The 71,631-nt window shown below is 36.2% G+C and overlaps 8 protein-coding genes across 9 annotated transcripts in view; 2 read left to right on the forward strand and 6 right to left on the reverse strand.

The window, feature by feature from the left end:
- The window catches only part of LOC110695301 (serine/threonine-protein phosphatase 7-like), a 7,354-nt gene extending 6,819 nt beyond the window's left edge, over nucleotides 1-535 (reverse strand). The window contains exon 1 of one of the 2 annotated variants that reach the window (XM_021872560.1): nucleotides 10-535. In XM_021872560.1, the coding sequence (XP_021728252.1) occupies nucleotides 10-444 (435 nt within the window). In that variant the 5' untranslated portion in view covers nucleotides 445-535. The remainder of the gene's footprint in view (nucleotides 1-9) is intronic. The other variant, XM_021872559.1, reaches the window with a different exon arrangement.
- A 12,853-nt stretch (nucleotides 536-13,388) lies between these two features.
- Nucleotides 13,389-17,646, forward strand: LOC110695302 (thioredoxin reductase NTRB-like). Its single transcript, XM_021872561.1, has 2 exons — nucleotides 13,389-14,791; nucleotides 17,398-17,646. Exons 1-2 carry the CDS (start codon nucleotides 13,699-13,701, stop codon nucleotides 17,466-17,468), a joined length of 1,164 nt encoding a protein of 387 aa, XP_021728253.1. The 5' UTR covers nucleotides 13,389-13,698; the 3' UTR covers nucleotides 17,469-17,646.
- Nucleotides 17,647-20,960: 3,314 nt separating this feature from the next.
- On the reverse strand, nucleotides 20,961-21,600 carry LOC110695303. The gene is made up of 2 exons (XM_021872562.1): nucleotides 21,404-21,600; nucleotides 20,961-21,308 (listed from the first exon to the last, which is right to left on the reverse strand). Exons 1-2 carry the CDS (start codon nucleotides 21,581-21,583, stop codon nucleotides 21,168-21,170), a joined length of 321 nt encoding a protein of 106 aa, XP_021728254.1. The 5' UTR covers nucleotides 21,584-21,600; the 3' UTR covers nucleotides 20,961-21,167.
- Nucleotides 21,601-23,871: 2,271 nt separating this feature from the next.
- LOC110695305 (3-hydroxy-3-methylglutaryl-coenzyme A reductase 1-like) lies at nucleotides 23,872-27,208 on the reverse strand. The gene is made up of 4 exons (XM_021872564.1): nucleotides 26,045-27,208; nucleotides 25,780-25,961; nucleotides 25,083-25,429; nucleotides 23,872-24,284 (listed from the first exon to the last, which is right to left on the reverse strand). The coding sequence occupies exons 1-4, from the start codon at nucleotides 26,746-26,748 to the stop codon at nucleotides 24,039-24,041; spliced, it is 1,479 nt and encodes a 492-aa protein (XP_021728256.1). The 5' UTR covers nucleotides 26,749-27,208; the 3' UTR covers nucleotides 23,872-24,038.
- Nucleotides 27,209-29,147: 1,939 nt separating this feature from the next.
- On the reverse strand, nucleotides 29,148-43,151 carry LOC110695304 (ATP-dependent DNA helicase 2 subunit KU70-like). Its single transcript, XM_021872563.1, has 19 exons — nucleotides 42,835-43,151; nucleotides 42,677-42,754; nucleotides 41,751-41,867; nucleotides 40,652-40,766; nucleotides 36,742-36,847; nucleotides 36,508-36,625; nucleotides 36,341-36,424; nucleotides 36,201-36,259; nucleotides 35,809-35,942; nucleotides 35,671-35,714; nucleotides 34,538-34,614; nucleotides 34,238-34,385; nucleotides 32,578-32,639; nucleotides 32,121-32,181; nucleotides 31,289-31,381; nucleotides 31,068-31,188; nucleotides 30,414-30,516; nucleotides 29,701-29,872; nucleotides 29,148-29,556 (listed from the first exon to the last, which is right to left on the reverse strand). The coding sequence occupies exons 1-19, from the start codon at nucleotides 42,907-42,909 to the stop codon at nucleotides 29,443-29,445; spliced, it is 1,881 nt and encodes a 626-aa protein (XP_021728255.1). The 5' UTR covers nucleotides 42,910-43,151; the 3' UTR covers nucleotides 29,148-29,442.
- Nucleotides 43,152-50,393: 7,242 nt separating this feature from the next.
- On the reverse strand, nucleotides 50,394-51,542 carry LOC110695343. Its single transcript, XM_021872592.1, has one exon. The coding sequence runs from the start codon at nucleotides 51,540-51,542 to the stop codon at nucleotides 50,394-50,396; it is 1,149 nt and encodes a 382-aa protein (XP_021728284.1).
- A 1,881-nt stretch (nucleotides 51,543-53,423) lies between these two features.
- LOC110695344 lies at nucleotides 53,424-54,006 on the reverse strand. The gene is made up of 2 exons (XM_021872593.1): nucleotides 53,846-54,006; nucleotides 53,424-53,700 (listed from the first exon to the last, which is right to left on the reverse strand). Exons 1-2 carry the CDS (start codon nucleotides 54,004-54,006, stop codon nucleotides 53,424-53,426), a joined length of 438 nt encoding a protein of 145 aa, XP_021728285.1.
- Nucleotides 54,007-70,593: 16,587 nt separating this feature from the next.
- Nucleotides 70,594-71,631, forward strand: part of LOC110695306 (trafficking protein particle complex subunit 11-like) — an 8,730-nt gene continuing 7,692 nt past the window's right edge. Inside the window, exon 1 of the mRNA XM_021872565.1 lies at nucleotides 70,594-71,213. Within this exon, the coding sequence (XP_021728257.1) occupies nucleotides 70,873-71,213 (341 nt within the window). The 5' untranslated portion in view covers nucleotides 70,594-70,872. The remainder of the gene's footprint in view (nucleotides 71,214-71,631) is intronic.

The raw sequence follows: 71,631 nt of genomic DNA on the forward strand, positions 1-71,631 counted from the left end.
TGAACAGACCTTCCAAGCCAAAAGCAACACAAACGTTTCAAACCCCCAAGCACCTCGATCAACATAATCGCCATTAAAGACAAAGATCCGATTATCAGAAGGTAACCCAGCATTATTCAGCAAAAAAATTACATCATGCAATTGCCCATGAACATCCCCAACAACAACAACCCTAGAATCGGAAGAAACATCGTCAATTCTCACACAATTGGGTTCTTTGTGAAGAATCTTCGACCCACAAAGGATCAATTTATCGAAATCAGGGACCGGAAGAATGGAGGGAAGATCAGTAGGAGAGAGATTGCGTGAAGACCAATCGAAAGAGAACATAAGATTAAGGACCCAATCTAGGGTTAGGGTTCCATCTTGCGGCCATTGAATTGGGGGTGGAGATTGATGGTTCGTTGCAGTTGTTGATGCAGAAGAATCTGAATCGAATTGCATAGTGAAGTGGTGATGAAAGTGATGAGTTGTTAATTTCTGAAGTTGGGTTAGTTAAGTTTGAGGTTTATTGTGATTTTGGGAGCTTTATGTTCAAGAAGTGGCCATTGGGTGTTTGGGTCAATAATTGGGTCACTTTTTTTTTGCGGAAATTAGGTCAAAAATGAGCTTGAGCTAGCTTAGAGCTAGGGATTTGATCCACGAAACATGGATTCATCTTCCACATGATAGGATAAGCCACACTGGTTCGAGTTGGAGTGAAAGGGGTATGAAACTATGAATGTATGATTGATTAAACTTGCATTGTCAAGGTTGGTTTTGTGGTCAAACTAAGCTAAATTGATCAAGTTTGTACTTACAAGTATTATTGGTATTATGTTTCTTCCAATGTTGCAAATTGCAATACATCTTTAGGTAAATCATCCAACCAAACTACATGTTCCAATGGGATGGGACGAGCTAAGTTTGGATTAGATTGGCTAAAATAAGGTTAAATCAAGTTGAATAAGTTAAGATAACTTATGATAATATAAAATAAATTGAAGATATACACTAGAGGCGAAGCTAGAAATCTTCAATTACAAGGGCCGAAGTTAGGAATCATAAGCTAGAATTCAACATAATCCACTATATACTTGCCTAATCTTCAATGAAACTTTTGGGCCAGGGGGGGGGGGAGGTTTCGAGACCCTTGCTAGAAACCCCTGGCTGGCTTGCTTCACCCCTGACATACACCCCAAAATTTGATTTCATTGTGCTTATTATCATACTAGTTTTGTGTCCGGGGTGATGCCTAGATGGTTGATAAAAGTTTGGATTGAATGTTAAATGCGGTCATATAATCTCTTTTGATAATGCAGGATATTTAGACATACTAAACTGAAAGTATTTTTACCAAAACTAAAATTATTTTTCCTAACTAAAACTTATTTTCACTGAATCCCTATTATTTTTGTAAATAAATTAGATATATTATAAATGGATCTAATTTTAAAGAACTTTTTTAAATGAATTTTAGGATGGAAATAGTACCGAGTTATAAGATATTTATTAAAAGTTATGATTAATTTTGCATATATGAAATATTAAAATTATATCGATAATAAAACACTATACAACATTTTTATCTCTAAAAATTCTATCTAAACTTAACTTACCTAGCATCATGTGTCACAATAATACCTATTTATCGCCTACGTGGCGTGACACTTGGCGAAAAACTGAAATGACAAGTGTCGCTGTCTCATGGCCTGACTGCGAGACCGACTATATTTATTAGTGACTAGTTTTGTGCCCGAGCGATGCCTGTGTTGATGAAATTTTAGGATAAACTTTTTGGCTTAGATATTTATTAATACGGTCATGTAATCCCTTTTGATAATGCAGGATATTTAGACATACGATATCCTATCGCTTATTTATAGAATAGTGTACTTTTTGTAGTTTTGTTTGTAAATAGATATCTATAGTATTGACTTGAAATTATTGTTATTAAACTTAAATTATTTTTACTAAATTGAAAATATTTTTACCAAACCAAAATTATTTTTACTAATTAAAACTTATTTTTACCGATTCTCTATTTTTTTTTTAACTAAATTAAATATATTATAAATGGATCTCATTTTAAAGAACTTTTTGAAACGAATTTTATGATGGAAATCAAACCAAGTTATAAGATATTTATTAAAAGTTATGATTAATTTTGTATATATGAAATATTAGAAGTATAGTGATAATAAAACTCTATACAACATTTTTATTTTAAAATATCTATCCAATAATCGTTTACTTAGTATCATATGTGTCACAATAATACCTATTTGTTGCCTACGTAGCGCAACACCTGACGAAAAACTGAAATGCTAAGTGTCGCTGTTTCGTGGCCTAGCTGCGAGACCGGCTTTATTTATTAATGAAGTGATATGATAGAAAATCACACATTTTTCATTTGAACAAATATTTAGGTTGGATTTCCTTAGTTATCTCAATTTAATTATTTTTAATTTATTTTCTGTTACAAGAAACCTATGTAGAAAGAAGATACTTTTCAATTTCATTTTGTTTAGTGATACTATCTCCGTTTTTTTTTTAGTTGACACGTTTTTTACTTTAACACTATTCACACACTTCCCTTTAACCGTGTTTTGTGATTTATACGTAATAAAAAATGTAGTCATGTGGGGTCTTGTTAGATTCGTCACGATATATGTTTTCAAAATATCAACTTTTTATAATTTTTGCTTTTCAAATATTAAAAATATTAACGATTGAATATATGCATTGACAAACGTGACTAAAGAAACGTGTTAACTAAAAAGAAACGGAGGAAGTATTATTTATAGGTACGGAGCACCATCGGTGGGCGAGAATTGATTCTCCGATTTTGGTGCCACCATCAAGAATTTAACTAACTTAGCTAATTAATTTATTTTCTAAAAAGCAGAAAAAAGATCATTCTCAATTTCATTTTGTTTAATGATATTAGTAGTTGTTAAAATTTAATTTTTTAGAAAATTATACAAATAACAAATGACTTAGATGAAATATACTTACAAATCTAATTACCAACCCAAGATTTGGGATCGAATTTCTTCTACCATATTACCCTAAAATTGTTATTTGACTCTTTAATCCAATTATTAAAAAAATAATAATAAAATTAAGTAACATCGATCCTCAATATTTTGACGGATTGATTGTAGCCTATTTGTAGGCTCAGTGGCAGATTCATGTTGGGTTCAAGTGGGTTCATTGAACCCCCTGATTTTTGAAAAAAAAAGTTTTTTATTTTTTTTTAAATTTCAAAAACCGCAAAACAAAAAAGAGAGGATAAATACAATTTTTTCTGCATAAATAGAATAGGAAATCAAGCATTCAAGCGTAGCTCAGTGAAACTTGTTATATACACCCAGGTGTACCGTACATCCATAGATATTTTGTTCTCATTTTGACGATTGTTTTTCATTTAATCATCAAATGAAGAGCAAAACCAACTTTGGGTTAATTAGGTGTACGATACACCCGGAAGTATATAATAATCTCTCTCAATGGTAGTTTGGGGTGTGTGTGCACCTTGCCCTATATAGAGTAGGGGTTTGAGTCCTATTGCATTTACTTTACAGCCTTTTTAATTTCCCCCCCCCCCCTTTGCTTCAACTAATTCTCTAAACTCTCAATATTCCTAAATGTTCTATCCTTACAAATTAATTCAAAGCTCAAAAAATAAAACCCCTTTACCCTAAGTCCTAACTATTTTCCCTCCATTCTTCTCTGAAGTATATGAAAACCCGAATGCTTTATTTTTTATTTTTTCCCTTATACTTCAACTACTTCTCTAAACTTTAAATAAACTTATAAATACTTATTACGATCTTTTATAATTGCAACGTTTGCAATTTTACAATATTTACACACACTCCTTTATCGTTTTTTGTGATTCATACGTTGGAAAAAATATACGTGTATATAGTCAAGTGAGATCTTGTTGGATTCATCTCGAAAAATATTTTCTTGACATCAACTATTTTTCATTTTATAAAAATATAACTTAAGATACTTTTATAGAATGTGCATAAATGTGAATTCACCAACGTTGTAATTAAAAATATGGAGGATATATATCTTATTTTTTTAACAATTCCGAACCCACACTTCTGAATTTCTGGATACGCCAATGTGGAGGCTTACCGTCCAAATAAAATGTTATTCCGTGTATGCAATAACATTGGCTGCTAGCTAGCTAGCTAAGTGATGTGCACCTTCCTTTAATTTAATTGTTAATACTCGTAAAATAAAGCTATTAATAACATGGTCGGTTCAAATTCATGGTGTAAGCGAGTTTTAGGCTAGGATTAGTATATAGATTAAGAATTTGTCCATACACCGTATTGTTAGTTGTACTCTACAAATGTACGTAATTTGATTGATACAGAGTATTATAAGCAACATTCGACAAATTATAGTTCATGTATGAATGTTGTTTACACAAATCTGAACTGGATTGCAAAAGACAGCAATTAAATTAATCAAATTAAAAATTGAACACGGTTACATAATTATAATTTATACATTCAAGATGTCGTATTACGATTGTGATATTTGTAAGGACGACATAAATCTTATCAGTAATCTATTTTAATACAGTTGAAATTATTAAAGTTTAGTATGTAATACTTTTTTATTTTTAATGCAAAAGTTTGAAGTTTAATTTACTGATTATTTATTAAACTAATTGATCAAAAGCCTTTTAATTTGTATCACGAAATCAAACCAACTTATTTGTTTTTTCTTATTTATTTATTTATTTTCTTGAACTTAATTTATATATAAATTGTCCGAACTTTATTTCTTGTAAAATAAAAATGAATTGTAGGTGAGTAAAATAAAGCCTAATTGAATATTTATTACGAAAATGCGTTCTATGCATAGTATCAAGTAGACTCTTTTCGTTCTAAATGGCTATATACATAGTACTTTGTACATATAGGTGCATGTTGTGCTTTAAAATGGCTTATCTTTTAATGGGTGACTATATTTTGCCAGCTGATTTATTTACTAGTGTATTTGATTCTTACACAAACTTACAATGGCCTATTCTTTATCATCTGCTTTTAAAAATATATATATATATATACGCAAATGCAAATATATAATATTCGTTGTATGAATAAGTCATATTCAATTTATATTTTCAGATAATGTAATCTAACAATAGTTGATTGAATTATTAATTTAAGACATGAGACTAAATGAAATTTCATTAGTGGACCAGTGAGCCTCGTAAGCTGTTGACAAATGACCCTGATCCATTAAATTACAGCAGTTCCAAATGTTGAGCATTACGTATGCTATTTGCAAGTAATTTTTATCATTAAAATCTTAAATCAAGTGAAATTACGGACTATAAACTAATATACAATAAATAATACTTAATTTGGCGGTAATTTAAGGATTGTATCTCATAAATATGAGATTGTAAGATCAATCTCTATTAAAAATAACTCAGGGCTAGAGATTTCTTTATCCTTTTTCCTACTTCCCTTTCTTTGTTTAATACTTCATATTCCCTTTCTTATTTTTGCCCCACTGTCATTTTTTAGGTCATATTTTTAAAATTTTGACCATAAATTACCGTTAATCTATAAAAGATAATATAATTATGAGTGATCTTGTTAGATTTGTCTTATTGTATATTTTATTAATATCACGTTTTTATAATGTTTACGTTTATGGAAATTAATATATAGACATTTTAAAATGCGTCTTGGCGACCGTGCACAGTCAAATGGGACAAAAAAATAGGGATAGAGGAAGTATCAATTACCAAGTAATTTATAATACTCAATTTAGTGGTAATTTAAGGATTGTATCTCATAAATATGAGATTGTGAGATCAATCCCGATTAGAAATAACTCAGGGCTAGAGATTTCCTAATCCTTTCCCCTAATCCCCTTTCTTAAGCCTTGTTTGGTTGCACTTCAATAATGGAAAAAATGCAAATTCATGGAAAATGTGTTTAAGAGTAGTTGTTTGGTTAGCAAAAGTGTAGGAAGAGGAAATTCCTAAATAATTTGGAATTCCTACTAAATTAATTTCCCACACCCTATATTGGTCACTCAAACTTCCCACGTGTATATTTGGGTGAAATTACATTATTGTCTTTAAAATTTTGGGAAAGTAATTCAAATTATAATTATACATGGATATTACATAAATAACCAAACAAAACATAGGAAACTAATTCATGGAAAATACAATTTCCTATATGTCAACTAAACACAATTTTAGTATTTCCTAGACAATAATTTATAAGTACTCGGTTATTGAGCCGATTATTTATTTAATTATTTATTTTGAGATGGGAAGAGGGTGTACAATTGTGTACGCATAAGATTAACGTTGGTTTGACGAACACGTACGGTAACAAACCGTTGAACAAGATTGGTATATTATGATGTTTGTCTTCTTCACTTGTTCTTCTTGATTTATGTTTGTTCTGTCCCCTCCACCCTTCCCAAATTTTAATTATTATTATTATTATTATTATTATTATTATTATTATTATTATATTTATCGAAATCATACAGGATTTTTTGTCAGATTTCATCCCAAATATATTGCAAATAAAATGGGAAAGTATCTTAATAAAAACAAATTTAATTAAAGAAAATATTTTTTACACGTGAAATCAGTCTTTTTCGAACCTAACTTCATCAAGATCGAATTCAAATTGGACCAGACAAATTATGCCCAAACAAATTTGGTTGATCAATATTGTTTTCTTTCCTTCTTTTTTTTTATTTTTATTTTATTTTTTTTGGTACGTGGGTGTGGGAGGTAGTGTCTAAGAAAGTTTTGTGACATAATCTTTACAGTATTTTACAATAATTATAATTATAATAATACAAAAATTAAGATGAGATATGTGCATAATATAACTTAATGTCACCCATAATTGAAGATATTAACAAAACCACCAAATATTAAGAAACACTATAGGGCCTATAAGTTTTGAACCACAGTTTGGTAATATGTATTTTCATACATTATTAATTTTTATTCAATTATCACTAAATCTAATAAGAATATGAACTAAATTAAAGTTTTGACCAAAAGATTGATCGAGTTGAAAAATGTTTTTCTAATTTTATAAATTTCATGTGAACCAATCTATACTATTCGTATATATATATAGTATGGGATTATGTAGTAGTTAAGTAGTCAAATATTATGAAGTTACGACATCATTGTTCATTGATGCTCAAAACAGCGTAATTTTGACAGTTTGAGACTTGAGTGGGGTCACAGGGTAAGTAAACTAACACTATGTGGGCAAATATAATTACTAAACAGGCATTTTCTTTTACCTAATTCAAATTCAAATAGCACTAACTTCAAGAATTGAAGTCAAGAGCTAATTGCATGATAAATTGATAATGGTAGGTAGGTAAAATTCATTATTAGCATAATAATATAATAATGATCAATACAACATGATTAGCAAAGCAATAAACAAATAATTAATCAAAAGGCAATTAGTAAACACTAATCAGTAAATGTTTTGTGCTTAGTGAACAACCCTAGAAAGTCCCCCTCTTATTCAAAACCGTCCAAAAAACATCCTACCAAACCAAATTTCCAAGTTTCTTCCTTTTATATTTTCCCTCTTCTCTCACTCCTTAAAAAGTCTTCCTTCAAACCTTTCGTCCACCCTTTTTTCTTTCAAAAAACCCTCAAAAAAACCCAACAAAAAAACATCAACAACAACAACAAGTTTGTAGAAATGAGCAACAACAATCATGAAACAGGCTACAAAAGAGTAATAGGCACAACAAAGTGTAACAACGGTTTTCGAGGTTTTCGGCTCAACATTAAGAAGTTGTCCATCCAAAGGCTAAGGGTAAGGTTCATTCATTTCTTCAGGGTGTTGTTCAAGTGGAGGAAGTCCTACGACCGCGTCGTAAAATCTTTCAAGAAAGGGGTTTCAAGCGGGCGAAGAAGCTGTTATAGTATTAATCACAACAGCAATACGAATAGCAGTAATGGTAGTAATCATGGTAAAAGTCGATTAATATCGGAAGACCAAAGAAAACTGGATTGTAGATTAAGGTCTTTGGGTCGGACCAACTCCTTTTATACCGAAGCTATTGCAGATTGTTTGGAGTTTATTAAGCGTAATTCTTATTCTGCTGATGAAAATGAAGCTGCTCCCATTGTTGCTGCTCTTAGATAATTTTTTTTAAACTATAATTAATTATTAATGTTTTTTTTTTTTTTTTTTTATATATATATAATATTTGGATTAGATATGAACAATTTTTGTAGATATTCATGTTTATTTTCTGGCTTAATTACCAGCCCTTTTAATTTTCTCCTTTTTTTTAAAAAAAAAAAATCCCTTAATTTAGAAGGTTAAATTTTGGGATATGTAAATTTGGTAGATGGTGCTTTAAATTTTGTTGAAACTTTGGTTTGAAAAAAAATCATGTAATTTTGTGACATTTTTAGATTGTTATATAATTGAATGAAATTAAATTAATGTACTAACAAGTGTTTGCAATTTAGTGACTCATTTTTAGATTGTTTACCAGTTACCACCAAACTCCCTATAACTCTTGCAGGAAATAAAAGAGAAAAAAAAAATTAAAAAAAAAGAAAAGAAGTAGAAGACAAAGAAGAAAGCTCCATTTTAACTGCAGTAAGCCAGTAATTAAGTACTTATTGTTTCGTTCATTGTTGTATTTTTACACATCCCTATTTAATTTTTTTTTGTTATTTTCAATCCGGTAACGGATGGTCTAGTATATACTGACCGGACTGAATATTTAAAGTAAAAACGAGACAAAAAATAAGATTATTATTTTACTACGGATTAGATTAATTAGCTTATCTTCCCTAAAAAAAAGGGATTAATTAGCTTATCTTCGTTTTTATCTTAAATTGTCCTTCATAGTTTTAAACGTACATACTTCATAGTACTAGTACCTCAATAGTTTAAGTGATCATTGTTGGAATTTGAATCAAGTGTCTAGTAGGAGGACAAGCTAAGGACTTGGATTTTTAGTTTCTAACAATGATCATTTAAAATATTTGAGACAAGCAAACTATTTTTCACACTTGTTTTTTTTGTCCTTGCAAAGTTACAATCATTTTCAGATTAATTATGCACATTCTCTGTAATCTTTAGTACTCCGTATCAGTGTCAATGTATATGATATATGAGCGTATCAAAAGAACAAATCGAACAAGAGTTTACTAATACGAAGTGATAGAATTAGAAAAACTTGATTATGTTCGGGTAGGTTAAGCATTGTCAAAGGATTAGACATTTAGACATTAGTAGTTAAGTATTAAGAAAAATGATGATTAATGAATGATTATGTTAATGTAGGTTGAAATTTGGGGGCTGCATATGAATTATGCAGTAATCTGGGGAAGCAAATGTTCCGGAGTTTAAGGGGGTTTCTGGGTTGGTTGGTGGGAACGAAGAATCAAATAAAGCTGTTTAGCCAGCACCTAATATGGTTGAATTATTTGACTAACCTTTAATTAAAACAATTTTAGTAGTAAATAAGAATAATGTATGTACGACTTTACAGACTTATATTTAGAAAAATTGAATGATAGAAAATTATAAAGGAAGTGGAGGAACTACTTTTTGTTGAAATAGAATGAAGATTGTAGAAATTAAACTATGAATTGTTTTTTGCTTTTTGACTGTTCATCATATCATGAAGCTAAGGACCATTTTAAAGGATTCTTTGAAAATTTGTGTCATTTAAATTTTACATTTGTTACATACATATGCATTTGTATACTTCCTACAATCCTACATGATACATGTCCAAGTTGCTCGTATCATTTATCTCTTGTTTATCATTTACAATCATGCACAAGTTTTGTATTAGTAGTACTATTTCCTTTTAACAAAAGAAGAGAGTTAATAAGATAATAGAGAATCATTTTTTATAGTTATCACTTGTGGTTATGAAAAATGTTTGACAAAACTTTTTTTTCATTCTGACGTGTAAATATAATACAATCCATTTACTTGCTTGTTATTAATGAATTTAAAAGCATTAAGATGTGTTTTTATATTTGTAAAGACTAACTAATACTTCTATTGCAACTGTTAAGAAATTCCAGACCTAATATTTATACAAAGAAAAGAAAAAGGTTAGATCATATTCTAAAAGTTGATTCCGAATTAATCTAGTTGAACTTCAAAACATTTATACAATAATGATAATACGAGGTTGAGGTGATGGAGTAGTGACATCGCCATGAGACTCATTTGAAGGATTTCCCAGGTTCACATTATTCATGCCAATTTTGTCCAATTAGCAAAATTAATTGGACAAGACATTATTGCATTGAGTTTTGCATTATATAAGTCATTGGTTCACTACTAAAATTACCATCAACTCAGATCATCAGTCCACCTGCTCTTCTATACAAAAATGTATAATCGATCAAGTCACTTTTTTAACGTAACATCCTTGGTCCCCCAAAATTTTGATAGGCATATAATCTTTGAAGTGTATGATAAAATTTAGCGAGAAAATGATACACGTTGAACCTCTAAAATCCTCTAGCTCTTCCTTATACAAGTATATATATGTTGTCGTATACAATTCATTATTCCATGCATTTTAGATTATCAACCCACCTTATTACTAGCTAACATAATTCCAAAGTTTTGTCACTATTTATAATTCCATCCGGTATACATCGTCCTACATGCTTTTGAATTGGATTAGCGGCAAAATTTTCAACGGCTTTAAAAACAAATGGATACACTCTATGTATATTGGTTTGGTTTTCAACAAATTTCATTCCCATCAAGGACATCAACTTTATCCAATCAAAACTTTAAAAATTATAATTAGGATCGAGAAAATCTTAATTTTTTTAATTTTTTTTTTTTAAAGAAAGGAAATCTTAATATGAAGTATATTCTTGTATATTACTCTAAGTTCTTAAATATTAAAGGGAGTCAATTATTGTACTTTAAAAGATAAAATGGTTTAGATAATAATTCTAGGAAACACATATACCACGTACATAGTTTGTAAGGTAAAAAAAAGTGTAGAAAATCGCACCCAAAAAAAAAAAAAGTGTAAAAATATTGAAAGCAAACAAGTTTCTAGAATAAGGTCAAGGGACCTATAAATAGGCATGGATGCTCTATTGAGCAAACCATCCATACAAGTCCACTTGTACTTTTCTTTAAGCAATGCAAAAAAATATTTACTCGTCTAATTTCTCTATTCTACCTATAAATTTATAGAGATTTTAGTAGACTTTTTTTTTTTTTTTTTTTAATCAATGATATGTTCCCTCAACTTCGCTAAATATCTTGTCAATAAAAAAAAAAAAACTTCGCTAAATATTACTTTGTCTTCGACAAAACAACAATACTACCCACGTATGCAAAAAAAAAATCCTTCTAAGACAAGCAAAACTGTCACTTCTTAACCCAATCCGATATCACGATCAGAAGTTACTGATGAGAGAAAGTCAAACCCGACCTAAACCCAACCCAAACGACCCAAACTTAACCCTATTAGACTTATTTGTTGGACCCACTTATCGTATTTTAAAATAATGTTAAAATTTTACACTAAATTGAGATAGTTTTTTGGACCTGAACGGCTGAACCCAATTCATTGACTTGAGTTGATAGGTGTTTAAACAAATAATTTTGCTACTCTATACCTTATTCCATGAAACAAATCAGTATCACATTTTTTTAGGTCGAATTTGTGTTTTCTATAAGATTTGATAGATATTGATGAATAATTTTCGTTAAAGTGAAAATCATAGACTGTGATTAAAAGGATTAAACTTTTACGGTTTGATGGGAAGTAGATGATGAAGATGGGTATGATGGCGTACTTTAGAGGCAACAAATATATTAAATTAGTAAATATGGACTACTTCGTAACAAATAACAATTGACGAACGTGTGTGAAATATTATAAAATTCAATGTGATATTAAGAAAGTGATTGGAGAGACTCGATATAATAGGGTTAAAACCAATATCAATAATTGCATAAAGTAGAGATAACCTCTTTGAAATTGGATTTGGAAAAAGTTTTCATAAGATTCTTTATTCAAATCATAATTTAGATTGCCTCAATTTATTTATACCAATATCATAGTATTCAAAGGTATTAATAGTTAAAATTATGCACACAAAAAAATAAAAAATTGGTAATTAAAGATGTTAATAATTTTTTGAGTATCGACAAACATGTATATCAGAAGAAATACTATGGGTTACAATACAGTTTTAGTGAGTTAAAAGAATTGCTCCGTAATGAAGTAATAATTTACATGACTATTTGTTTTAATATATAAGATATTATTTTATTTTTTTTAAAATGCATCACGAGCACAATTGTCGAGACAAACTTTAACGATCAATTGTCTTTACTTAATGCCCCAAACGTGTGTGTGTTTTTTTTTTATTTTTATTTTTTATTTATTTATTTATTATTTTAAATTTTCTCTAAAAAAAACTCTTAACCAAATACCCCATTATCTTTCCTTGATTCGGCTTTGGGTTTGAATGGAAGTTTCTCTTGGAGGATTATTTGGAGTAGAAAGGCTCTTGTCAAATAGGGTTTAATTTGGAGAGTGAGGAATGGTGATATTTGGGAAGATCCTTGGATTGTGGGTGAGCAGGGAAGATTTATTACTTCTCGAAAGACTGACGATGTGACTGTTGTTAGAGACCTCATGCTACCCAACTGCTGTGGTTGTTGAATGCTAATTTTAACGAAAATGACCAGCAGAGTATCTTGGCAATACCTATCAGCTCTCGTGGTCCGAGTGATCAATTGTCTTGGGCTTTCACAAATGACGGAATTCATTCGGTCAAATCTGCTTATCTTCTCGGTAAATCTCGTGACTTGGATGCTTTCCACAAGTCATGGGTGGAGTTGTGGAAGACTGACACTATACCAAAGGCAAGAGTGATTGCAAGAGTTTGATCGAGAACCATGATAATAATCAGAGCTTCCTTGATTGAGTTCTTTCTTGGGAAAAGGCAGATAAGAGGGGAGGGCATTTTCGCAGGCACTAGACGTGTTAGAGGAGCTTTGAATGTATGGCAGTACATTTTGGTGTGAAAGATATGGTCTTAAATTCTTAACGAGGTGATTTTGGAATCTGACTCCCAAGTAGTGATGAATCATCTTGACAAGGCTTCGACTTACTTGACGAACTTGGATAATATTCTAGACGATGCATTGGAGCTTACCTTTTCTTTTAATTTTATTTTTTGGTCTCATGTTAAAAGGGAGGAAACTTTGTTGCCCGTTACCTTGGTCGGTTAGTGCCCTTAGGAGTTGAACAAGTTTGGAACTATCATTGCCCACATATTATCTCCCCATATACACTTTCAGATGTTAACTATTGAGTAATAAAACACTAATTGTTTTTCTTCAAAAAAAAAAAAAAAACCATTATCTCTTGAAAGTTGAAACACTTCTTAAAAAAAAAACATAACCCCACTTGGATTCGTTATAAACTACTACAAGGTCTACAACCCAATAACTTAAACCCAGCCCAAAAAAAATCAAAATTAACTTGCTCCACAGGCAACAGCCGAATCCAATTCCATTACAACCTTTCTTTCTTTTCCCCTTTCCAATGTAAACGCCGCAAAATCGAAAAGCAAAGGAAATGAAAACCCCGTTTCGCGCCTAAGCCCCCAAAAGAAACGCGCCCATTTTTTCAAAAAAAATGTCTCCCTCAAATAATTCAACCAACCAAATGTCTCGCTGTCTAAAACTCCGAACTCTCTTTAAAAAATCCTTCAATTTTCTCCCTCCTCTCCTCAACCCTTCTTCTTCCGCCGCCATTTCCACCGCCATTGATAACCCCAATTCATCAATGGAGGAATTCAAGGACGCAATCCGAACCCGCCTCTGCATCATCGGGTCTGGCCCGGCGGCCCACACCGCTGCTATCTACGCTTCACGGGCCGAACTCAAGCCCATTCTCTTCGAAGGTTGGATGGCCAATGGGATCGCGCCAGGTGGACAGCTTACAACCACCACCGACGTCGAGAATTTTCCCGGGTTTCCTGAAGGGATTTCGGGTTTGGATATTACAGAGAAGTTTCGCCAGCAATCGTTGCGTTTCGGTACGGAGATAATGACCGAAACGGTGACTGCTGTTGATTTCAAAACGACGCCGTTTAAGGTGTTTTGGGGTGATGCGAAGAAGACTGTGTTAGCTGATTCGGTGATTATTGCTACCGGAGCTGTTGCGAAGAAGCTTGATTTCCCGGGATCTGGTGAAAATGGAGGGTTCTGGAATAAAGGGATATCGGCTTGCGCTGTATGCGACGGCGCGGCGCCGATATTTAGGAATAGGCCGTTGGCGGTTATTGGGGGTGGTGATTCGGCGATGGAAGAAGCGAATTTCTTGACGAAATTTGGGTCGAAAGTGTATATAATTCATAGGAGAGGTGAATTTAGGGCTTCGAAGATTATGCAAAAGAGGGCATTGGAAAACCCTAAGATTGAGGTATTGTGGAATTCGACGGTGGTTGAGGCGTTTGGGGATGTTGAGAAGGAGAATAGGGTTTTGGGAGGGTTGAAGGTGAAGGATGTTGTTAGTGGGGAGGTTAAGGATGTGCAGGTTTCTGGGTTGTTTTTTGCTATTGGGCATGAACCTGCTACTAGGTTTTTGGGGAATGAGGTGGAGTTGGATGCGGATGGGTATGTGGTTACGACACCGGGTACGACGAAGACGAGTGTGAAGGGTGTTTTCGCAGCGGGTGATGTTCAGGATAAGAAGTATAGGCAGGCTGTTACTGCTGCTGGGACTGGTTAGTGTTTGTTTATATGGTTTTGGTTTGATTTGTTTTCTGTATTGTGTTATTGCATATTTGCATTGTTGTGTTTATTATGTAAATGCTTGTGTCGTGTATATATCATTGTGGGATTTGTTAAGACATTACAATGGCTACCTAGTCGCAAACTCGAGCTTGAAGATTCTTGAGAGGTTTGGGGGCGTTTATATCCATAATCCATTCCTTTGATAGCTGTATATATTCATGTGGTCGAAAGGCTTGGGGTCCTATAGGCTATAGCCCCTGTGGGCTGTAGTATGTGAAAGGGGATAATGGAAAGAAGCTAGAAATGGTACAGTGTGCATAAAAGTTTGTTTACAAATCTAAGATTGCAGTGTATATGATATAGGTTAGAGGTGTAATTAACACTGGAAGAATAGGTTTAGTTGAGCCTTGATTAGGCATACATCCCTGTCCTGTATTTTGCTAACAAGACATTGTTGATTTTTCGGTTTGATTTGCTTGTGTTGTTGCAAAACTTGCAATGCTGTGTTTTGATGCTAAAGCTTGTTGAGCTGAAATTGCAATGTTGCCAGAGGTATGATGCACTTTGGGGATGGGTGCAATTGAGCTTAGGTTGGACATTTGTAATTGTTTTTGGTATTACAATTCTGTTTGTACTTTTGTACATTTATAAGATTTATAACACCTAGCAAGTTGGGTTGGATGGATTTTGAAGATTTGGGTTGTTTAACTATGTTTTCCGGAGGTGTAGGTTTATAGGTTTGAAGAATTTTGACGTTTCTTTTGCTGTGTGTGATAGGGAGAGTGTGTAGGCTTATAGCCCATTATGTTTAGCCTTATTTATTGCCTCTGGGGGATAAAATTTGCTACTGATTATATCATTGAGAGGCTGAGTTTCAATTCACTATATTGCTATGATAACAATGGCACACTTTGAAGAATACTCTTTGTATGAACTCAGAAGAAATGCCAATTCACTATAGTTTTTTGAGGATTGATTCTTGTTTATTATCCCTTATTTTAATGATGATAAGTTGATGTCCCCTCCCACTGCAATATGACAGAGAAAAGTGTAGGATCCTATATTTGAGCTCCAAAGTTCCCTTGGCTGATAATCCTTCGCGTATGGCTGAATAGACTGGCAGTGTTTACTTCCGGTTGAAACCTTGTCGAGAGTACCTTTTTTTTTTTTTTTTTTTTTTTTTTTAACAATATTTTTAATGGTGTGGTTTGATTTGTTTATGTGCTATATAATATGTTAAGTGGCTTGCAATATAGCTTTAGATGTAGTATGATGCACTTTCGTGAGTGGATTTAATTGAGCTTTGGAAGGAAATATGTCATAATGTTATTGTCTTGATTTTCTGGTGTCCAGATAGAATGTTGGATTTTCTAAGACATTCTAGTTGTTAGTATGATTAGAGAATACTATAGGCGTTTCCTTGTTACTTGGAGATTCTGTAGGTTTACGTGGCTGAAGGGCAGAACGCTTAGGTGTTTGAAAGTAGAGGATGAAAGGAAGCAATTGTTTCTCTACGATATTACATTCCCCTTCCCCTTTCTTTTCATGTCAATGTTTCTCTGTTGCGGGTATGCTGTTAGTGAAAGGTTACTTGCATGTTTTCATTATAGTGATGTTCAGAAATTAAATGTCTGAGATTCCCAAGTCCTCAACATTTCATGACAATTCACTTGTTGCTACTCATCGGGCTCACAAATACCAGGCTACCAGCCCCACCTCAGACAGTTATAATTAGTATTAGCCTTATAGCTTATGTGTCTCACCTGCCTCTCTGCCTATTACACCTAAATCCACAACATATACAACAATTTACTCAACTCTGGCTGTTTGTGAGAGCCTAGCAGTTTTCATGCATTCAATTAACAACCTATGATTAGGTGAATATTAGAATATTACCAAAAGAGTTATCTCCAGAAATGGCAGTAATGGTTCACCAAGCTCCTCATGGATCTCTATCGACAACAGCCACTAGGCGGTTGATTAGGGGAGTAGACGTATGATAAAGTTTTGGACGTTATTCAACTTGATCTTGATTTTACTAGGATAACTATCTAGCATGTGTCAACTTACACTCTAGGATTTTCCCCTTGTATACACTGTTCCATGTCTTTCATCCATTTTAATCTACTTTCTTTCCTTTTGAATTTGAGAGATGATATACACACCATCCCCTCTCACGGAGGCAGAGGTTTTCACGCGTGGGATTTTTGTTTTTTTGGGTGTGTGTTTGGGGGGGGGGGGGGAGATTATTTCAAAAGGCAAGTGGACAAGTTACACTTTAATTGTCAATTATTACTAATTCTGCCCAAGGGCTGCAAATGATAGATATAGCCATATGGGACTGATTCCTGTCTATTTCTGACGACATCCCATCTGTATGATCTCTCCATTTATCTGGGATGTTTTCCGTGCTAAAGTCAAAATACCTGCTGCTTGTAGACTTGTAGTAAATGATATCGTTATGTGGCTGGTAGATATAAATGGGTTTTAGCTCAGGAGTAATCGAAGTGCTTTGCATATAATGGGAGGACTCTAGTGAGTTATATTCTGGGTCGTTTTTATGAATAAAAACTTAGTTTTGATTATGATGATTCAGGTTGCATGGCTGCCTTAGATGCGGAACATTACTTGCAAGAAATTGGTGCTCAAGAAGGCAAGAGTGATTGATTATTGAACGACGACGCGGAATGGCCTCCAATTGAAATTGTTTCTAAAATTTAGCCCCTGATATTAGGCTCCTATTCTTCATGAAATAATTTATGGATTGTAATTGATAGACTCCTTATTTGCAACAATTCTTTAATGCAACAGTTCAGTTCTTAATGGCTTAATGCCATTCAAGTTATCCTTTTTTTTTCCCTTCCCCCAAATAATGTTTTACTTTGTTTTTTTTTTTTGATTGTCATGTCTGTTGCTTTGGTTTAACTGCATATTTTGACCTCATGGTTATTGCAGAATGATAGATACAGTGAAGATTTAAACAAAAAAACTTTCATTATGCATAATATATTACTCTGTAATATATACATAATATTTTACTTGTCACAAACAATTTTCTAAACATAGAAACAAAATTCTAGCAATTTCATGTGTTTTTTTTTTGTTACAAAAATTGGGGTGCCAACATTTTGCATTCGCTATACACAAACATCATCAAATGGCTCAACATACTTTCCTTGTGAACTCGAAGGAGGTCTTTTCCAGGTTGCTTTTGTTAGTGATCATTCCCTAATGACCATTATAATGATCATCAGAAACTTTCCAACTATCCCTTTCACAAATCTCCATGAACCTTGCCACGTCGGATTCTGGCCTGGTGAGCTGTTGAACTATCTCCCTAAACTTTGAAGAACAAATCGTAACATTCATGGGGGTTGAGATGTACACAACCTTGATCGCTTCTTTTCTCGACGATTTTCTGCTCAACCTTCCATTTTCTGATCTTCTGCTTCTTTTGTCATTCTCTAGTTCTCTTTCTTGCCAGTTGTGACCTCTCTGCATATCAATCTTTTTTTTTGGTAATTTAATGTGAATGAAAAGTGTATGTCCGACTTCAAATGAAGATTTATTGCAATGCTAATTCTCTTAAATAGGATATTTGAAAATGGATATTTCGTGGAAGGGGTATATAGAAAAATAAGGGATTTGTTAAACATCGCCCGCGTTTTTCTACATAAAGCCCACATTTTTTAAAAATGTTGACATTATTGCCCTTGTTTTAATTTTTACCGAAAATAAAATTTTTCACTCATAAAAAATGTGGAGCAGGACTGGATCGCCGAGTGAAACCGAAGAGCCCTCAACGTCGGGTAGATGCACCGGAGAGACGCCGTTGACGCCGGAAAAGGAGGTACGAAGCCGTCTAAAACCACGAATTGGCGGCTGGCGTCCTGCCGGGACGCCGTGACCGTAGTGGTGGCGCCTAGCCAGGACGCCGCCACCGTAACTCTGGCGCCTGGCCAGGACGCCGCCACCGTGGCCGTGGCGTCTGGCCAAGACGCCGCCGCCACGGTGGCGGCGTCCTGGCCAGGCGCCACCGCCACGGTGGCGGCGTCCTGGCTAGACGCCACCGCCACGGTGGCGGCGTCCTGGCTAGGCGCCACCACTATTTTTTATTTTTTTTTTTTTTAATTTAATTTAAAATTTGTTTATTTTTTTTTTTTGTGTTACAATTTTTTTCTTTTTTTTTTTGTTTTGTTTTTAATTGTTTTAATTTGTTTTTGTTTTTAATTTATTTATTTTTTATTTTTTTTTTACAATTTTTTTTCGTTTTATGTTTTTTTTTTGTTTTTTTTTTTTTGGTTTATTTTTATTTATTTAATCTAAAGTTTTGTTTATGTTTTTTATTTTTGTGTTTTGTTTTTTTTTTTTTTTTGAATACTTTTTGTTTATTTCTTTGTTTGTTGTTTATAATTTATTATTGTTTTTGCTTTTGTGCTAATGTTGTGTCAAATGTATTAATTTAATCTACTCTTATGTGATTATATTTATATGTTATTGTTGCAGGATTATGGTGGAGACGGAAATGATTATAGTGGGATTTTTGTACACGATGGTCTGTTCGAAGATGCTCAACAAGCGGTTGATTGGGCGAAACAGGTTGCAATTAGATCAGGTTTTTGTTTAGTAGTAGCAACTCATAAATCTCAACGGGATGGTAGAATGGATCGCATTTTGAGATGCGACCGTTATCGCAAAAGGGAGGAACGAGATTTCAGTCAAGCGATTCGGTTTGATACAAAGCGGAAAGGTTGTGGGTGTCAGTTCAGAGTAAAGGTTCGACAACAGCAAAGGGGTGACGGTTGGGAAGTGAAGAGTTACGGTAAATGGGGGTATCACAACCATGAGATGATCGCATATGAAGTGGGTCATCGACAGTTAAGTGGCCTAAGTCCTGCTGCGAAACTAATTGTAAAAGAAATGAGTGATGCTCAAGTGAAGCCTGCTAAAATATTAGCATCTGTGTTGGAGAAATTTCCTGAAGACCAGCCAAACCGAAGACACATCTACAACGTCAGACATAAATTGAGGTTTGAACGGTCAGAGGGAAGGAACCCTATACAGCAGCTTCTACACCAGGCACAAGCACGTGGTTACCTGTACTGGTTTGAATCTGATGAAGACACATCGGAGGTGACTCATTTGTTCCTTGTGCATCCTGATTGTGCTGATATGATTTCGTCTTGGCCATCTGTGATTCTGATCGATTCAACGTACAAGACAAACAAGTATAAGTTTCCACTGGTTGAGATGGTTGGGATGACTCCAACGAACCAGAACTTTTTGATTGGTTATGCAGTTATGAAGGATGAGACGGTTGCGAGTTACCGTTGGGTGTTGGAGAAGTTGAGAAATTACATCGGCCCAAGTGTTCAGCCATCGGCCATCGTCAGCGATTGTGAGGGAGGTCTCTTTGCCCCTATAGCGGAGCTGTTTCCGGAGTCGAGCCATTTACTGTGCACATGGCACATCAACAAATGCGTGAAAGGCAGAATGGACATTGAACATTTTCCATATAAAGACAGGATCCCTAACATCATGATGCCGTTCCTGGACGGGTGGAATGATGTGGTTGCAGATGGTAACTGTGGATTTCGGGTTGTGGCTGATGTGTTTCAGATGGGTGAAGACAACTACGGTTTAGTGCGTCAGTTGATGTACAGTGAAATCGCCTCAAACCGAGCTGTTTATCGCCACGTGTACGGACAGGACTTGGATAGGTCTCTGCAGCGTATCCGGTGGGGAGGAGGACGTTGCGGTCAAAATCATTGGTTCGACGCGCCCCTTGATCTCTTCGCCGTTGCAAACATCTACAAGTGTGCAGTGATGCATTTCGGCCTTGGTTTGCATGGTCGAGCTTACTATCCGTGTACCACGGTTCTGCCTTGGTGTTCGCGTGAGACCGTCACCAGACCGGTAAGAGAGGTTGCTATTGGATTTCTGGGGCCGTCATACAGACATTTCATCCGACTGGACCTGTCACCCGATTTTCCGGTCCCACCGATTATACCAACGTGGTACACCATTCGTACAGCAAGCGTAGAGGGCTGGGATGCGTTATATCATGACCGGGTGCAGCAGTGGAACAATCTAGTTGCCTTTTCTATGTGACCTAATATTGCTATTGCTATGTTTTTTCCCATTTATTTAATTTTCGGATTCTAATTTTCGTATTTAGTTTTCCCATTTAAATGTGAACCTGTATTTAGTTTTCGTATGCCCACTAATTACAACTTAAAATAAAAGTTATAAAAACTAAAAATATAATGTCAAATTCTAAGAACTTAAAATAATAATTATAAGAACAGATAATGTTAACTTTTACAAACAACTAGGAAAATGTTTTATAAATGCACTGCCGACATATCAATAATCTCTCTGTGACGCCCACTGCCACTGCTCAAGGGCCCGTTCCAGTTCATCAATAGCAGCTCTGCCTGTTGCAGTCGTCATGTTGTCCCTCTCCTCAAAAAGTCTGTGTCCCAACTGCGTCATCTTTCCCATCCACTACACATAACAAAACACATAAAATTCAATAACGACGTATTATGAGACGTATTATATGAAAAAAAACACAACTACAAATGTTTTATGAGACGTACCGCATCCACGGCAGTGGGCGGTGGCACATCATCATCATCGGCGTCGTCGCCGTGGTGGACGTCTCTGATCAACCTCGGGTGCGAGTGCCGGTTGTACCACTCCATGTAGTGCTGGTCACACATGGCAGCCACCCCAGTTGGCGGCCGCTGCAACTGCTCAATCCATATGCGGGCAACCATCGGAAACTGCTCCCACGTGCCGCTATCCAAAGCCCGCTCTTGGTCCTCCCAAATACGGGTAGCGATGTGTCCTAGAAAGCTAGGAATCACACTCCCGTCTATAGGTCCCCCAGCCACCTCGCCCCTCACCACCCAAGAATCATTAACGGCCCTCGACCGTTTTCTGCTAACCGCAGACACAGTGGACGCAGATGATGTGCCAGATCTACTAACAAATCTACCATCTCTACCCTTACGCACGTCTACCCTACGCGTCTCATACACATCATCAAGCCTCTGACTGAATGGACCGTAATCATCATATGGTCCACTCTGATCGTCCACATCCTCATCTGCATCCTCCTCCTCCTCCTCCTCATCACCATCATCATCTTCATCATCCTCAGAATAGTGCACCCGTTCTCTACGAGCCGAGGCCGAAATACCACGGGATCTAACGTGTCTGGGCCCCGAGCTCTCCATTGAGTTCATCGTACTTCTCATAATGTCCATACTCTTCCCAGCCCCAGAACGAAAATACGATGCCTAACACAAAATAACAAAACATGTAATATGCAATATAAACATGTAATATAAACATAAAAAAAGTAATTAAAATAAATAAATAAAACAATATACATATGATGGAAAATAAATTAAAAACATTACAAAATATTAACAACCTAAAAATAAAAAAATTAATAACCTAATAAATAAATAAATAAAAAATTGGAAAAAACAAAGCAAAAAAAAAAATTACCCAAAAAAAACAAATTGGAAAAAACAAAGTGAAAAATATAAAATTATAAAAACTTAAAAAAAGAAGAACATCAAAATTTTAAAAAAAATTTATAACAAAAAAAAGGGAAAATAAAATTTTTTTAAAAAAAACCAACAAAATTTAAAACAAAATAAAAAAAAATCAGAAACATAAAATTTAAAATTAAAAAAAAGAAAAACAAATTTAAAAAAAAATCAAAAAAAAAATAATTATTTTCGAAAATTAAATTTCAAATTTAAAACCAAAAAAAATTAAAAAAAAAAATAAAAAGGCGGCGGCGCCTAGGCCAGACGCCGTGACGGTGGCGGCGGCGTCTAGCCCAGACGCCACTACCACGGCGGCGGCGCCTAGGCCAGACGCCGGTGCCGTGGTTCTGGCGCCTGGGCCAGACGCCACCGCCACCGTCACGGCGTCTGGCCTAGGCGCCGCCGCCGTGGTAGTGGCGTCTGGGCTAGACGCCGCCGCCGTGGTGGTGGCGTCTGGCCTAGGCGCCGCCACCGCCTCCGACCTTTTTTTTTTTTAAATTTTTAAACACAAAATTAATAAAAAATACCTTCTCGCCGGAAAAACCGCTGTCCACCCGCCGCCTGTGCCGCCACTTCCTTGCCGGGCCGCCTCGACATCGCTCGGAAAGTTTTTTAGAGAGAGAAAGTGGAAGTAGAGAATTGAGAGAAGAAATTGTGTTTTTTACTTTGAGGGCAAAAGTGACAATTCACTCTAATTTTGTGGGCTTTATGTGGAGATTCGCGGGCGATGTTTAGCAATAAGGGAGGATAATTCTCTAAATAAGACTATTATGACCCGTAAGCTTGATGTAGATGATTTAAAAGGCTTGGAACATTTTCATGTTGATTTTGTGGTTAGTTTGAATAAATCATTAATTTTTTTTCTTTCTTTCTTTTTTTTTTCTTTTTTTTTTTTTTTTTGTTACAATTATTTGAAGATTTTCGTAGGAAAGGAGACAAAGCCACTTGAGATCATCTAGTGGCAAAATAATTCCGAATATCTTTGATAATTTTTTCATAATTATTACAGTAGTAATTTGAATATTTGATGGAATTTACAAGTTATACTCCATCCGCTTGATTAAGAACGTGGGTTAATCTATATTACAAAAATCTTTACAATAATTTTCGAGTTGGATTTAGAATTTAGGTTGAGTAACTCTAATTACCTAATCGGTTTCTAATAAGTTTTGTAAATGTGAGAGTATCTTGAGAAGTCAAAAGGAAAAATACCAATGGGAGGTGATTTAAAGAATGTGAGCTAGCTTATATTCGAATGCAATTGGAATTTTGTGGAAGTACAGTTTATCTGCCATAGAACACAATCAACAAAATTAGAAAGTAAACAGTGGTGGCTGCCAATAATAGTCTTGTATTTTGTGAAGTTAATTCATCCAGATTCTGATTATTACCCTTCAACTAACTACTACTATTATTTTCATTGAGTAGAACATTTAGATTTATCAAGTGGGAATTCTAATAGTATTCCAAAGTTGAAAGCATTTATTGATGTGTAAGCTTAGTTAAAAGTTATAAAAAAAGACCAACATTGAATTACAAACTTTTTTCCATGTTTCTTACTACGTATATACTTTTGTCGTTTCTTAATACATGCAATATTTCAACTTGTTTTTTACTATTCACGTACATTCAATTAGGATTGTCCATAATTCTAATTAGCGAACAATAATCAAGCAGAAGTAAGTTGTGATATATGCTTGGTAGATCTGTTGTATTTTAAATGGCTCTTAACAAGCTGACCAGCTGCAATAGCAGATAAAAGAGAGAGCTCTCCAGCAAGAACAGAAGCAGCTACAATTGTTGCCAAAACCCTTGAATTTTCTCCTTCTTTCTCTTTGTTTGCCCCTTTTACTCCTAGTAGATTTAAGCATGCTGCTTGTGATGCTAGTTGGGTCCCTCCTCCTACTGTGCCTACCTGAGAAAATTTTCATTTTAATTTCTAATTAATCATATAATCCTAGTTAAAGTAATCATTAATAAATAATACAACGTCTTTTTTTACATCGAAATAGTACATCACACCAAAAATTAATGTTGTACAAGAAAGATATACAACAGTTGCATAACATTTTTATTTTATACGAAGTAATTGTTTAATTGGTTAATGGATAGTTGGTTGTGCCACATAAGATATATAACAGTTGCTTACATTTTCATTTTATACAGAGTAATTGTTTAATTGGTTAATGGGTAATTGGTTGTGCCACATAAGATATATAACAGTTGCATAAGATATTTTTGAAATATTAGAACAAGGGACCAATGAGGTATATGTGAAAAACTTGTTGTTAGCAGCAGAATCTACAGACTGAACCTTAATAATCAATTATACAAGTGGATGGTTCATGCATGGAAATACAAGATGCAGGTGTCATTAATGAAATAAGATTTTCATAGTTTCACTAATTGGAATCGTTGTCAGGATATGATCAGGTGGGTTAATGCAAATTAGAGAATTAATTTCAACACAAACAAAATGTTCTTCCGTAGCAAAGCTACATATATGGGAACGTGACAATCGTACGTCAAGAAAAGTTTTCGATCGATGCATTCTTATGAGTCGTGTCTACTATAGTACTATATACTCCCCCGTTTCATAATATGATGATTATGATTTTCGAGCTTAAGTTTTGACCGTAATTCTTAAAAATCTTATGATGTAACGTATGGATAAAATTTACGAGTAATTATATTTAAATATGTTGGTAATTACCTCAATAGAAGGCATGGTAACAGAAATATGGAGGTCCTTGCCATGATTAATAGCTTCGAGCATAGTAATACAATTTGAGCTCTCCACATTTTGAGCAGGATCTTGGCCTGTCGCTATGAAAATTGCAGTAACGATATTGCTAGAGTGAGCATTATATCCACCGAGAGCCCCGGCCATCGCCGATCCAACGAGGTTTTTGAGGTTGTTAAGCTCAACCAAGGCCTCCACACTTGTCTTCAACACATTCTTTACCACCTCTTCCTTTATGGTTGCCTCACATACCACTGATTTTCCTCTGCCTTCCACCCAGTTCACTGCTGCTGGTTTCTTGTCTGAGCAGTAATTTCCTGTCCCAGTTATGAATGTATACAACAAATAATCTTCAATTTTTTTCATTATTGTGACTGTAAAAAGGTGTGATACTCTTTTTGTCTCAAAATGATTGCAATACTTAATTGCTTTTCAAGGTCAAAGTACATACTTGATACTACGAGTAATGTCGTACTATATGAAGAAGAAAACAGTGTCATGTAAAATCTTGTTAGAATTCAACAATCATTATAAAAATATTAATCCTAGATTTTTTTTTTTTTTTTTTTTTTTTTTTGCATATCAACATGTAATCAAGTCATGTGATAGGATGGTCAAAGATACATCTTGAATATCGTAAAAATCAAGTGTATGTTTATGTATATACCGGATATGCTGATAACATCCATGTCAGGGAAGTGGGCATGAAGGTGAGCAAGAACATTTTGTACACCTTTAGAAACAATATCCATACCCATTGCATCTCCTGTACTGCAGCTAAACCTCATGTACAAATCCTTCCCTGCTACTGTACTTTTTATGCTTTGCAATCTCACAATACCACTTGATCTGCATATATAAACAATGAACATTATCTACAAATTGAGTACATTTACTAGTACTAGTTTATATTGTAATAAAACCATAAAAACCTGGTAAATATGCCAGCAATGGCATAAAAATTTCCAGGATCCTCCAAGAAGAACTTAACCTCAGCAGCCCTCTTAGCCGACCCGAACCGCGCCACAGGCGCCCGAGTCATCCCATCCTTAAACACCTTACTATAAGCCCCACCGGATTGGTACACTGCCTTGCATCCTCGGTTGGTGCTAGCCACTAGACACCCCTCAGTCGTGGCTATCGGAACATAATACTCCTTCCCATCGAGCAACAAGGGCCCCACCACCCCTACAGGCATCTGCACGTACCCCACTGCCATCTCATGATATTGCCTGAACGCAGCCTCGTAGTCAAAACCCTCCACGGGCAGGCCCTCTACGGACTTCCCCGTGGTTTGCTCTTCAATTTTCCATTTGTCAGTCATCACCACCACAGACTCCACATAGTCTGAGGTGGCGGGGAGTGCAGGTTCTTCAGCATCTACTTTAGATTTACGTGGGAAAATAAAGTAGATGCTGAAGAACCCAATGAAGTAAACAAGAGAGGCAAGAAGAGAGAAAAAAGCAATGATCTCAGACAAAGGGATAGGCATCGTCGTCGTTTCATAATCATGTATGTTAACTCTCCAACAGCAGAGTAGGAAGTAAGCTGCAAAGAAGAACAATGTGAGGAAGAACGCATTGACAAGGTTGTTGAGAGGCAGTTCGCTGGCGGATCGCCAGCGAACGAGGTACATGGTAAGGGAATGAAGGAAGAAGATGAGCGAAGGTTTAGGGAGGATTGAAGAGATACTACCGTTTCCTGAGCTTGAAAGGGAACAGTCAATAAGTTTTTCCGTTTTTCCGTCCTTACCACGTAGTTTAATTAATACTTGATTATAATTTCTTGTAGTTTGTTAGTAACGTGAAGCTTGTTTTATATAGCTGACCACGTAAATTTCCTGTCAATAAGATAGACGTACTACGATATTTTATTAGGGTGATGCTAACGAAATATGTAACTAAAAGATGATACCGACTCATCTAAATAGTGTGTCTCATTAAATAATGTGTTAACTACATCCATAAATTAGGGAGAATTAGATTATACATTGACACTCGTATTAGGTTTAGAAATTGATTGAGCACATGTATTGTAATCGTACTAATAAGCAATTAGATTAAAAGTCAGACCTCAATAATAATATTTTTTTTTTTAGAAAGACTTCATTACTACGTAATAATTAATATTAATAAACTGATCCTACTTTGTTAATTTTGATAATATTTTGACTTGACTTCAAGCCTCACGATTTATAGACCAATATTTAAAGGTACACTTTATCATTAAAGGGGAAGGTAAAAGAATCCCCACCATCAAAGTATCTCTAGTGGGAAGGAACAATTTTTCCTACCTTGGTATACATTTTGATATAATTATGTCGCTATAATAAAAAAAAAAAGGCACCGTACAAATTTGAATACTTACAGTTACGGGTACATGCAACTACTATGCAAGTCCACTCAAAGGCAGTGCCAAGAACTGTGTTCTAATTTTGTATTGTCCAAAAGAGATTCCCACCAATTAATTAGTAATCACATTACAATATAAAATGGATGGAAGTGAATTGGTTAGGCAAGAAACAAAACAACATTGTTCAAATCTTAAAAGATAATGACCTTCAATAGAAGGTCAGAAGTCATAACAATCAATAAGGCCACCTAGCCCAATAGAGTCACATGCATACAATGACTCACATTACGGTAAAACGGACTAATATAAATATTTCTCAAGAAAAATCATATCATTTTTTTAGTGTTTAGAGAGCCACAAGACGGTGATGAGAATCAATCTCAGGATCACCTGAAATCAGGAGAGGGGCTCTAACCACTTGAGCTATCTCTAACTCCTATTTATTAGATTTACAAGCCACCAAGATGTATACTAATATCAGTTAAAAAAAAAAAGGGTCAAAAGTAAATGTATGCTAATAAATAATCGAGGGAGTAAAATTTTTATATGCTGGTTAAAGTTTCCATCTCGGTTCTAGGTAATCCTAGGATCGATTCCCATCACTCATAAACACCAAAAAAAAAAATGTAGACCTTGTCAAACTATCCTTGTTAAATTCATCTAAATATATACTTTCAAATATCAACTTCTGTAAGAACAAAATTAGCTAGTTTTGCCAGCTAATTGTTGCTTAATGTGCTTCAAGATAAATTGCTGTTACAATTGATCTCATCTTTCGAATGACTAGTAAAACAGTTAATGAGTAATAACATTGCGTATCTGATCTTAATCATTCAGTACCATTTGAAAGCCCTATGACATTTGAAAGATACTCTTGTCACCAGTCTCACCAGTCACCACCAAATCACCAGTAAATGCCTAATTGGCCAGGCTCTAACTAGATATCACTGTAGCAAAACATTGAACCGACGAGAAAATAGAATCACAATCTTCTGTCCCACTTTTGAGTACCATATGTAGGTCGATTTTACGCAGATACATTTAAACCTACTTTATCATTAAATAATTTGGATTATCGGGTTTGATAATCCTTTATCTCCATACCTCCCTCAACTATCAGACAAAATATACCTATAGTCAAAAAAACACCCAAAAAAAGATACCACGACAGAAAATGATGCTGCCATTGTTAAGTTTATTAAACGGGATTTAACGAGACAAAGATTGATAACTGACAAACAGAGAGATTCTTAGAGATCTTAAAAGAGTGGAAAAAAGAAAGAGAACCTTTTGAAGAATCTTCAGGAAAGTGGCAGATGAAGTTAAAAGAAAAATAAGATAACAAAAGAATTTTTAAAAAAAAAAAAAAAAAAAAAACAGAGCATAATATGCACTCAGGTTACAGTTACCTAAGACACAACCTATCCAGTTAAAAATAAAAAAGAGATGATGCTGCCTTTACTATCGTCTATTCGTCTGTCTGCCATACAAGACAGTGCATCACTGCATCTCGTGCAGTAATTGAAGGCATATAGCACCGTACAAGACTCTGCATCTCTGCAGTAATTGAAGGCATATAGCGACCTCACGAATATACAACTAAATAAGTTCAGATTTTGCAAAGCTCCTTTTAGTGCAAATGAACACAAACAAAATCAGAGAGGCAGAAAATACAACGATGAATACGTAGTAACAAGAAACAACTTAAACCAATATTAAGCAGATTGTTTATCCTGTACAACATCAAACCATCGACGTGTTTGGCATCCAATCATTCAAGATTAACACCAAAATGTTCAAAAAATAGAGTTGAAAAGGATGGCATACAGCATTATACCTCTACAAGCATGGTAAGAGCCCAAGAGGCAGTGATGTTGGTATTGTAAAATTTGCCCTCTGTCTACAGACACCTGTAAACCACCAAATGAGTCAAAATCCTAGCTAATTTCTCCTCAGAATAAATCTGTGAATGCCAGATTCATTTTTTCATGTGAGTCAAGATCCTACTAATGAGAGCTTCCTTCTTTCCAGTAACAGGAAGTTTGTGGGCTGAGAGGTAATATTTTAGCTCTGCCACTGTTAAATCTTTCAACTGCCACACAGAAAACAGAAGCAAGCAGGAAATCGAGAGTAAGAGACGAAAAAATGGGAACAAAAAGAAGCAAAGATCATCTAAGAAAGTGAACATACTGCAGAGCATTATGATGAGCAAGAGGGTTTCAAATTAAGATCTAACCTTTCCATTATCAGCAAGATCATCCCAGTCATAGTTAGCAGACTCTTGTACTGCCTTTTCAGCGATAGCTTTCCGTTTTCTGGAAGCTTCAGAAACAATACTCTCTCCTTCTTCATACTTATCTCCGTAGACAGACAACTTAAATTCTTCTATTGCATTAACAACACCAGGCCTGTCGGGGATATAACACAGCAGATTCAGGTTATAAATCACAAACGAAAAACAATAATTAAGGCTCTGTGGCCTCGGTCCACTTCTATTTGGGAATAACCAAAAAAAAAGTTTGAATCTTTGTAGATAACACTCCTTCCATTTCATATTGATTTTCCTAATAGGAATGTCTCGGTTTATGAGGAGAATGCGCCCTACCGGACTTGAGCCTCGCACTGGTCAACTCAGCCCGGGTACACGGGCAAGGCCCCTTGGGAGTGGGAGGGGGGGAAGTAAGGGAATCCCCACCTCCAAGTTGCCTCTAGTGGGGATTGATCCCACAACCTCATGGTTATGAGCCAATATGTTGACCATGCATGATTATTCACTGATGCATAAGAAAAAACAAACTCATAGTGGGATGACTAAAGTCTGCGTAGTTTTCAAATATTAACTTCTCATGAATTTTAAAAATAAGGGAGTCTGGCAATTAGGTGTGAAGAGCCGCTGAAGAAATCAAGTTAGTTGCATAAGCTAGAAACCAAATTAGTTTAGCACACTACCTGGCCATGCCTTCTTCATCAGGAAGGGTTTCGTCCTTGATTTCTGGTATTTCATCTTCTTCCAGAGCCAAGGCCTGTAATACTGCATAGTGCTTCTGCAAGGCTAAGAAAATAAACCTCATATTTTGAGAGCCTTTTACTAGAAGCCAGAGCAAAAAAAAATTTAAATGGAAGAATAAATGTGATAGCCAACATATGGCAAAATCGTAGTAGGGATATTCCCTGCAGCATACACAATTTTTGCAACAAGATTTGGTTAGTGCTAAGAGATGATGATTTTAGATGAAAAAATTGTGATGCAACACAAATCTATAGAATAACTGACTAAGAAACATCGAACTCTATGAACAATAATAGAATGTAAACTAAGACAATATAGCCAATTGTATATCCTCTATCAATACAACTCACTCACTGCCATAAACTAGGAAGCTAAGTGATTAAGTGTTTCTTATCATTCACATGCTTGAATAAATTGAGACAATTTCTGCGTCACCTATATAATGGGAATATCACCTGCATTAACTCCTAAGTTTATGCAGTTTAAAACTACTAAATATTAAAACAGCATTGTTATTCTTTGTAACTATTTTCTATTGCTGGAGCCCTAACTCCCAAGTGACCATCAAATAAGAACACAGTTACCAGGATTACCAGGATTAGGAAACTGGCATACTGTAAAATCTCCTAAATTTACACGGTTCATAAGGGTTACAGCCTTCTGAATATCTTCATTTGATGCACGAGGGGTCGTAAAAGTGACATCCATATGAAGCTGCAAAAGATTGAAGAACGTTTCCCAAAGATCAATTTAGCAGAAAATTGAGAAATTGGCTTATATACCTACAAATTAATCTACAAAAATTATTCCTTGCCTCTTCAGGGTTTCGTATATCATCACAATATGGTAGGTAAATCATATGCATTCCAGGAGGCTCGACCTGACCACGTGCAGTAATTACCTCATCCTGCATTCAGCAAGAAAAGAAAATCAAACCAGCACTGAGTTTGTTTCATGGCATGCAAAAATGATAGAGGGAATGCGGGTTTTTTTTCATTTTCTTTTTTTTTTTTTTTTTTGCCTTGGGGAGGGGAGTGTAAATGAATGCTAAAAGAGGATAGAAATTGAGAATCCAGATAGACGTAAATTTAAGTTGTATAATCCAGCTTCACAATAAACTTTATAAATTTTAGCATAAGCTAGTTAGGTAGCATCATAGTTAACTACTGTGGCTTTGGTCTGGAAGATGTGCTCTGAAGAAAACATGAAGCTATATTTCTCTATACACTGATGATATAATATCTGCCTTTAAGACTTCACTCTCTTATTCTCCATTTGTTTAGAAGTATAAATGCATAATGTACAACGATTTCACACTGAAATGATCCAACCAGACACCACTATATATATTTCAGAAATGAGCAAATCCAACAAAAAAAAAAAAAAAAAAATTAAAAATTAATGTAAAGGTCCCTTTAACCTCAGAAAACCCTCTACCCTGCAAATTTGAGCAGAACCATAAAAGGGTCAGATCCTATTAAAGCAGGTAACAAGGAATTCCCTCCTGATTTAATAGTGTCTTAGAACTAGGGTTTTGAAATTCTCATACCTTGGGAACTAAGAAAAATATTATATCAGATAACCATGTAAATCTGGAATCTAACTTTAAAAAGAAATTTGAAACAATACAAATGAATAAAACTTACTTGAGCAATGAGCGCAACCAATTGAGGATGTGTTGAACTGCCAAAGTATGCAACTGCAAAGCTGCATCATGAAGACTAAAGACTGAAAAGCTATAATAAGCCAGAAAGCTACAGAAGCAACATTGATACTTATTATATTTGACTTTTACAAACATTTGCTTTTGGAAAATGCACTCTCTGCATGTCTTTCACAAATATCTATACTAGTCTTATCTATATAAAACTTACATTGGAACTTCATATACCTAGCAAATAGTTAGATGCATTACTTCAGGAAAACATGTGTAAATATCAAAACCTGGCAATTCTACACATGACAGGTCACCAAAATGTGGATTTGTCGCTAGCCTTAATCTCATAATCGTCGACAAGTTGTGTCAAATCTACCTCAGTCGAGGTGGTCTATGCATGGTTGCTACAAGTTGATTGCACAAAGATCAAAGATTAGGCTACTAACCGTCTAAGCCGCAACATAGATCTATGCAACGCGATGAAGATCTTAGTGCTGCCAATTGTATCCTACAAAGCATACACATAATATATGATGTTTCCTCAAAGAATTTCGAGAAACAAGAATTTGAAAAAGACCAACAAAAAACTAAGTAGATGAGAGTAACAGAATGCAATGAGCTGATGTTAGGGAAGAGGTGCAATTGAGGGAGTTGTTAGTAGCTTGAAGGAGAAGTTAGTTTGTTTGTTACGGAAATGCTCTATAAATAGAGCTAATTAGAGAGAGATAATCATGCGGAATATTGTTGAATGTTTTGGGTTAGCTTTAGAAGGCTAAATTAGGAGAGAATCCACCTCTCGAAAGTGGAATTATCATACAAAAGTGCTGTAATTCAGTTTATTAATCAAATTTACCATCTTCTTCCTATTTTCTGCCATTCATGAAGCTCAAGCTATGTTAATCCATAGCACAAAGCCCTCCTTTTCTTTCTGTGTTCATCATTTTGCCATAGATGTGTATGAAGGAGACCTCACAAACAAAATTCTAACATTGAGGTGTAAAACGCCCACCCATCAGGATCTTGCATAACAAATTAAAGGGAAAGAGAATAGCTTTTGTCTGACACTGCACAATATAATCCAAAAAAGGATAAGAATAACCTTGAACCAGACACCAATTCTTCCACAGCTGAAAGTCAGATACTGCAGTACATATTAAGCACCATGCTTAAAGCCAGAGAGCAAAGAGATACGGCCAAGATTTGACCACTTGTTTATTTGGGCTTACAGACATAGTTTCAACTGCCAAACAATCTTTCTACTCTTTTTTTTCTGTCCAACCAAAACATATATCTCTCAAAGCTTCACAAATCCACAATGCTGGGTTGCCTAACAATTATGTCTCCTTTGCTCCATTCTCCTTCCAAAATCATTGGTTGCTTCCCAAAACTAGGCCTGCTCAACAATTCCTTTCTCCTACATTTTGTATACCCCACCAAACATTCTCCCTCCTCTTTTATTAATAATGAATAAAAAATGGTTCAGCCCCCAATAGTTATCCTCCATGTGTCAAAAGCAAATTGCTTAAAATTTGGAGGTATTGAAACATTAGCCTCCACATTAAGTGGCCAACTTGCCAGTTGCCACAACGGTGAACAAGCCTAAATAAAGAGTTAGGGGGGGGGGGGGAGATGACCAAAGAGACGAGACTGGTTAAGTCTGATCTGGTCTCTAATGGAAAGTAAAGCTACTATCTTAAGACTTTCCCAAATGAAACTCAAATTTTATTAATCCAAGTCCTCCTACACAGACCCAAAGGTAAGTTAAGAGACTGAATGACACAACTTGCCAAGAAGATAAAGCAAGAGTAACAGAATATCATTACATCCCGAGTTAATCTTAAGCCTTGAAGCTAGCTCAAATTTTTTGATAAAAGTCAAAACAAGACCAAACTTCTCTATGCAAGAGATGTTACAATATTGGCCGGTGCTCTATATTGGCTCTGTATTTTCTAGCATGCATTGTTGTGATTTATATGTTCATATGTTAAAGTGTAGGTAATTAATATTGTTGTTTTAAATGGAGTTTGTGGATGAGTAGGATTGTATGATTATATGTGCAGCCGGAAAGATCAATGATCAACATATACTGCAAGTATATCAAGTTACCTCATCAGTTGGAAACAAAAACGTTGACGGCTTCAGATTATGATGATCCTTCAAGCAACTCAATGGCTTGAAGCCAAGAAGGCAAAGTTGTGTTAAAGAGACTCTTTTAATCTGTGATATCTCCTCCCTGGAAAACTTTATTTCTTGACTGCAGGGCACATTTAATCAATATAGTACAAATTATAAGAATCTGAAAGAATAAACTTACTAAACTACAGAATTGGTTTTATATTATAAAGGACCAGGCAAAAACTATTAACAGGTATATATTTTGGACCATTTAATCAAATACAAACTTACTCCCTATAAGCTTGAAACTGCTTGGGAGCTTCTTGTATAAGTGCACCAGTATCGGCACATATTAAGGACCTTTCAGTCTGCACAAAGTCAATATACAAATTAGTAAACACTATGGATTCCTGTGACAAGGATTTAAAACCCCCTATATTTTTCCAGGATCAATACAGCAGTTTACAAACTTCAATTTTTAAAGTTTATATGAGGATGGCATTTGGACGTCCTTACAACAACATTTACTTGAGCAAATTTTGAACTTAAAAAGGACCCAACAAAAAGAAGAGAAGAAGACCACTTTCAATAATAATTAAAAATATTCTAAAGATAAAGAAGATAAATCCCAACTTCCTTTATAATTGGACCTAAACTTTAAAGTGAAATGACTCCGAAATTAATGTTTTCTTTTACTCGCATGTTGCCTCACATTAGTCACCTACATTTGGCAATCACATGCTCAATTAACCAAGGTAGTCAAGCCACTGAATCATACAATACAAAAAAATACAACTTAAATCTCTAGTTGACATAAAAAATAAAAATAAAAACATTAGCTTATTATAACTTGAACATTATTAAACATCCCCCAGTTTTCAATCCAATCTTTCACCGGAGAGACCGATTTATAGATAAGAAAGGGCCCATACACATATCTTCTCAGTTTTCACTTTAATGTTGGCTGAGGCTTTTAAAGTTGCAGATTTCATGTCTAAGAGATTTGGAATTTCTTGTGATTTTTCATTTCATCATAAGACATTTTGCCCTCTTGCTTGTATTCACTCCATTACTGCTAATATATACTCTTTTCCTTATCTAACACCAATCTCCTCCTCCCCCCACCCACCCCCCTCCCTCCGCCCCACAACAGGATCCACCCCTCCCCATCCTCATCCCTCACCCCAACCCCCTCAAAATATAAAAATGTTGAAAGATAGCGATGCTATAAAACATTTATGCTGATAGGCATTCTATTATTCCACCCTCGATCCTATATTCCTATCTTACAACGAAGCTCATGAGTTCCATGAGTTGTTGACCATTGCATGTAACATGACAACAAACAGCTAAAAAAATAGATGTTGAATTTTAAACATGCTAAAAGCCAAGAAAAGACATAGTTATAGGATAGCAAAAACAACCTTGAGAGGAAGATTGGTCGTAGAATCCAGCCAAGTAATATTTCCTAGAAAACCAAAGCAAGGGATCATATTAGGGGCTAACAAATAGGTTGAGGTAAAAGTTTACAGAGAATAATTAAAAATTAGGTTGACAAAAACCTGGAACAGTAGGACGAAGTAGAGCATATGCACTCATTTGTATAGATACACCATTCGCAATTGACAGTGTATATGTTCTATATCTGCGTTTCTTGAACATACGCTTTCTCAGCTGGTCCTTCATGTCTTGCAATCTGTATTTTCATAAATACATGAGAATTACGCCATCTGTGTTATGATATACAGAAAACTAATCTCACAATCTCAGCAAATTATTTACAAGAATACGAGAGGGGAACAAACCTTCCTTACATAATTTCTTCTAAGGTAACACACACACACAAACACACACACACAAGGGAAAAAAAAAAAAAAAAGGCTTTACTGCAATACTATGCCCATAGATCACAAAGAATGTGCAAGAAAACCAGGAAAAAATTTTGATCTCAAACCTCTCTATAGATGAGGGAACGAATTCAGCTAGAGCATCACCCTCCAATCCAAGCATGTCCTAAGCCGGCAGTGGTTTTCAGGTATTTATATGAATCAAAGAAGCAAATGGAGAACAATATAAGGGAAGACATTCACATACAGCATAGAAAAGGGACATGTTGAAGTCTCTATCAGGATTACTCAGGGGAAGAAGTTCAATTGAGATACCAAGATCTTGTGCATCCTGAAAATATGCAAAACAGTATCAAATAAGAGCGACATCTCAGCCCAGCAAAAGAGTTGCTCAATAGATCCTGAGGATTTTACTTTAGCTCGTTGCAAAGTAGTCCTTTTCATGCCTAGCTTTGTTACTCCCTTCAAAGTCCCAAATGGATCATCCTCATTTGTAAACAGAAGCATACGTTTTTCAGCTGTCTTTGTAGATCTGAAGAGAACCCTTTGGTCATATTTTCAGTTCAAGAGATACAGGTTTCACATACTGTACTGTAATGAAGGGCATAGAACAACAATGACAACAAACTGTTCAGTAGATGATATTACCCTTTGCGTAGAAGCGCTTGAGCAACCCAAAGGGCATTGTAGAGGGAGTTCTCTCGTGATCCAGACACAATGCCATGTTGGCTTCCTATGTTTTTCATGAAGGACTCTGAATGAACAAAAAAAAACCACGTGAGGCAAACATGTTGATCACATTCATATAGGCCCCCAACTATTTAATTGCAATACATTCATAAGCAAAAGCAACTATGTCACTCTACATCTATCCATCCCACATATTTCACTCCCTCAGGCTTTCATTTTTGTCCAATTCAGCCGTATTTCCCCCGTTTCCTACATCTCTAGATCCCTCTATGTGCACCTTTATACTTCCTTCCATACATATAACAACAAAGTAAAGGCACAGATACTGAAAGATGCTTGATAAACATATTACATTTATTATGATTATTATCCAAGTGATAGTTAACTTTGACATGTGGATATGCCTAAAACGCAAAGAAAATAGTAACTAATCCCTAAGTGGACCAAAATCATATACTTTCTCGGTTTATATTTGATTATCCTATTTGGAATCTTTGAAGATTCAAAAGAGATTCAAATGCTTACGGAATCTAATACTTTATTACTTCAATACATAGTCATGTAGAATCTTCGTAAATTTGTCTCGATTTTTAGTTTCCAAATATGCAACTTACATTTTTTTGTAATACATAGCTTGAAATATTTTAATTACAATATTGCACTAGAAAATGTGCAAAAAGCAAATAGGGCAAACAAAAAGATACTCCCTCTATTTTGTAATAATCGCAACTGTAGGTATTGCACAAAGTTTGAGGAAAATTATAGCGTGGGGACCAAAAAGTGAATTTTATAATATAAAGTATAGTCAGTGGGGATATTTTTAATTGTTAATAGGAAAGAGAAATAATAAAAAAGTAGTGTAAGTGGGGATAGTGGGAGAGAGAAATAATAAAATAGTAGTGGTCCTTTACCAAATAAGGTAGTGTTGCAATTATTATGAAACAGATGTAAAAGGAAAGTGTTGCGATTATTACGAAACGGGGGGAGTATAGGAGTAAGACTAGACAATGCCAAAACTTATTTTCATTTTACAGCAAAAGTGTCCCAAACACATCAAATCTTTCTTAACCATGAAGTGTTGTCCAGAGTCTTTAGACGCACAAATTTTAATCCCCCGAATAATTGTGGTCAAGAGGGCATTGCTTATCTTTAATTTCTCATCCATTTCTCTAGGGTAATAACCTTCCATCTTCATGTTGCCAAAGAAACACTTTTCCTTCTATGTTTAATACGGAAAGAAGAACTGGCACATAAGAGTTGACAGGGAACAAAACCAGCAGGTCAAAATATCCCACAAGCCCCTAGATAAACTTCTTAGATGAATGCTCAAATTGAAGAAATAGCCTCCACTTCTAGTGACGAACCAACAAGCCTCCGAAGTCCTAACCGATAGCACACACAGTACCAAAACAATTCATTCCAACAGGCTTGACAACACTACCAGACTACCACTAGGGAGAAGCACCAAAGAGAGCAAAGAAAAAGAATAGTTTTAACATTAAGTAATTCTACAGAATATCTAAGATAAAATCACTTTCAAACAAAGAACCCTTCACAAACTGTCCAATATATTAGGCACACTAAATACTTGAAATGGTAGAGAAGGTCACACTAGAAGGCCCAAGTTTCTTCAGACCTAGGACAATGAATTTGACAATTGCAACATGAACATATAATAGCTGATTCTCTTCTCATAATTTTTGTCTTCTTGTAATTATACAGCAAGGAGGCGGATTGGGATGGAGAGATGGATCCAGACATGACTTGGTTACGAATGAATGTTCCTGAGAGTGACCAAAGAGGTCTTAGGGGAATCAAGGGGAAGAACTTTGACGCAAAAAGATACTTCATGGTGGAATGAAGAGGTGAAAGCAGTAATTAAGCAAAAAAGGGAATGCTATCAAGCCTTGGGAAAATGTAGGAGTGACGAAACCTTTACAGCGTAAAAGGAGGCTAAGAGTAAGGCAAAGGCAGCCGTTCGACAAGCAAAAGAGAAGGCTTATTAGGAGGTTTATGAAAAGCTCGACTCCAAGGAGGGAGAAAAGATCATTTATAAGATGGCAAAGAGAAAACAAGAGGCAAGGAAGGATATTGGCATGGTAAAGTATGTCAACGATAAGAACTAAATTGTCCTACTACAAGAGGAGGACATCAAGGACATGTGGAAGGGGTACTTCGATGAATTGCTTAATTGAAGTAATGGAGTTGTGATAGGAGATACCTCCGTGAGTGATAAAGAAATCAACATAGAGTATGTGCAGAAGATTAGAAGAGTAGATATGGAGATTGCACTGAAGAAGATGTAGCCTAAAAAGACGGTTGGCCCTGCTCGTACACCGATAGAGGTGAGGAGGTGTTTGAGTAAGATTGGTATTGATTGGTTAACAGACCTCTTTAACAAGATATGGAGGGCTATGAGGATCCCGCAAGATTGGAGGAAGAGCACCTTGGTCCCCGTTTATAAAAACAAAGGAGACGTTCAAGATTGTTCTAACTATCGAAGGATCAAGCTTATGAGTCACACTATGAAGTTGTGGGAACGAGTGATTGAACATAGGTTGAGGGCATGCACGCATTTCGAATAACCAATTTCGTTTTACGCATGGGAGATCTACTATGGAAGCAATCCATTTGATAAGACAAATGATGGAGTTTTATCGGGTAAAGAAGAAGGATCTTCATATGGTCTTTATTAATTTGGAGAAGGCATATGACAAGGTGTCAAGAGAGGTACTTTGGTGGGCAATGTTGAAGAAAGGTATCTCCCAAAGGTATGTGGACCTAGTTAAGGATATGTCTCAGGATGTGTCATGTGAGGACATGTGGAGGGTTGACAAAAGATTTCCCTATCACAATTGGATTGCATCAAGGGTCTGCATTAAGCCCTTTTCTTTTTGCAACGGTTCCAGATGAAGTAACTACACCAATTCAAGATGAGGTTCCATGGTGTATGTTGTTTGCGGATGATATCGTTTTGGTGGATGAAACTAAAGATAGGGTTAACGGTAAGTTGGAGCAATGGAGGCAAAGGTTGGAATCTAGAGGGTTTAAGTTAAGTCGGAGTAAGACTGAATATTTGGTATGTCGTTTTGTTAAGTACCGGGGGACAAGTGATGAAGTGGTGAGTTTGGATGGAAAGGAATTGACCATGAGTGACATTGATCATCCAGAAAAATGGTGACATTGATCAAGACGTGGCCCACAAGACTAAGTAGGGGTGGCTTAAATGGAGAGCAGCGGCCACGGAAGTGTTATGTGATCGAAGCATTCTTTTACAGTTGAAGGAAAAATTCTACTGCCATAAGACCAATGTTGCTATGGTACAGAATGTTAGGCTTCTAAAAAAGAGCACATCAATAAAAAATGGAGGTTACAAAAATGCACATGTTAAGGTGGATGTGGAGTAACAGTCTAAGAGATAGAATCAGAAATGAGGTTGTTTGCAAGAAAGTAGGTGTGGCAGGCATTGCAGACAAACTAAGGGAAAATCGTATGCATTGGTTTGGGCATGTAAGACGGTGACCCGAGGGTGCACCGGTTCGAATAGTGGAAGAGTGGAACCATGGAGGGGTTAAACTAGAGAGAGGGGACCAAAAATGACTTGGTTGAAAGGAGTTAGGAAGGATATGAACTATATGGATTTGCATGAGGATGAAGCATTAGATCGTAAGGGATGGAGGAGGAAGATTTTTGTGAATGACTACACGAAATAATCAATTTTGGTTCATGTAGCCAACCCCACTTATGGAATTAAGGCTTTGATTGATTGATTGTAAATTGAGAAAAAGTGGAGAACAATGTATAAATGAAAACCATAAGATTATTAGAGTTACGGCGTGTCAAATCGAATAAAAAAAAATGGCTTTACCCTCAATTTGATCAAATTCTTTTATTAGCCTGGCAGTTGGCCTGCCAAGACCATCTTCACCGGCAACTGTAAATACAAAAACACCACTTATATCCTGCAAATTCTTCTTTTCTCGCTGCAAATGATGACAATCGGAAAAAAAAAAAACAAAAAAAATCCAGATATTAAAGCATAGTTTATATTGAAGCACATAGAACTCATTCAATTCTTGCTAATCAAACTCAAAAATGACCACAAAACACATAGTATATAATTGAAAAGACTGGAGTAAACAGAAAACACAGATGAACCACTAGCAAGCAACAGCAATTTTGATATGATTCACATAAAGTTATTACTGAAAAAGACATATCAATTCATAAAGTAGATGGCAGATATTAGCATTTCAATAGCCCTAGTTATTTCTCTACTAGACCAGAACCATATTATTCTTCCCTCTACTTGTGATATTTCCAAAGAATACACTTAGATTTCAGAAAGTATCAAAACATCCGAAAATTCCTTTTACAAAGATTAATGGATTTCATAACACGATGCAGGGCATAATAAACAAAAACAAAAAAAAGAACAAATCCAAAATGGCCTTGATGCACACTTAAAAATTCAAAATAACCTTTCTCTAAAATCTCCTATTACAGTCCCTAACTCTTTCGCTCCTTGCAAGAGTTGCAGGTTGAGGGTTACAAGGCAACAGGCCAGCAGTATAATCTTATCTCTGACAAATTGAAGGATTGCAGGGGTCAATATCAGTCACATTTTTTATTTCAATGAGCAACCAACTACAGCATATGGAGGTGCAAGTCCCAATCTTTTTTGGAAAGTTTAGCTAGTTAGCAACATGTCACAAGAATGTACAGATGCAAGTCTCAATCTTTTTTGGAACTTCAATTGACTCATGTGAGTTAGACAAGCTGTGCCAAATGCATCAGCTACATTCAAGACAATATCCAGTGAAGCATGAAAATGAATACGCAAACTATCGGGACAAACACTGCAATAATTTAAATTATATGGTAACAATAGTTCCAAAGATATAACTCATGGTAGAACTATGGGTCAACACTCAACAGATCTAACTAAACATTGGAGAATGACTTACAGTGTTGTAAAAACAAATTGCGATCTCATCATAGGAACTACTAATAATACGAATCTTCAAGGACTCGGAGATACAGCTGATAGCCATTTGAAAATGAGTATGATCTTTTTTATCTTCCTGCGAGGAAAAAAAATGGTTATGCCAACAAAAATGAATTCAGTCAGTCATCTGTTAAAATGATGCATGGTCAATTTAGACTGTCACACACTGTAGATAGATAAAGCCATGGTACACACTAGTTCAAAACATTTCCATGCATCCTAATCTTCTTCCTTTCTGTTTAGATGATAGACATTTTAATAGCCCAAAATTAAAAATTACTCTTCCAATTTTAAGTCTCAAAAAGCTGTTCCTGTACAACTTCACATTCACATCCTATGTTATTCATATTCTTCATTTCACCTTGAGTGCCCATGTTGGACCCTTCATTTTAGTTCAAAATCAAGGAACTTTTTCACAAAACAGGCGAGTCGAATACTTGGACACATACCCATGTCAGACATGGGCACCCAAGTCCAAGTAACATAGACACATCTTTGAGCATTGATATAATAAATTTATATTATTAAAAATGAAAGACAAATCTAAAAAGACCCCGTATGATTAACTTTTTCTTATATCAATGGGTACTGAGTACTACTCCAATAATCAAGAATATCTTTCTAGATGGGAGTAAAAGACTGATCCGTTGCCCTCCGTTTCTAGAAGTTCGAATCATTTACTATACCCGGGAACGGAGGGAGTATATATTATCAGTTATAGTAATTCGAGCAAATTTAACTTCCAAAGAAAAATCGAGAAAATTGGCCAAACAACACATGCACTAATATATAAATACGATAACTGAGCTTAATTTCAATTAATATTCAACAAATTGCCTACAGTAAGTAATTACAGTAATACTATAATAATGAAGAAAAACTTACAGAAGGACAAGAAGTGGAGAACATTTTGGGAGAAGCGTCAACAACGTAAACCACATACTCTTTGCTTGATTCTCTCTCCTACAAACTCAGAAAACCCCAATTAACACAAAAATAATCAACAGTTGATAAAATTGTGTAAAAAAAAGTAGAAAAAAGACCAGAAGAGAATTAGAGTGGAGATCGTCTTCATCGTCGGCGAAAACTTCGTCAGGGTCTAAATCCAATGTTGACATTGATTGAGCTTGGTGTTAAACTCTAACTTACAAACTCAAATTTTTGGAGGGTTTTTGTTTTTGCTTTTGGTTTTTGGGAAGAGAGGGCGAGTTCTTCGGGAGTGGAGAAGAGGAATTATAAATGGAGGTCTATACTCTACTTCTTAGTGGAGTATAAGGCTTTTTGTCGTGATTTTGTAACGTCCACCTTGACGCTCCGTTTTCCAACTTTTGTACTTTTATGATAATTTCTAAATGGCAAATGACAATAATAATATTGACAAAGACAAGCTATATATTATTAAGACAGTAATTTTTCCAGTACTGATAACATGGTTTTTAGCGTTTAATTAATACGAATTCACTTTTATAGTACTAATTATCACTAATCTACTACTTATATACCATAATGAATCCTTTTTCAAGTGTAATACCCACCATGCTTTGCAATAATAACTGTTTACTAAGAAAGTTTTGACCAATACCTGAACTTAGTTGGCAATAGAACCTCCGGCGTTCTTCAGCTTCCGGCTTTACCAAGGTAGCTAACCCCAACCCTGTCTTCCTTAGATCAAACTCAGCACAGATCTAATTCGTTTCCTACCTTAGACCATAATCTCCTCTTAAACAAGTTATATTGTGTTACTGATGAGCTTTTAACTAGATAAGTAATCATTTGAGATATATGGTTCGAGAGGATAACGTTCCCTCTTGAAAGAAAACTTTTTATTTAATAAGGAAAGATTACAACACTCATATCTTATAAAACACAAGCTGAAAGCTTAAATAAACATGAACTGAACTAGAGTTTCTCTACTTTAAGAGAGATGGAGAACTAATTTGTATCTTAAGGTGAGTATTTTCTCTAGAGGACTCTTTAATGCTTCCAGAGGAATTCTCTAGCTAACTCTTCCAACTCTGCCTTCACTTCTTGCTCTACCATCCTTTATATAGCAAAGGATTCTTATCTTCTACCGACACTCATGACTCAGCAAGTTCATAAGAACCACTGCTTTTTACAAAGATAATTTACAAAAGAAATACAGAAGATAAAAACGTGGCTACAGTAGCTTGCATGATTATTTTTGTGGGCTCAGGAATCCATTATCTCGTCCAAAATCATGTCTTGTAGGCCACCTTCACTATCTTTGATATCTTCATAATGGACATACATAGGATTCTTTTCTTCTATGCCAAGGTCTACAACACATTTGGCTGCATATGATTCATCCCATGTCATGAAAGCTTCAAACAGATACTCATGGCCTTCAAATGATAGAAACTTCCCACTTTCAACATCTTCTAAATATTTGCAGATTGACTCAGTATTGTTTATGCCATCTACTAAATATTCTCTCATCTCGTTTGGTGCCTTAATTGTTGTATTACCAACATGAAATATAACATGAGGATTTTCTTTTCTTTTTATAAAATCATTGAGATATTGTGAAATGTAGAAAAATCCCAGTGCTCTAGCTTTAGTAGGATTTTTAACAATCTTCTAACGAACTAGTATGGGATCTTGAGTACTAAATGCCACATTCCCAAACATTATCAAATAATGAGGCGGCCTGACTTTTCCTTCTACAACTTCAATGTTCGCACATTGCACCCTTGCTTCTAGCTGAAGATTTTCTTTTTTGTCATCACAAAACTTTTGGACTTTATTGAATGCATATTGCTGGAACTTTCGTAAGCTTTGAAAAGAATGAGTCATTAGGAGTAGGGAAATCATGAAAGGCATATACCATTCCGTAATCTCAGGCTTTTTAATGTATCCAAATGAATGGAGTGTCCCGGGTAGATATGGATTGATGCGTAATGATGCTACTTTAGAGTTAGTAGGAAACTCTACTCTTTCTCCCCATAGGTCTCAAACATCAAAGAATCAACTGGATCTTGTTACTACTAGCTCGTACCATGTTCTGAAATCGTTATCTCTTATTTTATTGAGTATTATATTTTGTATATCAAGGATGAGTTGATATAACATGACTGTTAATTCAAACATCAATAGTCTTTAGATTGATCGATGGCAACCCTTGATTAAACCATCTCGTGATCGTTGTTTTGCTAAAATGATCAAGCCTTGCATTAAGGCCCAACTGGAGGGTGAAACCCGCTCCATTGCTTTTTCCGTTTCATTAATGAGAGTTTTCCTCTCTGCATCCATCTTTTGAAGTTGGTGTGCAGGAGGTCTTTGTGTTGCCTTGAGCTTTTTCGACATTAGCTAATTCTCTGGTCAAGTTGTTTGCCAAAAATTCTTTGATCCCTGAATATGTTCAACAATAAACGAAAATTAGTTAAGCCATAATTGCCAACGCAGGAGTCTCCCTTACGCTTGCATATTAGACAAATTCTTTTTAACAAAACCAAGTATGCCTTTGTAATCTGTTCTTATTAAGAACTGTTTAGGGGCTAAGAAGATTAAGAACTTCTCAATCCCTCTAATGACTGCAAGAATTTCCTTTTGCATTGTAGGATAGTTTAACTCAACTTTATTAAAACTTCCACTGATATATCTACAAAGTCTTTCTCCTTCTTTGATTTTTAACACAATACTCAAGTGCTCATTACTAGCATATGTTTCAAGGATTACATCATCTTCATTAGTAGGTAGTGTTAGTACAGGAAGCTCTTTACACATAGCTTTTAAATCTCGAACAATTTTGGAATCACTTTCCTTCCAGTTCCAAGTTATTTCTTTCTTGAGTTTTTGTTGTAATGGTTTCCTTAATAGAGCAAGATTCTCTATAAAATTAGAAGCATAGGTTAAACATCTTAGAAATCTTTCTAGTTGTGTTCTATCTTCAATTTTATCTCGGAATTTTTCAATTTTTTCCAGAATATGTTTTTGCAATATTATTCGTCATGCTATAATTTCTAATCCTAGAAACTCAATTTCTTGTTTAGCATAAACACATTTATCTTTTTCCAAGGATTATACCATGCTCAGCACATTTTTGAGTTACCGATTTAAGATCATTCTTATGTTGTTCTAAATCTTTTGAGAATATTAGAATATCATCATGTAACCCAAAAAACAATGATTAAGTTCTCTAAAAATAATATCCATTCTTCACTGGAATATTTGTGGAGCATTTTTTAATCCAAAAGGCATCACTACCATTCATAATGCCCTTGAGGAGCACTAAATGCAATTAATGGAATGCTTTATTCTTCCATTTTAATTTGCAAGTAACCACTCTTATAATCCATCTTAGAAAACCATGTGGCTCCTTGTATTCTATTAAATAACACAGTTTTATTAGGAATGCAATAGCCATCAAAAACAGTATTGTCATTTAGCTGTTTATAATTAATGATCATTCTAACTTTACCTTTTTTTTTCTTCTGCATGGTTCCTTACCATGAATGCTGGACTATTATGAGGATTCTTGCTATTCCTAATTAACTTTTTATTCAACAATTCTTTTATTTGTTCATCAAATTCCAATATATCTTGGTAGGTATAAACCATTTGTCTTACTATAATAATCTTTTTAGGATTTGTTAGAGTTATCTTAGCAAATGCCTTATCCTTTTCCCAATGTTCTAATGGATTTGTTGAATATAATTTTTCACATAATTTTTCTTGTTGCTTACTTATCTGATCTATTAATGATGAATCACACTCAGAAATTCTAAGTGCAACCTCTCGTTGTGTAGGTGTAACCCTATCACTATGCTGGCTGCACGTAAATTCCATAGTCTGATGAGTATAACCTTTAGTTATTTTCTGTATAAGAACAGAATGGCCATTAATAGTTAAGATAATTTGATCAATAGTTAGAGTGCATGGAGAGTATAATCTTTGAAAGTTATTTCCTATTATCATATCATGACTAGGCTGATCAGTGCCCATAAAATAGGAATAACACATTGAACACCTCCAATTTCTATTGGTAATTCTTCTATTATTTCCGTATGCATCATAACACTATTATTAACAATTCTTACCTGCATAGGATTTTTAGCCTTTTTCCACAAGAAATCTGGAAATAATGACCTTTTTCCAAAACATGTAGAACAACCACTATCAATATATGCACATAATTTATATTTATTATAATCTTTCATGCATATATCAATTAGAATATAAATGCTATTAGGATTAGTACTTGATATTTCATTATAGGCTTCTATTTGCATATTAACTTCATCTTCATATACTGGTTCACTCACAGTTTTAGGCTTATATCCAATTACTTTTCTTTTTTAAAAAATAGGATTATTTGGATCCTCATTTATCTCTAAATTAGAACATGAACCAATATCAACACTATGTCTTGATGGTTGTTTTAAGGCTTTCTTAATTTCATATTTTTCATTTAGCTTCTTTATTAAAGCTAATATTTCTTCTTCATCCTCTTTTGGGTTTTCATTTGTTTGTTTTTTCATCTTTATTATAGTTGAATTTTGTCTATTTAGACTTGGTGTTCAAAGACTCATACTGCTCTGCATTTTAGGTTTTATAGTTATCCCAATATGAAGCAATCCTGATTCATCAATTAATAATTTAATTGATCTATTTTTCATTGCAGGATTCATGAAGAATTCTTCCCCAAGTTTTTTCAATTTCTATTTCATTAGGATTTACCTTTATAGGGACAATCTTCTTCTTAGGACCCCTTTCTTGCTCATATTTCAGGGCATCTACTATTTGCTTCTTGAAAGATGAATTTAAAGTGTTGACCAACTTATAGACTACCTTCCATCTTAATTGTATAGGTCGAATTCCTTTATGCATGTTTACTCCATCAGTTAATAACTTGATTGCTAGAAACCTTGGAGCATATGAATCTTCTAAGCTCACATAATATCTTGGTTCACATATATAACTTACAGTTCCCTGAGTTAAGCTACATGTGATACCACTAATAATCTGTTCATACAACTCTTTATGTCTAACATCACAAACAAAGCTTAAATTTTTTTTACCAAAATCCTGTAAAGGAGTTATGTATACTTATACTGCACCAATACAAATATAACTATAATTTCCTTTTTCTTTATGGTTCTTAATGCTTTTCTAGTTTGTGATATTAATTTCTGCTGCTTTCTTTTCACAATCTTCGATTACTATACTTCCTTCTATTTCTTCACATACATATTTAGTTTTAGTTTTAAAGAAAGAAGTTTTAAATATTTTCTCTTTAGTAATTTGAGGGAAATTCCAGCTTTCCTTGTTCATTTGATCTAAGTCTTTATCTTCAATTGAATACTAGCTCTTTTTAGTTGACCTATAGTCATTTTACTTTTATCATCTTCATCATCTGATTCAAAGTTTTCTAATACTTCTCCTTCCATCATATTATTTATTTCTTCATAATTTTCATCTTCAAATTCACTGTATTTAGGTTCTTCATTATACTCATTTTCTTCCTCAATTATTTCTATTATTCCTTTATTATTACTCAAAGCTAAGTCTAAAGCCTCATCTCCCGCCATTTGATAACTTGTTATTTGATATGATTTTAGGGTGTTTTTGAACCTTCATTTCTTGATAGATTGGTGCTTTGGTTCACTTTTACCCTATTTTCATGCATTTTCTATGTATCCTTTGCTTCTCGGGTTGTTAGTATTTTTGTTGAGTGTTTAGTTCTAAAGACGACCAATTGAAGTCCTAGGACGATAAACCGAGGTTGGAAGTAAGAAGGTGATGGAAAGAAGCCAAGGTAAAGGAGCCAAGTCAAGAATAAAGATAGATGTGCAGTGGCGCAGCCTCTCCTAGTCAGTGGAGAGGCCTCTCCAAGCTCCACCAAAAGTTCCTGCCTCAATTTTGCAAAATGAAAAAATTAGGAGGATCGTCCTCTCTTGATAGGTGCGCGGCCTCTCCACATGGAGAGACCTCTCCACCTTGATGCAAAAGTTCCTGCCTCCCTTGGAAGATTCAAGAAAATTTGTGGGGAGAGGCCTTTCCAACATAGGACGCGACCTCTCCACCTATTTGGAAAGCCCCCTCCACCTCGATGCTGAACTTCCTGCCTCTTTTGGCAGATTTGAAAGAAGAATGCGGAGAGGCCTCTCCAACATAGGTGTGCGACCTCTCCACCTTTTTGGAGAGCCCTCTCCACCCTGCTACTAAACATTCTTCCCCAATTTCTCCCAGTTTGGAGTGGCCTCTCCAAGTCATGGAGCGGCCTCTCCAGGCCTTGGAGAGGCCGCGCCCGATAGATCCTACGACTTTTCTTTTGCGGAGTTTACTATGTAATGGGGGGTTATAAAATAGTTTTGGGGGTTCTTTTTGTACGGATATTCAATTTCCTAGAGTCCTTTCTCTTAGTTTGTAATTTAGAACATCAAAAACTCTCAAATCATTGCTTAGTTCTTAGTTCTCAATCTTGGAAATTTCAATTCAATCATTGTAGAAGACAAGTTCCACCATTGTTATTCAAGTTTGAAGCTTCTAGTAACTATTTCTCACTCTTTTCGTCTATCTTCTCTACTTTAATTGCTAATTACTTGCTTAATTCTTGTATGCTTAGATTGTTAATTAGCTTAAATCTTAGTTTGAATCTATTCATGAGTTGCTTGAAATCTTTAATTGCTTTAACTTCCATGGATTGTAAGTAGTCTAATTTTCTAGGGTTTAGGTAAAACCCTCAATGTAGTCACTAATAACTTGTTGCATGTAATAATTTGGTGATTTTGGGGTGTTAATTAGTTGAGCTTAAGTGGTTTCATTGTTAGTTCTTGCATTTGGCCAATGTTAGGACTATTTATCCAAGCTTTCTCAACGAAGGATCGAGAGATGAACTTGAGTTAGCTCCCTTATGCTTAATTGACTTGAAATGCCATGAGAATAAGAATTTCCAGTCAAGGGAATGTTTATGTCATCGTGATCATGCTTTAACACTTGCTTAATGCTTTGTAACCACGAGAGTAAGTTGTATTCATGATTCAAGTAATCTATCTAGCTTGAGAGAGTAGTTGGGTGCTTTAGATGACTTCCCCTAATTTATCCCCTAATTTACCTTGATTGATGCATGTTAATTGTGATTTGTGATGAAGTTGAGTGGTGTAACCCATGCCCTAGATTCCTCTTAATATTGTTAGTCTCCTCTTAGCTTTTAGTTGAATTGAACTAGTAGAAGTTACTTAAAACCAAACCAATTTCGACTTCATTTAGCTTATTTGAACATAGTATCTCGGTGGTTGATTCAACGCCTATCTTGGGTTCGACCCTTTCTTATCTTTGCTATTAGTTAATGAGATTTATCTTTGGTAGGCTCGACGACGGCCTATCACTATTTCTATGTAATCCCAACTACCTAAGGCTTCCATTAGTTTATGATTAACTTTCTTACATTCATTAGCATATGTCCTAGTTCTCCACAACACCAACACTTACATGTCTTCTTTTTCTCTGGACAATATGTTGCCTTTCTGAAGAATCTACTAGGTTTTCTATAATTATGCTTATAATACTTCTTCTTATAGGTTTCTCCTCTTGATCTATCAAATTTATTCTTCTTATAATGTTTTCTCTTGTTATAATTCCTTCATTCACATCTATAGTTATTTGGGAAATCCCAACAAGTAAGAAATTGTCTCTTCATTTGTTGAGTTCCTGCAACTTCTCTACATTTCTTTTCAATCCACTTTCTTAAAGAAGCAATTCGGTTACCTAGGGCATCCCTAGCTATATATTTTTCCTTCCACTCTTGATATTTTTCACTGATTTCTTCATTTAGAGGACTTGGTAATTTGTCATAAAACATTCCAAGGTTCGTTTCGTTTTCACCAATTTTATAATAATAAGTTTCAAACTCCATAATGTAGTTCTCGACATATTTCATATTACAAATGGACAAATTACTTAACTTTCTTTGATATTCCATTCGTTTTTCATTAAGATCAGCTCTAGGATCAATGAATTCTAACTCAATGTATTGGCATAACTGTCTAAACATTCTAGTAGGGGATTCACTAGTTTTGACTTCTTTATCTATACCATCATACCAATCTTCTAAACAACCATAAAAACTATGTTCAATATAGTTTAAGAAATTTCTAGAAGTCCATTCAGTGTTTAAATTGAGTACACTACTCATGCTCTTTTTCCACTGATCTAAAATATCTTGTCTATCCCTTACACCATCTAATCTAAGCTTATAACCAGTTTGACTTATAGGTTCAAGAGTTACTTCTTCTTGTTTAGGTATTTGGTTAAACATGACCTTGACACTAAACCGGGTATGTGTCTTGGTCATGTGCAACTTCTCTCCTTGATACCTAGGTCTTTTGATAACATTGTTTACATTAATATTTTCATTACTAATTTCTTCTCCAACATCGTTATTATCCATTACCCTTTTACCTAGTTTGTTTACAATCTTTTGTTGGACAACTTCTAAAGGTAGAAAGTCTAGATCATCTAACTTCATTAATCCCATTTGTTGATATAAATCTTCCTCCAAGGTAATATAGTTATTCTCCTCTAATTCATAATCAGAAGCAATCTCTTTCTCAAAAATTATTTTCATGATATCGTTTAGCCTATCAGGATCTTCTTGTTTGTCAAACAAAATTTGCAATTCTTCAATCGTTTTCTCCTGAAGATGATGGCTCATCTTCAGTGTAACACCCCCAAAATTCAAGTCGTTTAAAACAATAAGAGTAACCTTTTTAACTTTCAAAAACCCAACCATCAAACCTCGGGAGTGTTACTGCTACACTTGTTTTCCGTAGAAAACAAATGCAAAGCAAAACAAGATACCATTTAATAAACTAAGTGGTCTAAGTGGCGGCAAAATAAAATAGTCATTTCATCCAAACTGTAAAACATTTTAAATAAAGTAAATAAAAGGAAAATAAATAAGTTCGGAAGTAAACTAGATTGTCTTAGCTACATGATTATTCTAACGTCTCCTCACATATAACCGAGTACCCTCTCACCAACCTGCAAAATAAATTAGAAAAAAAAAGGAGAGAAAACTCCCAAAATTAGATAAACTGAGTAATTCCAACTCCATCCCGTAAAATAAATAATTTTAGTTCGAAAACATTTTATACATAATACAGTTACATAGACATTATAATACTAAACTAATACCAAATTGTCACATAACACTTTTATTACTTATTATTAAGAAAGGGAAATAGAACACCAGTAAGCCGGGACTAGTCCCTGTCACCACCTACTTTACAGAGGGTCGTGCGTAACCCCCAAATGGCCATAAAATAAAACAGAATGTCCCTAGTGTGCACACCCCACACTAATACCCATTGATTAAGAGGAAGACTAAACAACAATATACGTTAATTTAAACCAACTAGTAGCAACCATAACTACTAGTGGGCAACCTGTTCTTCACCCTCTCGGGGTCCATTTCCCTTCTTAATTTCAATGTACATTTTAATAGATTAAATTGTCCGATCACATTGCACACAAGTATTGCACAAATCAATTTAATCCCAAGTATCAATATTTCAATTTCAGTATTATTAGAACATAGTCATTCTACATGACATACTAATTACAACTCGTTTCCTCCAACTTGCTTACGTATAGATTATGAAAGATATATATAACTTTTTTTTTTTTTTTTTTTTTTTAAGAAAACAAAACCAAAAGAACACCTGTAACCAATATTGGTAGTCTTCCTTTCCTATTTTTATTAAAGTCAACTTATCCTTTAAAATCATCAAATGCTTTCAAATTTCAATACAAAGTATGAAATTCCACCACCATATATGGTACTATTACCCTTAAATCACAAACGATAATAACTTGTTTTCCACCTTTTTTTTTCTTTTGAAAGAAATAGGATAAGAGCATTACGGTTTGGTGAATTTGGTATAACTTCAAAAGGGAAAATATACTAACGCAGCAACGGTGATGATGATGATAATAATTGACAGTATGAGTTGAAGCTATGGTGGTCTAATATTGAGATATAATAATGGAGACAAGCAACAAATTCAATTTGAGTGCCAAAAGGTCGGGTTCGTCAACGTAGTTACGGGTTTAACAATGAAAGGTGTTAATTAAAGATTACTAGTCGTAATATTGAAGCTTAATTGACTAGTTAAAGTCATCTAAATAAAGAAGGAATTATGAATTAAATGAGCTCTCTTACCTATCAATTTGGCTTACAATTAAATTAATGGAGTTGAAGGGTGGAAGAGGAAGCAGAGTAGTTGTTTTTGTGCCCTTCCCCCTTCTCACAATTAAGACAATTTATAAGGTGGAATTTGGGTGAAATTGAGGTTTGAGATAGATTGATGTAACTAACTATGATAAGATTAAAATTCAAATTTTTAGATAAAATTAGTTTTCAAATGAATAGGATTGAATCACACACTGAAATTAGTTTTTTTTTTTAATATATATATATATATATATTTTTAAATACGAAAATAAGAAATTTGAAAATAATTTTAAAAAAAAAAACGAATACTAGAAATTCATTTACTAAAAAATTCGGTTTATTACATCTACTCCTCCTAAAACGAAAGTTCATCCTCGAACTTTAAAGTTACTTAGCTCTCTGAACAAGGCTGACACGATGACAAAAGATAAGTTGGTATTACATTCTACCCCCCTTTAAGAGTTTTCGACCTCGAAACTCAGCGTACCTGTCAAATAGTTCTGGGTAGCGCTTTTTCATATCATATTCAGCTTCCCATGTTACTTCTTCAAAATTCTGATTAGACCATAGCACTTTAACTAACTTTACCGCCTTATTTCGAGTACTTCTCATTTTGGTATCAAGAATCTTAACAGGGCGTTGTTCAAAAGTTAAGGTCTCATCTAGCTCAATAGTCTCAGGTTGGATAACATGCATGGGTAGGATCATGAACATACTTTCGGAGTTGCAAAACATGAAAAACATTATGAACATTGGCTAACTCTATGGGTAAGGCTAGTTGGTATGCCACCTCTCCAACTCTTTTTAATAGCTCATATGGCACAATTTATCTAGGACTCGGCTTCCCTTTTCTACTAAACCGCATGACTCCCTTGGTAGGTAAAACCTTAAGTAAAGCCTTTTCCCCGACTTCAAATTCCACTATTCTCCTATTATGGTCTGCATATGACTTTTGTTGATCTTGAGCTGCCTTCATGTTTGCCTGGATAATCCTAACTTGCTTCATTGTTTCTTCAATCATTTATGGCCCCAAAGTTAAAGACTCACTAATATCACTCCAACACAAGGGACTTCTACACTTCCTTCCGTACAACGCTTCATAAGGTGCCATTCCTATGCTCGCATGATAGCTATTATCATATGAGAATTCAATCATAGATAATCTTTCGTCCCATGATCTACCAAAGTCCATCACACAAGCTCTTAACATGTCCTCCAAGGTCTGAATTGTTCTCTCTGTTTGTTCATCTATAGTAGGGTGAAACGTTGTGCTAAACTTCAGGATAGTACCAAATGCTTGCTGAAACGTTTCCCAAAACTTTGATAAAAATCTTGGATCTTTATCTGAAATGATATCTTTAACAACTCCATGTAGCATCACAATTTCTTTTCACATAGGCATCTGCCAACTGATTCACATTCCAAGTGTCCTGTATTGCTATGAATCTTGCCGTCTTCGTTAAACGATCAACTATGTCCCAAGTAGCATTCTTTGCTGCCCTTGTAAGCGGTAATACCATCACCAAATCCATAGAGATAGACTCCCACTTCCATCCTGGAACATCTAAAGATTGCAGTTTTCCTCCAGGTCTCATATGTTGTATCTTCACTTTCTTACATGTAAGGCACTTTGTCACAAACTCGGCTACTTCACGCTTCATGTTCGGCCACCAAAATGTTGCTTAAGATCTTTATAGAGCTTATCTTCTCCCGGGTGTACAGAGTACATGGTGTTGTGAGCTTCTTCTAAAATCTTCCTTTTGAGATCTTCATCTTTAGGAATACACCATCTCCCCTTGTATTTCACTGCCCCACTATCATCGACATCAAACTCAGTTGTTGTTCCTTCTTCTTTCATCTTTCTCACCTTCGTCAACCACTCATTGAACGTTTGCTTCTCACGAATCTCATCATATATGGTAGGTTTGACTGACATTGCATTCCATTGAGCGTTCACCTGACCATACTACATCGCTTCCAAGTTCAGCTTCCTAAATTCTTCACAAAGTTCCTTGGCTAAAACCATCAAGTTCACTGTATGACTTGTCTTCCTACTCAAGGCATCATCTACCTTGTTTGCCTTTCCTTCGTGATATAGAATCTCTGGGTTGTAATCGGTTAGCACCTCAAGCTATCTCCTTTGCCTCATGTTCAAGTGACTCTATGTGAATATATATTTAAGACTCTTATGGTCCATACACACTTTACATCTCACAACATACAAGTAGTGTCTCCAAATCTTGAGAGCAAACACTACAGCTCCTAGCTCCAAATCATGAGTAGGGTAATTCTGTTCATGCTGCTTGAGCTGCCTTGATGCATAAGCTGCAACCTTCCCATGTTTCATAAGTACACACCCAGAGCCATTCTTAGATGCGTCACTATAGACTTCAAATCCTTTAGTCCCTGATGGTAAGGTTAAGACTGGTGCTGAGGTGAGTCTTCGATTCAATTCTTAAAAAGATTGCTCACACTTCTCATTTCACTGGAACTTAGTAGTTTTCTTCATCAAATTTTTTAAGGGTTGAGCTATCCTCGAAAATTCTTGCACGAATCTCCTATAGTATCCAGCAAGCCCTAAGAAACTCCTCACTTCGGTCACACTTGTTGGTCTTGGCCAATCAGAAACTACCCGAATCTTAGATGGGTCCATCGCAACTCCTTCCTTTGAGATCACATGGCCAAGAAATGCTACCTTCTCTAGCCAAAATTCACATTTGATAATTTGGCATACAACTTATTTTCTCTAAGAATTTCCAACACTTTTCTTAGATGTCCTTCGTGCTCTTTTCTATGCCTCGAGTACACCAAAATATCATCTATGAACACCACAACAAACTTATCCAAATATGGCTAAAAAGTTCTATTCATGAGGTCCATAAAAGTTGCGGCGTATTAGTGAGTCCAACAGGCATAACAGTGAGCTCATAATGGCCATATCTCATGCAAAAGGCCATATCTTCCTCAACAATCCTCAACTGATGGTATCCCGTCCTCAAGTCAATCTTTGAAAAGATCCCAACACCTTTAAGTTGATCAAACAACTCCTCAATCCTAGGAAATGGATATTTGTTCTTTATAGTGACATTATTCAACTCTCAGTAGTCAATACACAACCTTAAGGTTCCGTCCTTCTTCCTCACAAACAAAACTGGTGCTCCCCGCGGTGAAACACTTGGCCTAATATAACCCTTCTCAAGCAACTCCTCCAGCTGTACCTTCAACTCTTTCATTTCTGCTGGTGCCAATCTACATGGTGCCTTAGAAATAGCTCCAGTCCTAGGCACTAAGTCTATTTTGAAATCCATCTCCCTAATTGATGGCTTTCCTGGAATTTCATCTAGAAACACATCTTAAAATTCTCTCACCACTAGAATGCAATCTATGGACTATTCTCTTCTACACTAACATCTTGCACATGGCATAAATAAAATAGGGTAGCCTTTTCGGATATAAGAATGAAAAGTCATGGCTGACACAATACTAATCCCTGGTTTTGACACAACTCCTTGATAAGAGATTATATTCCCTCTTGGCCCCCTAAGAGACACCTTTTGGGTATGACACTCAATTCTAGCCTTGTACTTGCTAACCAATCCATTCTCAATATTACATCAAAGTTATTTAAGTCAAACTGAATAAGGTTTGCAAGCAACTCAGTTCCAACAATGTTAACTACAATGTCTTGGTATATGGATTTACAAGGAACTACCTCCCTAGAAGGAATTGTTATGTTGGTTTGACACAAAGATGAAGGTTTTAAAGCATGTTTATTCACAAAAGAAGTGGCTACACAAGAATGAGATGCCCCAGAATCAAAAAGTAAGTAAGCAGGTTTTGAGTTCATGAGAAAAGTACCCGTCACAACGTTGGCATTCGAGTCAATCTCACTCTGGCTCATGACATAGATTCTTCCATTACCGATCCTACCATTGCCATTGTGGTTGTTTCCTCCAACATTGTTGTTGTTGTTTTGGCCATTCCCTCCTTGAGCATTGCCATTTTGGCCCTGAGAATTGTTGTTATTGAAGCAGTTGTTGTAGTTTGAGTTCCTCCCATAACCACCTCCATTATTGCCATTGTTGTTACCTTGCCCGTTCTGAGCTTGATTGATGCCATCTTGCTTCTTTAGACACTCAAATTTCTTGTGACCAACCTCCCCATATTCAAAGCAAATAAGCAAATCTCCATTGCAGTTGCGTCCTGGATGGCTCTTGTCACATTTACGACATGGTCGATTACGAGGTCCTTGCTGATTCTGTTGTCCCTGGCCCCGGTGGTTATTGCCTCGATTGCTGTTGTTACGACCTCCCTGCTGACCATTTCCACCATTCCCATTGTTATTACCCCTGAGACATGCAATCACTACAAGAAAACAGTCAATCAACGACAGAAAAAATCCGTCGGAAAACCGTGAAATTCCGTCGGAAACGGCCATTTCCGACGGAAGGCAGTGTCGGAAAACCTTTTGTGGGAATTTTGCGATATTCCGTCGAAAGAGACCTTTCCAACGGAATTTCCGACGGATTTTGTTATGTCGGCGCTTTTGTTGACTTTCAGTGTAAATCCGTCGCAAGGTTCCAACGGAAAGTGGGATATTTTCCGACGGAAATTTCCGTCAGTGGTGGAGATGTTCCGACAGAATTTTCCGTCGGAGGCGGGAAATTCCGACGGAAAATTCTGTCGGAAAAATAAATTAAAAAAATAATAAAATAAAAAGCCCCACCTCACCCCCACCACCAGCCCACCCCCTGCCCCCTACCCTCAACCTCAGACCACCACCCACAATACCCCCACAACCCAGATCCCCACCTACCAGCCCACCCCCTATCCCCTTACCCCTCTACCTAGCCCCACCACCACCAGCCCACCCCAACCCACCACCAGCCCCCTGCCCTCCTAACTTACCCAGATCCCCACCCCCACCCACCCAGATCCCCACCCCCCACCCACACCCAAACCACCCCTCCTGTCCAGACCACGTACACCCAGCCCCACCCTCACGCACACCCACCCACACCCAGCCCCACCCTCACCAACTCCACCACCCCACTAATAACCCCAGACCCACCAACCCTCCACTAACCCATACCACATATCCACCACCCCACCAATAACCCTGACCCACCACTAACCCACCCAGACCCACCACCACCCTACCTAACCATAAACCACACCACAGAACCACCTTACCCTACCCTAGCTAACCCAGACGGCAAAAATTAAAAAAAAAAACGAAAAGTATTGAAAAAAATACAGATCCGAAAATAAATTGAAAAAAAAATCGTATTTTATACAAATTAGAGCAGACGAACGAATACAAATCTGAACAGAAATTATATTCAAACTAGATCTATGCAAGTTAATAATACAAAAAACAGAATACAAATCGGAAATCTACAAAAACGAATAAAATTCCTCTGACGAACGAACATGTTGTTGATGGCTCGAATTTTGGCTGGAATTGCTGAGATTTGGCTCGAGTTGCTCGGATTTTCGCTCGAAGTTGCTTGAACTAGCATGAGAGGAGGAAGATCGAATTAAAAACATTGAATTTTTGTGATTTTCGTTGATGGAAAAAGAAGGGGTAAGAGAAGACGAAAAAGAGGCGCACAGGAGAGAGAAAGAGAAATGAGGGAGGAGAGAGGCGTTGTGGGTTTTTTAGGGTTTTTTTTTGTTTTTTTTTTATTATTAGTGTTTGTTAGGTTTTTTTTTATTATGTAAATATTTTCCGACGGAAAATTCCGTCGGAAACTTCCGACGGATTTAATTTCCGCCGGAAAATAATTGTTTCGACGGAATATTCCGTCGAAAATCTCCGAGGGATTTTATTTCCGTCGAAACATTACTGTTCCGACGTAATAATCCCTCGGAAATTTCCGACGGATTTCATTTCCGTCGAAAGATTAAGTTTCCGACGGAATATTCCGTCGGAAAACCCATAAATTCCAATGGATTTGTATTCCGTAGGAAATCCGTCGTAAATTTCCGACAGATTTTAATTCTGTCGGAACGTTCCAACGAATTTCATGCCCGTCGGAACTGGTCCGTCGTAAATTGGCCTATTTCTAGTAGTGAATGGTCTCTTTTCATATCCTTGGTGGTTCGATGAGCTCTCACCATTCCCTTTCCTCTTATGCCTATCCTTGACCTCCTGCTCACGTTTCAAAATCTTTTTGATATTGCAAGCTCTATCATAGGCCTCCTTATAGGTAGAAGCAGTACCAGCCCCAATCACCTTCTTTTAGATCCTAAAAGTCAATCCATCTTCAAACTTCTGAGCCTTGGATCTCTCATCAGGCACTACATTAGGACAAAACCTAGCATACTCGTTAAATTTCTCAGCATACTCCTACACACTCATACCAGCAGTTTGGTTAAACCTACTAAACTCGCTATACTTCTGTCTCTTGATGTGCTCAGGAAAGAAACAATCCCTAATTGCTTTCTTAAAAGCCTCCCAGTTAAAGTTTTGTTGAGTTCTTATAGTGGCTCCTTCATTTTCCCACCAAATATCAGCAGCCTCACGTAAATAAAAAGTGGCTTGGTCCACCTTCTGAGCATCAGGGGTACCAGCAGCAGTAAAAATCTTGTCAAAGTCACGTACCCAGTTCTCAACCAACATGGGATCTTCCTTCCCTGTGAATAGTGGAGGTTTCAATGCAGCAAGTTTCTTAGCCAGTTAGCCATGGCAGCTTGAGGGTCGTCGTTGTTGTTGTTGTTGTTGCTGTTCAGCTGGTTTTGCAACAACATTCCAAGGTTCTGGTTCATTTGCTGAAGAGCTCTCAACCGAGCAACAAGTTGTTTAAGAGTCTCAGCCATTTGTGCAATTCTTCTCCTACGAGACCTAGTGTAAACGTTGTAATTTTGCATACACAATCTGCATAATTTCAACATTGGTGTTACCACCAAACACATTTTAACACGATTTATTTAGATCGTGTAAATTGTAATTAAAATTAACAACCACATTCTTTCATGTAACACATCATTAGTACATATAGACATTAAGAATTAAGCAATTTAGTAAATCTTAATAACATTCATAGAGTCGACCAATTTTCAGACCAAATAATGCATCAACTTAGCATTAGACGATAAATTCGCGCATTGCTTTTGTGATCCCACTATAATCCAACCAAGTCATTACTATACTTGACTATAGTAAGCACAAGGAAATAAGAGTTTTGTTTTATATAAATACAATAGATATAAAATGAAATGATACTACTTTATTACGCTATTTTATAAATATTGGTAGTCTTCTTTTCCTATTTTTATTAAAGTCAACTTATCCTAAATCATCAAATGCTTTCAAATTTCAATACAAAGTATGAAATTCCACCACCATATATGGTATTGCTACCCTTAAATCACAAACGATAATAACTTGTTTTCCACCTCTTTTTGTTTTAAAGAAATAGGATAAGAGCATTACAATTTGGTGAATTTGACATAATTTCAAAAGGGAAAATGTTCTAACGTAGCAACGGTGATGATGATAATAATTGACGGTATGAGTTGAAGCTATAGTGGTCTAATATTGAGATATAACAATGGAGACAAGCAACAGATTCAATTTGAGTGCCAAAAGGTCGGGTTCGTCAACGTAGTTATGGGTTTAACAATGAAAGGTATTAATTAAAGATTACTAGTCGTAAGATTGAAGCTTAATTGACTAGTTAAAGTTACGGGTTTAACAATGAATTATGAATTAAATGAGCTCTCTTACCTATCAATTTGGCATACAATTAAATTAATGGAGATGAAGGGTGGAAGAAGAAGCAGAGTAGTTGTTTTTGTGCCCCCCCCACCCTTCTCACGGAGGAAAGGCGGCGACTTGGTGGCAAGGTAATTATTTAAATTATTTTTTAAAAAAAAAATAAAATAAAATAAGCGGCGAAGGTGGGGCGCCTGGCCAGGACGCCCACCCACTGGCGGTGGCGCCAGCTCCGGCAGCCAGTGCCGGTGGCGTGGCGTGTGGCTTGGAAGCCTAGCCAACGGAAGAGGCGTCCAAACCAGGCGCCCCACCTTCGCCGCTTTTTTTTTTTTTTTTTTTTTTTTTGGAAAATTAGAAAATTTGTGTTACTTTTAAGTAATTTTGTTTTATGTCTAATTTTTTTTAATGTGTTTGATTTTTTTTTTAACATTTATTAATTTTATGTCTAATTTTTTATAAGTCTAGTATATATATTTTTTATAAAATCAAATAAAAAACATAAATTTCCACATCCTAAATCAAAACATAAATTTATTAAACATAATTTAAAAAAAAAAAAAAAAACTGTTTTTAATAGAATTCCGGATTTTCAATTTTTTTTTTTAAAAAAAGGCAAAAAAAAAATAAAAAATTAAACGGTAACGGCGGCGTCTGGCAGAAACGCCAGTGCACTGGTGGTGGCGCCTAGCCTGGACGCCTGTGCACTGGTTGAGGTGCCTGGGCTGGACGCCAGTGCACTGGTTGTGGCGTCTGGCTTGGACGCCAGTGCACTGGTTGTGGTGCCTTGCCTGGACGTCCTTGCCATGGTTCCGGCGTCCAAACTAGGCGCCACCTCGTTTTCCGTCGAAGACGACGTATCTCCGGCGTCCCTCGCCTCTCCGGCCTCTCCTCCAGTCTCCCGGGCAACCCAGTACGACTCCACATTTGTTAGATCGAGATTTGTTCACTTTGGGTACGATTTTAGAAATGGGCAAAATTGTCAAATCATATCTAATTTGTGGGCTTTATGTGGAGATTTGCGGGCGATGTTTAACAAATCCCTTTATAAGGTGAAATTTGGGTGAGATTGAGGTTTGAGATAGATTGATGTAACTAACTATGATAAAATTCAAATTCAAATTTTTAGATAAAATTAGTTTTTAAATGAAATGAGATTGAATCACACGCTGAAATCTGTTTTTTTTTTAATACGAAAATAAGAAATTTGAAAATAATTAAAATAAAATGAATACTTAAAATTCATTTACTCAAAAATTCGGGGTATTACATCTACTCCCCTTAAAACGAAAGTTTCTCCTCGAACTTTAAAGTTTATTAACTCTCAGAACAAGGCTGACACGATGACAAAAGATAAGTTAGTATTACATTTAGTTTCTTTGTTCTTTTCTTGGTTACTAGTAGGTCTTTTAGGGAGTGATACCGTAAACTTTTTATTTTTATCTAAATTTTGAAAAGGATATTTATATTTATTAGGGACGATTTTTTCCTTATTAGGTGATACTTCTTTATTGGATTAATGTCTAACTTCGTTTGTTAAAGCAAGTTGTACTTGTTTAATTTGTTCTTTTAGCTCACTTACTTTTTTTTTTTATTAATATCAATTGTAGTTATTGATATCTTATTTTCAATATTAATGCAATGAGCATGTATGTTATCAACTTCTTATCTTAATTCACCAATTTGATTAACTATATAATTAAGGAATGGGCCAAAATTACTAGTATTTTCAGGAATATGATAATAATGCTTGAAATCAGGCTTTTTACACTCGGTAGAAAGCCTAGTATTCTCCAGTTTTAGTTAATTATTAATTTAATTAACAACTTTGTTTAACTTTTAATTGTATGGCTCTGATACCAAATCGACGATCCCAGATAATAATAAACAGTAATGGACAATATTTATACTCTTAATGACAATATATATATAATTCTTATGCTTTATGAAAGTCCAAAATGTATTTTCTGACAATAATTAGGCGCGGCATGACAATATTTTTATACTACTAAATGACAATACAATTTTAGCCAATGACGATACAAAATAGCTAATTCGAGCAACACAGACAATATAATTTAAGTAATGACAATATAACTTTTGAAATGACAATGTTTTAGAGTTTTCAAATTATCCTAGTGATAAGAGTTTAGAGTTCTGGTACTTTTTTTTTTTTTGGTTAAGGCCCCACACCGTTACATTAAGAATCCCGTCCCGTTATACTCTATTATCAAATGGAGTATAGTACTCCTATAATACTTCCTCGAGTGGAGAAGGCGGGGGGTTTTGTTTTTGTTTTTTATTTTTGAAAATTACAGGAGATTATATGGAGTGAGTAGGGATCGCAACGAGTTGGACTCAGAGCAGATTATGCTAAATCCGACTCTGACCCTGCAGGAAGTCGGAGGTTAAATCTGACTCCGACTCCGACTTCAATATCCGGCCTCCGACTCTATCTCCGATCCGACCCGACTTCAAGTTTTTCCTGTTATTCAATTTACTTTGAGAAATTGGGCTATTTGGGCCTTTGCGGCTCACACTACATACAATGATCATAAAAATAAAACACTAATTGACTCCACAATTAAAGTAAAAAATTACACATAACCCCAAAAAAATGAGAACAAATTAAAAAATTATATATAAGTCGGAGTTGGAGTCAGATTACAAGTCAAAAAATCTCGGAGTCGAATTGAGTATGATTATAGAAAATTATCTTTAGAACAAAAACGTTGAAAAAATTGAATGATTTGGCTATTTTATGTTCAATGACATGTTATTCAGGATAACAAAAAGTGTCAATTTGCGACTTTCAGAGTTTCAAGGAATATAATTTGGTCAACTAGAACCTTTGTGTGAACTTCAACAGCTGATCACAATTTATCAGTCAAAACCATCACATGAGTGGCGCATGACTTCAAATTTTTAGTATGGATTTCAACCTAAGACTTTGATACAAACTTAATGCATTACCACTAATACAAAGCTATTTGGTGTTGTTATTTATTGCATTAAAATTGTATTCAACCTACAAGTATAAATTTACACCTTATTTAAAGAAAACAATTTTTGGTGGGGCCGGTGCCATAGGCCCTTTAATAGGTCCACCCTTTACACAAACACCTTAACACGTGCTCATATGCTTTCATTTTCATTCTACACCTCTTCGCATTGTTAATGACGTTAGTTAATTGATAAACAAGTATTTCTTAATAAAAGTGATGAGTTGATGACACAATGATGATCACCTTCAATGATTTAGGTTTCTAAATTGAAAATTTGGTACCTTCTTGGATTTTTGTATTTTAAAGAGAATAATGTTAGTGTTTTAAAAACTTAAAATTCACAATAATGAGCTATAGGTGAGCTCATAAATTAATGGCAACATTGAATGTCGAGATGTGATATTTTATACTATATATTAAAAGGCATTCCTAATCAAGGATACACACCACATGTCACTCATCTCTTTCACCAAGAGAATGCCGCATCACCCTATTCGAAATATGAATGCTACAATTCAATTAAATTTTTTTTTTATCAAGAATCGAACATGGGTCTATAGGGAAATGCATAAGAAGTTATTCCAACTTTGCTATCTAATAATTTAGTTAACTTATTCTTCTTAAATATAGTTAATTTAGACCATGAGAGTGTTTTTCTTTGTAGTTTTACATGACATATTTTTTTCTTAGATTAAATCTAAAATAAAAGTTTTTAACATTATTATGTACATAAAAAAAATTATAAGTAAAATTCATCTACATAAAATATAATACATGAAAACTATAATACATTAATATTTAATGTATTGACTCGGGGCATCGCCCGGGCTAATCAGTACACTAGTTATTTCGATGAAAGCTCGAAATTTTGAATTTTGTTTTTGTTTTTTTAATTGACATAACAACTTTGAGGATTGTAGTTAAAAACTTGCAACTTTGAACTATTGTTCTTGCACACATATATTACTATGTATGTTGATGAAGATATAAATTTATTGCTTAATAATATGACAACTTCAATCAATTTATCAGACCTCTATCGTTTGTAAAAAAAAAATCATGCTCGTGTTGTTAATTGTTAACAACACTCATCTTATGTTGTCGTATGCTCGTATCGAATCGACTTTAACTTAGGCCTTGTTTGGCAAATGACTTTTGGCGGTTGGCTAGTTCATTTGGGTTATTTGACCAGCTGAAATGATTAGCTGTTTATAATGACTTTTAAAATTGGCTGTTTATAAAGGTGTTTGATAAATTTAGTTGTTGGATGTTAGTTGTTTATTAGATAACTTGTGGGCCAACAAGACAAAACAAACAAAAAGCTACTCATAGTAGCTTTTTCATTTTGGCTTAAAAGTCAGTTTTTTCGTTGAATAAAAAGTCAATTACCGATCACTTTTTTGATTGTTTGACCACATCAAAAAGCCAAATCCAAAAGTTAACCAAAAACTCACAAAAAAAAAAAGTGAAACGCTAAACATCGCCCGCAATTTACCATATAAAGCCCACAAATATGATATGATTTGACCATTATGCCCTTTTTCTAAAATTGAAATAATCTCGGTGTAAAAAATGTGGAGCCGTACTGGCTCACCGGGGGAGACCGGATGGCAGGCCGGAGATGCGGGGGACGCCGGAGGTACGTCGTCGTCGACGGAAAACGAGGTAAGTCACCGTTAAAATTCACGGTTTACCGTCGGAGTGGCTCCGGCGCCTAGGGTGGACGCCCAAACCGTAGCCTGGACGTCCAAGCCGGACGCCAGAACCACCAGAGTGGCGTCCAGCCCAGACGCCCAGACCACCAGACTGGCGTCCTGGGCAGACGCCACTCCACTGGGTGAGGCGGCCCTGCCAGGCGCCAGTCCAGTGGCTGTGGCAGCCCTGGCAGACGCCACCTTTAATAATTAATTTTTTTTTCTTTTTTGATTTTGTTGTTGTTTTTTATTTAATTTTTTTGTAAAAAAAAAATCAAAAATGATTTTTTAAAAAAATTCGAAATGGGTTTTTTGTAAATTAAATTTGAAAATTCGAAATAGGTTTTTTTTAAATTAAATTTGAAAATTCGAAATGGTATATTTTTAAATTTAGTTTGAAAATTCGAATTGGGTTTTTATAAAAATTAAGTTTGATTATATATAATTATGTTTTTTTTTGTGTTAATTCTGTGGAAATATAGAAATTAAATGTATTATCCGTTAAATGTATTTATTGTAATATATAATTGATGCAGGAATATGGTGGAGACGGAAATGATTACAGTGGGATATTTGGACATGATGGTCCATTCGAAGAAGCTCAACAGGCGATTGATTGGGCAAAACAGGTTGCAATTGCAGCTGGATTTTGCTTGGTAGTAGCAACTCATAAATCTCAACGGGATGGTAGAATGGATCGCATTTTGAGATGTGACCGTTATCGCAAAAGAGAAGAAAGAGATTTTCGTACAGCCACTCGGTTTGACACAAAGCGGAAAGGTTGTGGGTGTGAGTTCAGAGTAAAGGTTCGACAACTACGGAGTCGTGACGGTTGGGAAGTGATAGGTTACTCTAAATGGGGGTATCACAACCATGAGATGATAGTATATGAAGAGGGTCATCGACAACTGAGCGGCTTAAGTCCTGCTGCGAAACTAGTTGTGAAAGAAATGAGTGATGCTCAAGTGAAGCCTGCTAAAATATTAGCATCTGTGTTAGAGAAATTTCCAGAAGACCATCCAAACCGAAGACACATCTACAACGTCAGACAACAACTCAAGTTTGAACGGTCAGAGGGAAGGAACCCTATACAGCAGCTGCTACACCAGGCACAATCACGTGGTTACCTGTTCTGGTTTGATTCTGATGAAGATACAGCGGAGGTGACTCATCTTTTCCTTGTGCATCCTGATTGTGCTGATATGATCAAGTCTTGGCCATTTGTGATTTTGATCGACTCAACGTACAAGACAAACAAGTACAAGTTCCCTCTGGTTGAGATGGTTGGGATGGCTCCAACGAACCAGAACTTTCTGATTGGTCATGCAATCATCAGGGATGAGACGGCTCCAAGTTATTATTGGGTGTTGGAGAAGCTGAGAAACTACATCGGGCCTAATGTTCATCCAGCAGCCATCGTCAGCGACTGTGAGGGAGGTCTCTTTGCCCCCATAGCAGAGCTGTTTCCCGAATCGAACCACTTATTGTGCACATGGCACATCAACAACTGCGTGAAAGTGAAAGCCTACAACCTTTTCAAGAAGAATTTGGAAATGGCAGAGAGATTGGTGAATGGTAAGTGGCGGAAGATCCTACAGGCTACCACAGAGGAAGCGTATGAGCGAGCATTGGCTAACTTCAGGGATTCGTACCAGTGGTGTCCGACACTGGTGGACTATGTGATGCATCAATGGGTCCCTCACAGGGAAAAGTTTGTCAAATATTGGACAAACCAGGTACTTCATTTTGGGAACACTACAACATGTAGAGTTGAGAGCGCTCATAGAGCTACCAAGGACTGGATTGATTCATCGACCGCTGCTTTGGATACACTGTTCGCTAGACTGAACAAGTCAATTGAAACTCAGAAGAACGACATCAGGAACTCTCTAGAGGACTCCAGACGACGACATGGTACGATGTATAGCCATTTTATATTTAAGATTCTCCAAGGTCGTGTGTCGCACTACTGCTTGGGGTTGATTCTCACTGAGCTGAACAGGGTGAGGGACTTGGCTGACGAAGTGTATACTCGGTGTGGGTGTACTATTTCAGTAACTCATGGATTACCTTGCGCATGCACCATTCACCGCGTTATTACAGAAGAAAGGGCGTCGTTAGATGTTGATCAGGTTCATTCATTCTGGAGGACGCTTGTTATTGGTGAGCATGCAGACAATCAAACGGCCGACCGTGAACAGGAGGAGTTGGAGCAGTTCCGTTCGATGTACGACCGAGTGTCCTCCAGCCATCCTTCTATTATTCGTGACGCTACTCATGTACTTCATGACATGTTCCACCCGTCTAACTTAGATTATGAGGAACCCGAAGGAGTTGACCGTCCTCGAGGTCGACAACGGCGGAACAGGAGTGCGTTTGAGTATATCCGTGGTCTTGGTCGTGGTCGTTCTCGTGGTCGGACATCGTCATCTAGTCGTAGTCAATATTCATCGTCTGTGAATATGCCCCTGAGAACTGGTACGTTTTGGTTGTTTTTATTGCACATAGTTTTAAAGTGTTACTCCTGCCTTCTTAACTGTCTATAATTAATTATATGGTGAATAGGAAGAAACGATGTTGATCAGTTTCCGTACAAGGAAAGGATACCTGCGATCATCATGTCGTACTTGGAAGGGTGGAATGATGTAATCGGAGATGGTAACTGTGGATTCCGGGTCGTGGCTGATGTTTTTCAAATGGGCGAAGACAACTACAGTTTGGTGCGTGAGTTGATGTACAGCGAAATTGCCTCTAACCGAAATGTTTATCGTCATGTGTACCAGGATGACTTGGATGGCGCTCTGCGGCGTATCCGGTGGGGAGGTGGACCTTGCGGCGAAAATCATTATTTTGACGCGCCCCTAGATCTGTTTGCCGTTGCAAACATTTACAAATGCGCAGTCATGCATTTCGGCCTGGGAGTGCATAGTCCTGGGTACCCTAACACTAGGGTTCGGGCCGAAAGGCATCCAGTTCACCTGTATAATAACAACATATAAAATTTAATAACATGAATATAATATGTGCAAATAATAAAATGTAGACTCTATAAATAAACGTTACCTCTAAGGGGGACAGCCTGTCCAGCAATAACCGTATCGATCGGAGGCGGTCAACGGACTTCTTCTCCGAGCGCGGACTCCACGCACAAGCACGCGGCATCCCCTCATCAATAGGAACTGGGTCACGATGTGGTCGCAATGCAGGAAAGTACTCGTATATCCAGGTCTGCAATAGAGTCAGACACCCAGTGATACCTTCCGCGTCAGCCCGACTCGCAAATCCTAGTTGGCGATACAAATACGCCAACGTAGCCGATCCCCAGGAAAACTGGCCTACACTGTCGGGGTCACACGCCTCTACGATGTCGCGTGGCCTGAGCTTGTTTCCGCCGCTCTTATCCGGAAACAAGGTACATCTGAGGAGTAGAAAAACATAAGCACTCAGCTGTGCGTCGGGCGTCCTACGTGCACTCAGGTACAAACACCGCTGCAACACGGATGCGATCTTCTCACCTCCGTGTTCCCAAACACCTAGCGCCTCGATGTACAGTGCAACCCTGTCCACCGCCAACAACTCCGCCAGCGAATCTGCCTGATCCGCATCAGCCACAGCACAAAGTCGTTTACCCTCAACACGAATCCCCAGAATGGCCTCGACGTTATGTAACATGATCGTCATCTCACCGAACGGAAGGTGGAAAGAGTTTGTATCCGGCTGCCATCGCTCAATGAAAGCCGTGATCAGCGTACTGTCAATCTTATCGTGCATGGTGGCAGGAACGTGCTTCACCCCAGTGCCCTCCAGTCGCTCGAACAACTCGCTCTCCGCCGGCCAGGCCTCAGCCCATGTACGCAAAAAGCTACAAGTCTTTTCCCGGGTATGACATTTCAACAACCCCGTAACTGAAGGCCTCTCCTGGTCCTCCCAAATACGGGCAGCTATGTGTCCTAGAAAGCTAGGAATCACACTCCCGTCAACAGGCCCACCGGGCACCTCACTCCTAACAACCCAAGAATCATTACCGGCCCTCGACCGTTTCCTGCTTGCCCCAGATACAGTGGACGCAGATGATGTGCCAGAACTACTAACAAACCTACCACCCCTACCCTTACGCACCTCCACCATATGCGTCTCGTACATGTCATCAACCCTCTGACTGAATGGACCGTAATCATCATACGGTCCACTGCCATCGTCCACATCCTCATCCTCATCTGCGCCCTCCTCCTGCTCCTCCTCCTGGTCACCCTCCTCAGCATCATCATCGTCATCGTCATCCTCATCCCGACGGTGGATCCGTTCTCTACGAACTGAGGCCGAAATACCACGGGATCTGACATGTCTATGCCCCGACCTCTCCACTGAATAACTTCTACTAAGAAGCTCTATATTCTTCCCCGCACCATGACGACCCAGTGAATTCTACACAAAATTTTAAAATATATAAACATACAAAAATTTATACGATAAATAATCATCATCGCAAATCAAATAAACTAAAAACATACAAATAATTGTAAACAAAATATAAACGTAGAAAAAATACAACGAAATTGAAAAAATTTATAAAAATAAACAACAAAATATAAAAACAATTCAAAATTATATTACAAAAAAAATAAAAAAATAAATTAAAAACAATTTTTTAAAAAAATAAAAAAAAAAAAAAAAAAATGGGGGGGGGGGCGCCCTGGCTGGACGCCCAGCCGGCGGTGGTGGCGCCAGCTGCAGACGCCGCCACCAGTTGGCTGGCGCCTGGGCTGGACGCCACAGCCACGGCTGCGGCGCCTAGAATAAACGCCACAACCGTGGCTGTGGCGTCCAGCCCAGGCGCCAGCCAACTGGTGGCGGCGTCTGCATCTGGCGCCACCACCGCTGGCTGGGCGTCCAGCCAGGGCGCCCCACCGCGTTCACGGCGGTTTTTCCCCCTTTTTTTTTTTTTTTTAAACAAAATGTACCTTTCCTCCTTGGGACATCCTTCCCTCCGCCGCCGCCGCCAATTCCTTGCCTTGCAGCCTCGACATTGCCGTTATTTGAATTTTTTTTTTTTTAGAGAGGTTGAAAGAATATGAGCAATTTGAGTGTGAGTGATGAGAGTGTGAGTGATGAGAGTGTGAGTGTTTTTTTTTTAAGGTCAAGGGCAATTTTGGCAAACCAAGTAAATTTTGTGGGCTTTATGTAGTAATTTGTGGGCGATGTTTAACAAATCCTAAAAAACCATTTACCAAACATGGCCTTAGTCTTCCCCTCTCACCTTGAGTGTTCATTCCCTTAGCCCCATTTCCCAATTCCTGGACCATCATCCATCACCATTCACCTTCACTTTCAGGCAATCAACTCGGGTCAAATACACCACAACACCCCATTTCTACATTTTCTCTCTCCTCTGTTCATCCAAAATCGATGATAGATCCAACCCCACTTCTCTAAATCACATTCAAACCCCAAATCACCTCAATTCAACAACAATGGAGGAATACCCAGAAGAGCTACGAACACCCCCAGTACCATTGATAACCTTGGTGGGTTGCTCGGAGCTTCACCCCACAATTTCCGCCCACCTCAACGCCGAGAAACCGCCGATCAATACCCTAGCATTGCCGGATTTCGACAAGATCTCCGTCTTCGCAAAACCCATCGATTCCGCCGATTCTTCTTCGTCGCCGCCTGCCGGCATTCTTAAGCGAGATTGGTTGCTTAAGCATCGTACTAAGATCCCTTCTGTTGCTGTCGCTTTATTCTCTTCTGATCATGTCTCTGGTGACCCTTCTCAGTGGCTTCAGCTCTCTACTCTTCTTGATCATCTCAAGTAATTTTCCCTCTTTCTCTCTCCTTTTTGACAATTATTTGATGAAACCCTAATTTAATTTGTGAAATGCTTGAGTTGATAGCTGGGATATGAATATATGATGACAAGTAATGCTAATTTAATTGCAATTTGTGTTATTGTTTGCTGAATGTTGATGGGTTGAAATTTGATAGGGAGCTTGGATTTTGCCTAAAACTGAATGTGTGATTTTGATTGACGGGGTCAGTTGAATAAGCCGTTTAATCCTATGAATTGGTATTCCATAGCTTCATGCTACTCAATATTTCGATGCAATGCTATGACACTTTTTTGCACTTCTTTTGCAATGCTACCATTATGTAGTTTGCTTATATGGGTATAGTTCGGATTGTTAGGCCGGGCAAGTCATGGTAATTCCACTTTAAGTACTTTTAAATGT

The sequence above is a fragment of the Chenopodium quinoa genome, unplaced genomic scaffold (assembly GCF_001683475.1).
Source record: "Chenopodium quinoa cultivar QQ74 unplaced genomic scaffold, ASM168347v1, whole genome shotgun sequence".
Classification (NCBI taxonomy): Eukaryota; Viridiplantae; Streptophyta; class Magnoliopsida; order Caryophyllales; family Amaranthaceae; genus Chenopodium; species Chenopodium quinoa.

Bases quoted from the DNA above. Each gene is read 5' to 3' on its own strand.
- LOC110695302 (XM_021872561.1), top strand. From the start codon at position 13,699: ATGTCTCCCTCAAATAATTCAACCAACCAAATGTCTCGCTGTCTAAAA. The intron at 14,792-17,397 runs GTTAGTGTTTGT...ATGATGATTCAG, and splicing joins TGTTACTGCTGCTGGGACTG to GTTGCATGGCTGCCTTAGAT.
- LOC110695303 (XM_021872562.1), bottom strand. From the start codon at position 21,583: ATGGTTGCCCGCATATGGATTGAGCAGTTGCAGCGGCCGCCAACTGGG. The intron at 21,309-21,403 runs GTACGTCTCATA...TGTTATGTGTAG, and splicing joins CGCCCACTGCCGTGGATGCG to TGGATGGGAAAGATGACGCA.
- LOC110695305 (XM_021872564.1), bottom strand. From the start codon at position 26,748: ATGTACCTCGTTCGCTGGCGATCCGCCAGCGAACTGCCTCTCAACAAC. The intron at 25,430-25,779 runs GTATATACATAA...TAACTGGGACAG, and splicing joins GGATGTTATCAGCATATCCG to GAAATTACTGCTCAGACAAG. The intron at 24,285-25,082 runs GTAATTACCAAC...AAATTTTCTCAG, and splicing joins TTACCATGCCTTCTATTGAG to GTAGGCACAGTAGGAGGAGG.
- LOC110695304 (XM_021872563.1), bottom strand. From the start codon at position 42,909: ATGTCAACATTGGATTTAGACCCTGACGAAGTTTTCGCCGACGATGAA. The intron at 40,767-41,750 runs GTAAGTCATTCT...CATCATTTGCAG, and splicing joins CAATTTGTTTTTACAACACT to CGAGAAAAGAAGAATTTGCA. The intron at 36,848-40,651 runs GTAAAGCCATTT...TTGTTCATTCAG, and splicing joins AGAATTTGATCAAATTGAGG to AGTCCTTCATGAAAAACATA.
- LOC110695343 (XM_021872592.1), bottom strand. From the start codon at position 51,542: ATGGTTGGGTTTTTGAAAGTTAAAAAGGTTACTCTTATTGTTTTAAAC.
- LOC110695344 (XM_021872593.1), bottom strand. From the start codon at position 54,006: ATGATTGAAGAAACAATGAAGCAAGTTAGGATTATCCAGGCAAACATG. The intron at 53,701-53,845 runs GTTTAGTAGAAA...CAACTCCGAAAG, and splicing joins CCTACCAAGGGAGTCATGCG to TATGTTCATGATCCTACCCA.